This window comes from Chenopodium album, chromosome 9 (genome assembly GCF_948465745.1).
Source record: "Chenopodium album chromosome 9, dcCheAlbu1.1, whole genome shotgun sequence".
NCBI classification, from domain to species: Eukaryota; Viridiplantae; Streptophyta; class Magnoliopsida; order Caryophyllales; family Amaranthaceae; genus Chenopodium; species Chenopodium album.
In genome coordinates, this window is record NC_137842.1 from 33,658,244 (window position 1) to 33,712,961 (window position 54,718).

At 37.1% G+C, this 54,718-nt stretch overlaps 1 protein-coding gene and 1 non-coding gene across 2 annotated transcripts; both read left to right on the plus strand.

Annotated features, from left to right (window-relative positions):
- The first annotated feature begins 16,440 nt into the window (after positions 1-16,440).
- LOC145561097 (small nucleolar RNA R71) lies at positions 16,441-16,548 on the plus strand. Its single transcript, XR_014093678.1, has one exon. It is a non-coding gene; the product is annotated as a small nucleolar RNA R71 (small nucleolar RNA).
- A 15,342-nt stretch (positions 16,549-31,890) lies between these two features.
- On the plus strand, positions 31,891-42,144 carry LOC145559719 (indole-3-acetic acid-amido synthetase GH3.10-like). Its single transcript, XM_081621060.1, has 4 exons — positions 31,891-32,359; positions 32,569-32,670; positions 39,997-40,826; positions 41,389-42,144. Exons 1-4 carry the CDS (start codon positions 32,058-32,060, stop codon positions 41,934-41,936), a joined length of 1,782 nt encoding a protein of 593 aa, XP_081477186.1. The 5' UTR covers positions 31,891-32,057; the 3' UTR covers positions 41,937-42,144.
- The last annotated feature ends 12,574 nt before the right edge of the window (positions 42,145-54,718 follow it).

Sequence of the window (54,718 nt, forward strand, 5' to 3'; positions counted from 1 at the left end):
GAATTACATGCTTAACTTGCATATTCATTCTATTCTTTATTTTCCTTCTTTTCCTTTATCTATGTTTTTCTCTTTCTCCTTTCTTATCTTTTATTTTTCTTTCTTTTTTGTTTTTCGTTTTTGGTTTGTTTTGAGGCTTTATTTGTCACTTTTAGTTTTTCTTTTGAATTAGACTACATATAACCGATTTTTTCTTTTAAATGAATATCTTCCTAAATGGTATGGGTATGCCCGGTTTGAGAATATGCTTGGTTGACTCTAGGATAGGTGTATGCTAAAGTAACATGTTCTAGAACTAAGAGGATCATGAAACCGGATTCTACTTGTTTGTGGCATGTTGGTAGTTGCTTCTTATGGTCGATTTGACACCTAAAGTGAGTTTTTGCTGCATCCATGTGAGGTTCATCATTTTTCAAGCCTTCTATATATTTTGCATGAGTGGCTTGGATCCTCGACTATTGCGGACCTTAACTTGAATCTTGACTCATAATTCTCAAACACGAGACTGAACCATCTAGGGATGACAAAGGCATCTTTTCGGGGTAGTAAGTTCTCTTTTGTAGGTTGATTTTTTTCTTTTAGTTCTTTAGGTTTACATCTGCCTTCTTGCTAACCATTTGAGACTTTTCCCTTCTTTTCAAGCCACATCTTTAGAATTTTGAGCCTTTTGTTTCTTTTTGTTCCATTTTTTGTTTTTGTGAAGCAAATGGTTAAGATTTTGGAGTTTGTGGTATATAAGTATGAATATTGGTTCCTTTTGTAAGCAAGCTTGTGTTTTAAGAGTGACATTTATGTCACTCTTAGGGAGTAGTTTTATAGTTATTTTCGCGTTTATTTTCCCTTTTATTCTCTTGTTTTCTTTTTAATAAAGTTTCTAGTTTATTTCTTAGTTTTAGTATGTTTTAATTTAATTTCTTTATTTAATTGGTTTCTAGTTTATTTTCGTATTTTATTTGCTTTCGATTTATTTCATTTCGTTCCTTTACTTTGTTACTTTTATAGTTTTAATTAGTTTTATGTTTATTTTGTTATTTTATTTTACTCTCTTTGCTTGTAAAGTTTTTGTTTAATTTTTGTTAGATTTAGTTTTATATCTCTTTTTTCTATTTTACTTTATTTATTTCTAATTTATTTATTTCATTTTATTTGTCTTGATTTCTCCTCGGTTTTGTGTGTAGGGGTTCGGGTTTTATGTCAAGTGAATTTGGGTCCCAATTTATGTCAAACGCCAAATGCCCATTTCACAAGCATGCTGCCAGCTTACCTCCCACCATCTCCTATCCTACACCACACACTACCTCTCTATTTCCCCTTATCCTACACCACACACTACCTCTCTATTTCCCCTTATCCTACACCACATTAAAACAGCCTCCCTTGCTCCAACTCTTCTTCACCTTCGCTGCACCAACCTCCACCATCAACCACCAAGCTCCCCTGCTCCAATTCACCGATCTGCTGCGCCCCCTCACAACACCACTCACCTCCAATACACCAAGCAGCAACAGCACCTGCTCTCACCATCTCACACGACCACAACTAGACCCCCACATATCACAACTACCGGTGCTTCCTTCCCCTAACTGCTCTCCTCTCCGCGCAACCGCAACACCACCGCACCAATTTACAGCCACCACTAGCCTCCAATCACAGCCGCATCCAACCAACACCCACTTCACCACCAGCCCAACATCAATTACAGCAGCAGCCGCGCAATCTCCGGCCACCGCATGTTGCACCCCTACCGCAGCAACCATCTTCATCACTGCACCTCTTCCTTGCAATTCCCGGCCATCGCAAACCCAAATCAACCCTTCAATCAAGCGCCCAAAATCAGAGCAAATAGCAAATCAATCGGGTTCGGGCAAACTGCATAGGAGTTCGATCGAAGTCCCAAAACAGTCAGAAACTTTTGAAGTTTTTTAAATTGAAGAAGTGTGGTCGAACACACCCATGGTTCGACTGAACCAACCCCATAGTTCGGGCACACCAACCCATGGTTTGACCGAACCACTCCACGAGCTCTGCGCGTGATTCTTAATGAAGATCAAACGGTTTTGATTTGACGCTTGATGATAAACAATTAGGATGAGCGGTGACGATTTGATGATGATGGTTGATGAACAGTGTTGATGGTGATGCGCTTCAATGGAGTTTAGAGCAGCCAAATGCGAAGGAAGGAAAGGGGTCTGATGTTTTGTGGGGAATTTTTTATTTTTTATTTATTTTTTATTTATTCTATTATTTTTATTTTTATTTCCTTTTTCCTTTCTCTTTTCTTAATTCTTTTTATTTCCTTTTCTTTCTTTATTTATTTGCTTATTTTTTATTTTTCTTATTTTTCCTAGCTTAGTATAAATACCCAATTATTCTATTCTCTAATTAGTTTTTAGGAGAGCTTCTCTCTCTAGGTTTAGCTTAGGATTAGAGTAGTTTAGAGAGAGAAAGTGAGGGTTTCACCATTGTTGAGCTTGGATTTTGAAGAAGATATTTGATCATCTTATTTGTAGACTTTCATCTTCAATCAATGAGAATTATAACTTTCTCTCCTCTATTTTTATTTCTTTCTTTTGATTATTGTTTTAGTTGTTGATATTTCCTGTTAATCATGTTGATTCTTTGTTATTTGTTAATTAATCTTGTTATTATCATAATTAGTGAGTAATTTCCCCATTAAGGGGATGGTTATGGTGTAGTTGGATCTTGAGCATGTTCTAGGGTTTACAATTGATTTATTTGTGATTAAAGTCTTCATATGCTTGATATTCTTTAATCTTCTTGAAAGTGCACATTTTTGGTTGATTAAAGGTGAATCTTTGTTAACAAGGAACGGAAGTTGACTTAGCTAGGGTTCATTATTATCGATTGTTATTTAATAGTACCTCCTAGTATATGGTTTTAATGTGGAAGCATAGAGGCTATGTTAGGAGAAGCCAATTGACCCCGGAAGGCGGCTAGATTGGATCCTTTACTTTGATATTCGAGTATGTTTAGTTCATAATTAGTTCAATTTCTATGCCATTCTTTATGTTCAAGTTAATGCTATACCTAAACCATTTCTCTTAGTGTTTTATTTCTTGTTTTAGCATCTTTACACTTTAGTTTATTTATCTCCTATTCCGGACTAGCTTAATTGTCGATAGCATTTGGTGGTGTTTACTCGTTCCCTGTGGTTCGACCCTTATGCTTGCCTTATACTCGTATTAGGTTTGTTTAGGTTGTATAAATTGTATTTGATCTAGGGATAGGAAATTGACGACGCGTTTATTCCCTTGTCAGTGTTTTGTTAATATTTCGTGAATAATGGAAAATGATTGATGGAAAAAGTCGTCCTTGATCTAGGGCGAGACTAGGTTGTTTAAAACTAATCTATTCTTGGTCAAAACAAAATTTATAATCTCTTAACACACCCCTATACAAATCATAGAGTAAGTCGAGGGTTGAACCACTAGGAATGGGAAATGAATGCTAAAGTCAAAGCTAAGCTATTTCGAAGCAATAAAGTGAGGTGTGTGTATTCAAAACAATCAAACAAACAAGGTAATATCAAATTTATCAAGCACTAGGGTTAGGATCCGCATGTACTCGGAATGGATATAGCTAATTGGGATTGGAAATGACTAAGTCAAGTGTTGCGAGGGAAAATCAACTAAGCAATCAAGAGAGTAAGGTAGACTAATTTCCTAGAGGTCAAGCTACCGCCAACTACGAGAGACTTTAACTAGGAACCTTGCAAACCTACTCAATCGACAAAAGCAAGCCACAAATCAATTTTCCATATCAATGTAAGCTTACAATGCATTCTAGTGCAACAATCAAAGTTAGCTATTCTTCAATTAATCACACACATGCACTTAATCAATCATCAATTTAATCACAACATCAACTCCATCAATTTCCCCTAATTAGCATCAATCCATCACTCATACATGCTTCATCATTCCCCTAGCAAGAGAACTACTCACAATCCATTGAAATTAAGACCAAAACTAAGCTAATCAACAATTTCATCATCATCATATCAATAGACTAATTCAATCACAAATTCAATTCAAACTTGAACAATCAACAAAACAATTAAAATGATAAGCTAAAAATTGCATTAAAGTAAAAGAAATCCTTACAAACTTGCTTCAATTCAATGGAGGAAATGCTAGAATTAACAATCTTCAATCATCAATCATCAAAAATCAATCAAGAACTTCTCTCTCTACAGTTTAGAGTTTCTCTCTCTAAAATTCTAATTCTGATTTCTGAATTACTTCTCTAATTCCTTCTCTCTCAAAAAATAGAAAGAAAATCTATATATAGTAAAACTACCGGAGAGAAGTTAGTTAGATCGTCCCCAAATAAACTCATAAAGGCGCGGCCAACCATTAGGGAGAGCGAGGCAAAGCAAATATAGGTACAGAACAAGGTTCTAAATAGGCGCGCCCACCCCCGAGGGAGGCGCGCTCGCTCCACCAAGCCGCGACATAGTCGCGCGCGCCCGCGCCTAGGAGCCGGGCAGCCTTCTTCCCTATCATTCCGATGCTCCTCGTGCGTTCCACTTAATGCTCTTGATAATCACGGGACCTTGCAGTTTCAATTCTAAACTCCATGTTTGCAGGTTCTAGACTAGAAATCATGCCCCCACGGCTTGAATGCACAGCTCAAGGACTTTAGGAACTTGCACTTCTCCATGCTTGAGCTGCAAATGGAGAACACTAGACATCCTAATCAATGCCGAACATGGGAAGTGATCGAGGGTTAGATTGGTCGTTAAGCTACTACTTTAATCAAATTAATCATTTATAATACCTAAACTTACACAAAACTAGTTACTAGCAAGTAAAGGGTCAAACCACTAGGGAAGCACACTAATTCAACATCAATAATCACTAATGCCAGAGTAAAAAAGGGATTGGTTTTCTTTGTTGGTTATGTTGAGTAAGAACACTAAAACTACAAATAAGCCAGAAAATGATGATTTTAATCAAGGGAAAATGATGCTAGGGAAACGGGGGTGTCAAATATGATTAGAAAGAGGAGAATAATAATGATTATTATAAAACGCATGCCAAAGAAAACAATATTCTACCTAAACCATTCATTCTCATGCAATAGTCTAGGCAAATCAATGAAAGAGGTCTACACTAATAAGGATCATTCTCATGCATCCTATTAGTTACAATCAAATCAAGAGAATAAAGAAACACAATCCATAAAACTCCACTTTAATAACTCATTCTCATGCAATCATTAAAATAGAGATGATCTTAATCTAGTTCAAATCATTTTTATGCATTTAAACTAGAAAACATCAAATAGATTGCAACAATAATCTAAAGCTATCAAAAATCTTGTCTTTCATCAAATTATGGCATGAGTTCAATCCAACCATCATCATTCATCCAATATCAACCCATATTTTCCACCCCTTTCCCCTAGCTAAAGGATTAGCTTAGAGAAGGGAGATTAAACCTTATATCAAAACTAGAAACAAACTCAAGAAACTCAAAACAAAACATGATTAAAAACAATGAAATCAATAACAACTAGATGAACTAATAAGATTAACAAAAATAAGCAACAATTAATGCGAATAAGTAAAGCTAAAGGAAAGGATTAGAGATTACTTAAGAAAGGATTAATGAAAGATGAAAACTTGGATTCTTACTTGATTGAAGATTAAACTTGTGCAAAGTTGAATAAAATAAGGAAGCTTGATTAACAATCTACTTTCTCTCTCTAGATTAGGCTAATATTCTATGAAATTAGAACTATGAGTTTTTCATTACAAAGTGTCCGGACTATATATATGTGGCACCCCCCAAAAGAAAGAAACTTGAGCAATAAGGCGCAAAGAAATCAGAAACCCAGCGGTGCGCGCCCGCGCAGAAGTAATGTGCGCCCTCTCAGCATATTGTGCTGCCGCAAGTTTGAGGGTACGGGGAAATGAGGCACGCCCACGCGGTAAACCTGCGCGCCCGTGCAGGAAATTACGCACCCACAGAGGCAGCAGAGTAGGTCACAAAAACTCTCTTGTTTGGCTCTGTTTCATCAGCTTGGCTGTGCGAAATCTGACAGGACTACGCGCCCGCACAGCCAAGGGTGCGCGCCTGCGCAGTAGCCGCACAGTATTCCGTGCAGAACAGCTTACTTGGCTCCTTAAAGTCCTCTTTATTTCGGCACATGATACCTACAAAACACAAGCATGGAAATCAAAATAAAGAGAAGGCAAAAAGACTAAGAAAAAGGAAGATAAAAGAGAAAGGAAAGGAGGAAACAAAACTAAGTAAAAATGCTTAGAAAAGGGCCAAACAAGTGCAAATGAGGGGAGAATCCTTAGAGAAAAAAGGATAAAAGAGTGGCATAAATGCCATTCATTAAAATCCCCCACAATTGCCTCTTTCTTGTCCTTAAGCAAGGAAAATTGGAACAAAGAGACAAACACAACAAACATAACATGACAAGGTTTTAGAAAAACCAATCAAGCCTCAAGGTAATGAAATGCTCCATTTGGACTCACACGCAAATAAATGCACCAAAGAATTCTTATCTTTCTCAATTCAAATAAGGAAAACACGTTCTAAGATGCTCAAGGTTGAAAAAGACAAACCTAAGCTAAGCATAGAGAACTAATGACTTCATTCTCCGCCCTAGCCCCAACCAAGACGATCCGCGTTCTTTCCACTGCCTTCAGTTCATTCCTTAGCTAGCTCCTCATGATTCCTCGAGGGAACCGGAAAAAGAGATTTTGTGTGGAATTATAAGGTCATCCTGACATCTCAACTATGCATACTCTCTCCATAGTGTTGGAATCTATCTCCCTCCACCGGTCTTTGACCTCGCTCCTCCAAAGTCCAAGGGTCTTAACAAGGGTTGTAATGTCATGGCTAAGGGTTAAGGTTGGAAATCAATTTGAAAATTTTGGTGGCAAATCCTAAGTGAAGCAAAAGAGTGGCCATCCCTCATGAACAACTTAAGAATTGAACCTAAACACAAATTACAACCTTCAATACAAACCTCACAACATTACTTCATCCCTTTTCATCATTTATTCACTTTTCATCATTTTTTTTTCTTTTTTTTTTTTTTGAAACATGGTGTTTTTGAATTGCATCTTTCTTCTCAAGCCTTTTCATATTATTTTCATGATCAACTTTTAAAATTATACTTACACCAATTTACGCACTTTTCTTGCTCATATCTAACAATCTCAAAACTCAAACCTCACGAGCCAATGTTTCACTAGCTACAGGGTCGGTAAGACATAGGCCGATAGGTTTGTAATATGGTTAAGTCAAGAAAGGTAAATAAGGCTCAAATAGGTTAGCAAGTAAGTTGATGCAAAAATGAAAACAAAATTTGTAACAAAACACAAGGAAAACAAAGAAAAATGAAAAACGCCCTTTTCCTCCTCTAGAGTTGCTTGGTCACGATCTCGGGAGCTAGAGGCCAACACAAGAATTAAGATACACATAGTCAAGGATCCAAAATGCCGCTCAACAAGAATGATGAAGGCTTGAACAATATTAGACCTCACATGGGGTGGGAAGTGAGCAAATACCAACTAAAGGTAATCCTATCCACTATAGAGAGCAACACCATATTTCCACTTTCCCGTGAGCTAGGGGTTCAAACGTCCTTAAAAGTTCTTAGTCGTGCTACCTTAGCTTAAAATGTGTCTAGCTCAACCCCAAGCATTCTCAAACCGTGAAAAACCCTCATCAAGTAGGAATATAATCATTCAAAGACACATCGTCAAGAGAAGCAAACAAATCCAAAAGAGTGAGCAAATTACAAATAAAAAATCAGTTCAAATTGTCATAGTTATGCTTGTAACGCAAAACGAGGAAAACAAAACAAAAGAAAGAGGAAGAGATAAAAAAGGTTCACACACGAGGCATATAATCCAATTAAATCCTAATCGTCATACAAGTGATTGTTCGATAACAACATCAACGATCACAGGTTCAATAGAACCAAAATCAAACATCCTCGAACCATTCAACTTCTTCCTGAGCTAAACCTAAACTAAACACCCAAAGGTCTCACCAAACACCGCTTGAAATGAAGACAAGATAAATTATACAATCTCACTGAGGGAGCTCGAGTTGCCCCTTAACTTCCTTCATCTCCATTTCCAAGCTTGAAAAGCGAGCCAAAATAAAAGAAACTACTAAGATAAAACAAAAATAAATAAATAAAAAGTTAAAAATCAAAGAAGCAAACTAAAACTTTAAACAAAAGGAAAAAATAGAAATAAAATAAAGGGAAATTTGGATTATCAGGAGTTTGGATTTTCCTTCTTAGGAGAGCCATCACCTACACAAAAACTTGAAAATTCATTAGCAAAAGCTCATCAAAATCACTCTAAAACTTCATCATCACAATCAAGAAGATCAATAAACATCAAAACATGATAAAACCAACCGAACCATGTAAGCTCTACCACCTACAATGGAGTCCCCCCCACATTAGCATGATGCTAAACCTTCACCCGCACTACCAAAAAAAAAATCCCTTTACTACTTACACCCCCCCCCCAAACTAAAACAATGCACCGTCCGCGGTGCGCCAAATTAAAACATTGGGAGGGGGCAAAGGGTAGAAATAAAAAACAAGGGGGGCTAGTGGCCACTAGGGCCGGCTTCGTCATAATCCCCATCATCCTCAGGGTCATAAGAGAACCCGTCCGGAGGAATGTCGTGTGGGTCCCAACCGACAGTGAAACCCGTGGGCCAACTATAGTGACCTCGATAGAGGTTTTGTTGCCATTGAGGCAACGGGTCGAATGGGGCAGGAAGATGAAGAGGGGAAGGGTGGGAAGGGTCAACTTAAGGATAGTTGGGGTTACCCCTAAAATCACTCCCTCCCGGGGCACAATAATTGTTCCCGGTTTCCGTCGGGTAGTCTAGTCGGGAAACGCCTTGGGAGGAGGGCCCTTGCCAATAGGGCAAAGTAGGTTCCGATCCCTGCCATTGAGGGACCGGGCCTTGTTGAGGCAGCCAATAGGGGTAATTGACCGGGGGGGTGATCTCCCCTCTATCCACGGCCGCACCATAGAGAGCTTGGGTTTGCATAAACATACCCTGCTGGTTCTCCATCAAGCTTTGCATGCCAAGTTGCATGCTCATCATTTGCTGCTCAAGGCTACTTATGCCTTGATGATGTTGTTGTTGTTGATGATGCTGTTGTTGCTGCTGTTGTTGTTGTTGTTGTTGTTGTTGTTGTTAATGATGTTGTTGCTGCTGCTCGACTACCACATTCCTTGCGCCACCCAAAGTGGTGGGTAACACACCATTGTCTCGCGAAATTTTCCATACATTCCTAGCATTTCTCTCCAAAGATGTACGGCAGGGGTAAGGCAAGATGCAACGGTGCTCGCGCTCAACATACCAAGCATGAAAATTGTTGGCATATGCAGTTCCTTGGATGAACCCCGATCTTCTCATTTGTTGGATGTCAATGAATAAATCTTTGTCAGCCCCAACTTGATTGCATGCGGGAAAGAAGCGTTCAAAGTTAAGCTTCTTAGCAATCCTAGTAATCATCCCACCAAGGGCAATTTCACCCGTCTTGTTACCCGACTTGATTGCCTCGCAGCAGAGGACGAACCAATACCCCATGTTGAGCCACCCTCTCAACTCCTCCCTAGTAGCAACTCACAAAGTAAAGAGCTCTTCATGTGAGAGCTTACTCAATTTTTTCTTACTAAACACCGCATACCCCAAGATGCGGTGAAGGATACGGAGAACAGGGTGGATAATTTGGTTGGCCACCGAATACCTAGTGTTGAACTCTTAAAAATCGGTAATCGTTTGCCACCAACGAAATGCATCGTACTCGAGGAATAGGCTCAATGAAGGGGCAAGGAGATCCGCCTTGGGGTTCAAATCCAACAATGCATTCAGATCACTAAGAGTCATGGTATGCTTGTTGTTGAATAGTTGGAAGGAAATTTGGAAGTCGTTGTTCCCATATGGCTCTTTTTCAAATGAGGCTAAGAATTCGAAGGTGGGCTCTTTATATGTTCGATGTTGGTGCTTGATGAACTCAATCATCCCTAAGTTGTCAAGGAGTGACCTTATGTCATCATCGATCCCCAAAGCTCTCATGGAGCGTTGATCATAGTGCCTTGAGGGATTTAACTTTCGTCCGGTCATTGAAGAAGGTAGCATGGAGCTTGTTCAAGAATTTCAATCGAGGGGGAACATTCGGTCCTTGAGTTTGAGCTTGTGCACTAGGCTCCCAAACTCTTAACCGGGGCTCCTTTCTACTCTTCGTTTTGTTCATTGTGGCCTCAAGCAATACAAACAACCAAACCAAAAGAGAACTCACTTCAAACTCAACCGATAATTGAAACACAACAACAACCCGAGCTTTAACAATCTGCAAAAAGGTTAGTACCAATGACTAACCACACAAATATAGCTCCAAGAACAACTAGAATCAACAACAATGCACACAATCACAATACATTATGATAATAAGCAATTTTCATGAAAATAGTTGCATTATCATCAATACTAACAATAACACAAAATTACTCAATTAAATTCCATGAAAATCGTTTCAAAATCAATAATGTTAACAACAATGTTCCAAAATCACTAAATATCAAACTAAAAACCAACAATCCTTAGCAAAGAAAACCAAAATCACATGGAAATCACTTAAGCTAAACCATGCTTAATAGCTAAAAAATTGCATAAACAAGTGAAAATAAGCAATAAAGTAGCAAAACTTTGAGTTATACCACTAAGTAGAAGCTTGAACGCCACCAAGAACCCCCAAGAATACCACCTTCAACCAAGCTCGCACAACCATGAAAATGGAGGAAATTTGGGTAATTTGTAGAGAGAAAGTGGGTAAATTTGTGAGTAAAGTGAAAAAGTTTGATGGATTTGAAGGAAAATCAATGGAATTTATGAGTTATGGGTGAAATTGAAGGGTTAGGGTTTGAGTTTGTGAGGAGATAGAAAAGAGCATGAAACATGGTTCACGAAAATGTGAGGGTGAATTAGGGAAGAGGAACTTAAACCCCGATTTACCCAGTTCTGTGCGCCCGCACACGCGAACTGCGTGCCTGCACAGATACCTGCGCGCCCGCACAAGGGTCGCGCACTAGGTTGCGCAGACTCACTGCCTCAAATCCTAAATTTTGAACAAAAGTGTGCGGGTTCTTACGGGGCTGCGCGCCTGCACACCTTTCACTGCGCGCCCGCACATTGGTCGCGCACTGGGTCGCGCAAACTTTTTGTCTCAAAGCTTAAATTTTGAACAATAGTGTGCGAGTTCTGACAGGGCTGCACGCCCGCACACCTTCCACTGCGCGCCCACACAATTGTCACGCACAGGGTCGCGCAGAGCAAATCTTGAATTTCTTTCTTCTCTCATCTTCGACATAGAAAAGCCTTTACTCCCTCATCATCCAAACACTTATCAACCAAAAGGGTGAAAATAAAATTCAAATTCAAAAAAGAAAAGTGAAATTGGAATATATATACAAAAAATAAACGGTAGAAAAGAGTTGGAAACTCGGGTTGCCTCCAGATAAGTGCTTCTTTATGAGGTCACTAGCTTGACCATGAGGAAAATTCTTCAAGGGGGAGGCATTGGATCCAAAGGATCAAATATTATACATTCGATGACACCAACTTCTTCCTTGCAAAAGTAATGCTTTAAGCGATGACAATTGACCATATACTTGTTACCATCCGCATCTAACTCAAAAGAACCATAAGGAGTAGTCTTAGATATCACAAAAGGACCCGAACACTTGGACTTGAGTTTACCCGGAAACAGACGAAGCCTTGAGTTGAAAAGAAAAATCTTGTCTCCAACCTTAAAGATCTTGTTTCGAATATGTTGGTCATGCCACTTTTTGGTCATCTCCTTATATATTCTTGAGCTCTCATAAGCATCGTCTCTAAGCTCTTCAAGTTCATTGAGCTTAAGCAATCTCTTCTCATCGGCCAACGATAAATCCATATTGAGTTCTTTGATGGCCCTCAAAGCCTTGTATTCTAACTCAACCGGCAAGTGGCAAGCCTTTCCATAGACCAACCTATAGGGGTCGTGCCGATTGGAGTCTTGTACACCGTCCTAAGAGCCGATAGTGTGTCATCAAGCTTGAGAGACCAATCTTTCCTTGATTTGTTCACAATCCTTTCAAGAAGATTCTTGATTTCACGATTCGAGACCTCCACTTGTCCTTGAGTTTGAGAGTGGTAAGGTAATCCAACCTTGTGATGAACGCCATACCTCTTGAGAAGAGCTTGAAATTGCTTTTTGGCGAAATGGGAGACTCCATCACTAATTAGCACCCTCGGTACCCCAAACCTAGGAAAATTGATCTTCTTAAGAAGCTTAAGCACAACCATGTGATCATTGGTAGGTGAGGGTATGGCTTTAATCCATTTCGTCACATAATCAATCGCTACCAATATATATAGATTTCCACAAGAAGAAAGGAAAGGCCCCATAAAGTCTTCCCCCCATACATCAAAGGGCTCAACTTCCAAGACATTTTATAGAGACATTTCATCTCTTTTGGTTATGCCACTACTCCTTTGACACCTATCACATTGTGAAACGAACTTGTGGACATCCTTATGCATTGTTGGCCACCACAATAGAGATTAAGAGATTTTTGCCACCGTCTTATCAACACCCCCATTTCGTCTACATGGTAGTGAATGACAAAGCTCAAGAACTCCTTCGATTTCATGATTCGGAACAAATTTTTGAAAAAGGCCATCTCCACATTGTTTGAACAAGTATGGGTCGTTCCAAAAGTACCTCCTCACTTCCTTGAAAAATCTCTTCTTTTGTTGAGAAGAAAAATCCGGGGGAATGACTTCACAAGCAAGATAATTGGCAATGTCTGCATACCAAGGGCTACATGTTGAAGCCATAGCCATGAGAGATTTAAATCCTATCTCAGCATTGATTGGTACATCACTTTTGTTCTCAAAAGGTAGCCTAGACAAATGATCCGCAACGTAGTTCTCCGCTCCCTTTTTGTCCCTCATTTCCATGTGAAAATCTTGAAGAGAGAGAACCCAACGCATTAGGCTAGAGTCCTACTTGCATATTAGATGAGATATCGCACCGCAATATGATCCGTGCACATAATCACCTCAGAGCAAATAAGATAGGACCTAAACTTATCAAAGGCGAAAACAAAAGCTAGCATTTCCTTCTCCGTTGTTGTATAGTTCTTTTGAGCTTCATCAAGAGTCCTACTTGCATATTAGATGACACATGATTTTCCTTCTTTCTTTTGTCCAAGCACGGCACCCACTGCAAAATCACTCGCATCGCACATTAGCTCAAAAGGCAAGCTCTAATCCGGAGCTTGCACAACAGGATAAGAAATGAGAGCTTCCTTGAGCTTACGAAATGCCTTAAGGCAAGCCTCATTGAATTTAAAAGCAACATCCTTTTTGAGTAATTTGGTCAAAGGTTTGGCGATTGACGAAAACTCTTTGATAAATCTCCGGTAGAAACCGGCATGCCCAAGAAAAGCTCATACTCCCGTGATAGAAGTAGGAGGGGGCAATTTCTCAATCACCGAAACTTTGGCCGGATCAACCTCAATGCCATTTTTTGAAATTTTATGGTCGAGGACAATGCCCTCCTCGACCATGAAGTGGCATTTTTTCCAATTCAAAACCAAACTCGTCTCTTGACACCTTTTCAAAACTTTTTCATGGTTAAAAAGACAAGTGTCAAAAGACGAGCCACCAACACTAAAATCATCCATGAAAACTTCAATTTCTTTTTCAAGCATCTCGGAGAAAATGGAGGTAATGCATCTTTGAAAGGTAGAAGAAGCATTGCGTAAACCAAATGGCATTCTTTGGTATGCAAATGTCCCATATGGACATGTGAAAGTAGTTTTTCTCTTGATCGCTTGGATGGATAGGGATTTGGAAGAATCCGGAATACCCATCAAAGAAACAAAAGCAAGCATGGTGAGAGAGCCTCTCAAGCATTTGGTCCATGAATGGGAGAGGGAAATGATCTTTCTTGGTGTTTTTGTTCAACCTCCTATAATCAATACACATTCTCCACTCGGTCATCGTCCGGGTGGATATTTCCTCTCCTCTTTCACCTTTGATTATCGTCATCCCACCCTTTTTTGGAACTACATGAACCACGCTAACCCACTTGATATCGGAGATAGCATAGATGATGCCCGCCTCACGTAGTAAAATTTCTTTCTTCACAACCTCTTGAAGGTTAGGGTTCAACCTTCTTTGGGGTTCAATGGAGGTGGAATGATCATCTTCAAGATGAATACGATGCATTCATAAAGAAGGGATAATACCTTTGATATCATAAATGCTATGCCCTATCACATACTTATATTTTCTCAAAACATCAAGTAGTTTTTTCCAAATTAAGACCATCTAGGGTAGCGTTGACAATAATAGGGTATTTTCCCTCTTTATCAAGATAAGCATATTTCAAAAAAGGGGGAAGGGGCTTGAGTTCTACCTTGGGAGGAGGCTTAGAACTCTCCTCTAATTTCTCCTCCTTGGACTCAAGCTCGATCTCAACTTGTTGTTCAACCTCCTCCTTAGAGGATTCCTCCATTGCCATGACAAACTCTTTTGCCTCTTGAGAGTGGAACTCTTCTTTGCATGTTAGACCTTCTATCATTGGGTCTTGAGGCCTCATCACGAACCTCCCCAAGCAGTCTAGCTCCTCATTCACAACATCAACTCTATAGCATTTTTCAACCATGGGGGTCTTGAGCAACTTAGAAAACTCAAAGACAATGTTCTCTTCGTCCACCTCACATGTGATGGTGTTGTTCTTGCAATTGATGACCGCCCCCAAAGTTTTAAGAGCCTCACGTCCCTAAATCAAAGGAGTGTTAACATCTTCCTCCATATCCATCACTACAAAGTCACAAGGCACGTAGATGTGTCCCACTTGAATTGGAACATCCTCAAGCTCTCCAAAAGGTAATTTCACCGACCGATCGTCCAATTGAATTGTCTTCATTTTAGGGATCATCTCTATATTGAGTTTTTTAGCAATGGGTAGAGGAATTAAACTAAAACTTGCTCAAAGATCGGCTAAGGCGCCCCTAGCTTTCATGTTCCCAATTTTCACCGGAAAAGTGAAACTTCCCGGGTCTTTTTCTTTCTTGGGCATCTTATGTTGGACAAGAGCACTCACTTGATGGGGAAGGGTGATAATCTCATCATTGAGCTTCCTCTTGTTGGTGAGAATATCATTGAGGAACTTGGAGTAAGATGGCATTTGTGTCACAACTTCAAAGAAAGGGAGGTTAATGTGCAAATTCTTCATGACACTTAGGAATTTTGCAAACTTGTCATTCAACTTCCTCTCTGCAAGCTGACTGGGAAAAGGAACCGGTCCATCAAGATTTCTATCCTCACTAGGAATTGAAGTTGTCTTCTCATTGTCAAACTTTTTCTTCTCCAAACCTCCTTCTATCTCATCAACTTTTTCTTTCTCACCTCCCTTGTTTTCATTCACACTCTCCTCTCCTCCCTTCTTTTCCTCACTATTCCCCTCATTTGGCCCTTCATATGAAGTTCCCGACCTCAATGTGATCTCCTTGCATGTATTGGGTTTTAAGTTGTGAGATGGGTTAGGTTGTGGTTGTTCGGGTAGAGTTGATGGTGAATTGAAAGGAGTTCTCTCGTCCAATTAAGCTAGTTGTGAATCAACCATATTGTTGTGAGCTCTTATCTCTTGCATTTGTTACCCAAAAGATTGCATTTGCGCATACATCGCTTGAAGGAGTTGATTTTGTGTTAGCTTCGCTTGAGGTGCTTGTTCTTGATGATTTCTTCGAGGTGCTTGGGTTTGATTGTTGTACTGGTTGATCCTTTGATAGCTTCCTCTTGGGGTTTGGGATTGAGATGGAGGTGGATTTTGATATTGAGGGTTGAAGTTGTAGGTAGGTTGAGCTTGTTGGTTCCATTGTTGAGGTTGAGGTGCAAACCCGAGTGGTGGTTGTCTCCAAGCTACTCCACCGACGTTTCCTCTAAATCCCTCTTGCCTTGTGTTGTATGCCGCTACATGCTTGGGGCTCAAACTTACACAATAAGATGTATCATGGTTCGTTCCTTCGCAATTTTGACAAGAGAAAGAGTTAACTTGAGAGGAGCTTGCTCCACCTCTTGAACTTGCATTCACACTCGTGTTCAACTTGGAATGCCCTTTTGTTAGTTGATCAATTTGATGTTGTAATTGATCAACTTTCTCCTATTCGTAAATACCCCCTTTCTTTGGAGCATTTCTTCTTCAGCCTCCCCAAGAGTAATTCTTTGCTACCTCTTCTAGTGTGTCTTCAACTTGATTTTGAGGGATTTTGATTAATTGACCAACCGCCCCCGCATCCAAATTGGCTCTTGACATGGGCTCCAATCCGTCGTAGAAAAACCGCATGAACAACCCTTGATTGTACTCATGGTGGGGACACGCTTGCACCAACTCTTTGAATCTCTCCCAAACTTCACCAAGACTTTCATCGGCTTCTTGCTCAAATGATGCGATTTTCCTTCTCATTTCGGCGGTCTTCTTCTCGGTGATAAATCGCTTCAAGAACGCCTTTACCACCTCCCTCCATGTTGTGAGAGTGTTAGGCTTTACTTGTTTTACCCATTTCTTTTCTCGTCCGGTGAGAGATTGCCGGAAAAGGTGCATACGAATGTACTCTTGGCTCACTTCATTGGTTTGCATCATTGCGCACAATTCAAGGAATTGGTCCAAATGTTCAATAGGGTCCTCACTTGCACTTCCGGAAAATTGCTCCGATTGGACCATTCTAGTATATAGAGGATGGATTGAGAAGTTGGTTTCCGTGACGGGTAGCAAAATCCCTCCTGTGAGCTCATAATCCTCCGGATTTCCGAACTCACGAAAGAAAACATCATCTTCTTTTCCCGCCATTAATCCGCTTTGCAAACTTGAAGAGTAAGATTCACTCTCACTATCAACCATACCACCAAAACCTCTTCCCTCGTCTTGATAAAGCATATTGACTTCTCTCAAGGTTCGGTTGATCTCGTGGTCAATTTGATGTGAGGGTGCTCCTTGAGACCTCCTAAGCATTCACCAAAGCTAAGCAAACAATTAGCAAAGACAAGGATGATAAAACAAACAAAACAAAAAGAAAAGCAAGTAAAATGACTCTAACAAAAGCAATAGTAGACGCTAAACAAGCCGCTTCCCCGGCAACGCCGCCAAAATTTGATCGAGGGTTAGATAGGTCGTTAAGCTACTACCCTAATTAAATTAATTATTTATAAAACCTTGTAGACACCCAAATGTGTCTCCCCAAAATACCCTAACTCAGTGATGAATACCTTTCATATCATTTGATTATTGAACAAAGCGAAAGTGTAAAAAGTCTAGTGATGAGGATGTTATTATTAAAATATCTCTTCTTTCTGTTTTTGAAAATATTTCTTTTCTTACCTTATTTATGAAAAACGTGCATTCCAGTTTAGTTTGGTCCATAATAAGGGTCCAATAATAGTGTATTTGGATAGGGCTAGAAAAGAGCTTTCCAACGATATTTATAAGCCTTATTTTGACTTCTGAATGAAAAGATATAATAAAAACAAAATCCACAAAAACTGTTGTCCATCGAGTTCTATTTCGATTCGAATTCTGGTTCTATTCTTATTCTTCGACCCACTTTTTTCTTTATGAAAAGAGGCTATATCTCCCATTTTTCAATCACCAACTCTCATCAAGAAATTCTTGATTCTCTCTCTCTCTCTAAGCCTAGCCTTTTACAAACACAATTCCTCATACATTAGCACTAGAAACACCTAGCCAAGTTCGAAGTTGCCTTCGCCCTAGACGTGAAAGGTTTTAATTTCTGAGGGTTTGGTCCCTAATCTTTTTCAATTATTTAATTTAATTGTTGTTTATTATTTTCCTTGAAGTTACTAACGCGTGTATTCTGTTATTAGAAAGAGATACGAAGCATCCAAGTAAGTACTTTAATGGTTTAATAGATGTTATGATATAGAAATCATGCTTAGGTTATTATATTGATTCCTAGTATCATGTTTAGGATGTTTCTAGTATCATGTTAGGATGCTTTCTTTAGTATGTTATTTAGGGTGATTTGCTTATATCAATTATGATTTCTATGATGCTTCCTATTTTCTTTCATAATATTTATGATTGTTAGTATCATGTTAGGTTTAAAACTTGAATTTTTATTGTTCAGTGACATGCTAGGGTTTGTTATTAATCTTGTTAGTATCATGCCTAGGATCTTGCTATTCTTATGCTTTAACATGATTATTTTAATGATTATTATTATTATTATTATTATTATTATTATTATTATTATTATTATTATTATTATTATTGATTATTATTTTGTTGCTTTATTTAATGTTATTGCTTGATCATGCCTTTCATGTATGTTTAAAGGGAATTGGTATTTGTAATCACGCTTAATAAGATAATTAATAAACTTGTTTAAGGTTAATTTGATTATAACTCAAGTGATCGCCAATAATAGATTTATTTGTGCATTAATATTCAACCAACGTAGATAAACAGGTTTAGGGTAATCCTATTGATTGCATGTTAGTCAGAAAGCGCACATGAATACGATCAGAATAAAGTAGAGGCTTATTATTAGGGCATGTTCAATCTATTTTAGGTTGGATTTGTACCTTCATCTCCGAACTACCAGTCATGGTTCTAGACCTATTGGAGTTGACGATCTCCTGGCTCGTCAAGGGGTGTAACCTTCACCTCGTGAACGGTTTACAAGTTCCTAAAACTTGTTGGCGACTCTTTTGCTCTATCCTCTTTCCCTTTGGACACCACCGTACTTTAGTGTATGATAACAGTGGGGTTCAAGCTAGGGGTAATGCTTGAAATATTCCCTACAGTTTTTGGCGCTCCACTGGGGAGGATTTCTATTTTGATTCCTGAAATTTATTTCGACAATGATTTAGAATGAGTGGATGAGACTCGAAAAGTTCTAAGTATTTCATGTTCGTAATTTTGATTAACATTATTTTCATATGCATAAAAAAAGATCTTATTGGAAAGACCATCCGTAATGAGTTAAAACATAGGATTTTTACACGTAGGAAATTTGAGGAATATATTTCATAACTGGGATCGAAATAATGCTGCGCAAAACTAGAAAATTTTATCGAGCACAGAAAGCTGCTGAGGCATGTAGGAACTAGCGTCAGCAAACAAAGATTAGCGCCAACATTTTGACGTTAGCACCAGGCGACATCGTCTGTCGCCAGGCGCTAAAGCCAAAAAGTGGCGCTGGACTCTGTTTGTTGGCGCCAAGTTCTTCCAATATCGAGCCAGAAATATGCGTTCTAATTTTGACCAGTTTTTAGCACTGTTTGCTCGATCCTACTTTCTGATTGAGTTTTTCTCACTTTTCTGAAACCCATATGTGTTCTACATATGGACATAACCCTCTGGGAATTCATGCTCCATCTACCTGATTGAACGCTCTGAGCAACAAAGGGTACATCCGAGAATGTTGAATTCACAAAACCATGGAAGCGAATTTTTCTAAATTCGCGGTGTCTCATCCACTCTCGCCAACCCTTCACGGTTAGGCTTCCGCGCGGTGCATTCGAAAAATTAACCATGGACCCTCTATTGAATAACCCATATCCCGAACTTTAGAGAACTAGAGCCATGGTTAAGTTGCAAACTCATTGTATCATATTGTGACTACTTGTCTAGTTGTGCATTCTTTGCTTTTGCATACTCTGTATTTTTCCTAACCGTTTGTTTGACATGTGATTAAGCCTAAATAAACTAATTAATGACTAAAGGAATTTGTTTAATTAATTAATTAATTAATTTGAGCGAATAAATATGTCTAAAATCGAGTTATAGTCCCTTTAAGTTAACCCGGATTTTTATTCTCGTATACTGCACAAACGTCAACATGTTTTGGTCATAGCCGGAGTTCTAGGAAGAACTACGAGTCGTACAAACTATGGATCTGTAGCCCCGACTTTTATATTTAATTTGGAGATAGTTTCATCCCAATAAGAGTCACAGATAAAAAGTTATTACTAAAATACCACAGCCTGTCCAGTTTAATGCATATACGTGAAGTCTTAACTTAGTCTTTGCTTGAGTCTAGTCACATGGTCATGACACGAGTCTTAACATGTCACCTACACTCACTAGTTTAACACACACTTTGTATATGTCACCATGACCATGTCTAAGGTTCATGCATGAGTCGGTTTTTTCCGTCATTTGAGTTGGTAGTACATTCTATTCCTATTTTTTTTTCATATCTCTCCATCTACATCATCTTTCTCCATATAACAATATTCATTCTTCCCACCTTCTTCCATCCATGCTTGTTGAATCGAGTTTGAGCCATGTGATTGACAATAATAATAAAAAAAGAGTAATGATGAGACAAAACACAAGGCAAGCTTCTCACCAAGATTTCATGCTTTCTTCTTCTTTTTTTCAAACCTTTCCCCAATAAGTCTAGCATAGGCACCCTTTGTCTTCCTTAGATTTATTTCATAGGTTTTTTCCCCTTTAAAAAATGAGCATTTATTTCCTTCTATATGATCATAGCATTACATTGCATTTTAATATAAAAAAAAAAAATCCATGTCAAACTAAGCACCAGGTATACCAATGATTTGAGGCACCCCTTTGTAGCCACATCATATCACCTTTGACCCTTCAAATATGCAATAATCCTTTCTTGATACACAACTTTGAGCCTCATCTAACAATAGACCTTTCATTTTTCAACCCATATCTACCTAATCTTGGGATGGGAGGGTGTGCAACTTATGAAATTTTTAATTTCATAAAAAACTTGAGTGACTTCAAAAGATTAAAATAGCAAAAAATAAGTAAAAAATAAATAAAAGTGTACAACAGGGCAAGTGTTTCAATGTCATTGACATGAACATGTCTTTGATATGAACACGTCTCAGAGTGCGTCTCTTATCGAGTGCTCAGTACCGTGCCTGAGAAACATGAATGCCAAGTGAGTGATAGACCGCATGATCGGGATTGCCCACACTTATAAAAAAAAATATATGCTAAAGCAAAAAAACAGAGAAAAAGAGAGCTAAAAAAAAAAAAAGTAGAAACTCAAGCATAAAAATACAAATATTCCAAAAGCAAAGTTGCACACCTTGGGGGCTTATCTAGTGTCTTGAGCCTTTTATCCACTTTTTCTATAACCTTTAGCCTAACCACGTTACAACCCTTCAAAAGACCTTTTTGAGGTATACACACTTGTGCGAGGTTCGGCTACAGCTACGTTCAGCCTGATTCCTAATGGATACGTAGGCAACCTCACATCGAGGTGCGGCCGTAATAAAATGTATTCACATTCACATTCACGAATCATGATCATATCAAGGGATCTCCAATGCTCATCCCTATCTACTTAGAGCTAAACTTGGGGGCTTGATCCTTACATCATTAGCTTACCTAGTCTAAGAGTCACCACCATTTGACTCTTTTAAATAATAATATCTTTTTCCACACACTTAGCCCTTGCGGCCTAACTTTAGTGTCACTATCACAAATATCATGGATACATGACCAAATAGTCTTCCCCTTAGGAACCCTTTGTCATGAAATCTTAACACGGCATTGAAGCATGCCTTGTCATATCAAAATATCTCATCACTTGTAATCGTTATTGCATCACAAAGTATGAAGAGCCTTCGTGCCTAAGTTACCCAAATACTTTCATCATTGAGTCAACCATTGAGATAGCTTAGGCTGGATTAATCCTTGCACCTTGAGAGATAGTATCAAACAACATTTGACTAAGCTCATTCAACATGCATTCGAAAACTTCGATTCTTTTTTCCCGTCTTTCTTTTTCGGGAGAAAGTCGGTACCATCCACAAAAATGACAGAAAATTTTTGCTTTTTGCATTTTCGAGTCGCACGATCACATTACAATGCACTCACGAGTCATGTACACATTGAGTCATGTCGTCTTATCACATTGAGTCAACACTATGCACACACGAGTCACATGAGGTGAGTCGTCTTACCTTGAGTCATGACAAGTCAATGAGTCAAGCAACACTAAGTCTTAGGTCAACCCTAAAGAAAGATAAGCAAATTCCTATAGTCAAAGATATAAATGCAGGTGCACCCCAGCAAGCGAGGACATTCCTGGATTTTTTTCGAAAAAACCGCAAATATGCAACATGAGATTCCTCTAAGATAAGAGGAGTTACATAGATCAGTAAATTAGAGATGAAGAGCTTTAATTTACAAAAGATTTAAGCGGATTTGGTTTAAAGGAAACGACTAAGCTCAAAGTACGGAGCCAAACCAAGCAACAGCTGCAACAAGAGCATAGTAAGGAAGACCCGACTCCAGCACCAGGCGACAAGGCTGTTGTCTGGCAACAACATCTAGCGTCTGGCAACAGATTTCAGCGCCTGGCTCTAGATCCCAGCATCTGGCGACAGAGCCAATTCTTGACGCCAGAGATATTTCAGCAGCGACAGAGCTCGAAGCCTCTCAGAACAGCTATTTCGACCTCATACAACAATTTCGGGTTCCTTGGTACACCAGTTAGCCCCTATAAGCAAATTGACATGATTAGTAGTCGACTCGATTACAATCGTAGTAAGTGATTGACCTGACAAAAAATCGTCTCACTTAGCTTAAGCGCCTAAAACACTGGCTCATTACAAGCACCAAGGCATCGGTTTAAAAGAAAGCACTTAAACGACAATATTTCCAAATACGGATTGTCGCGCATTCTTCTTAAACGACAATATTTCCAAATATGGATTGTTGCGCATTCTTCTTAAATGACAATATTTCCAAATATGGATTGTCGCGCACTCTTCTTATACGACAATTTTTCCAAAAATTGGATTTTCATCCCCAACTGACAATATTTCCAAATATGGATTGTCGCGCATCTTCTTCAACGACAATTTTTCCAAGATTGGATTGTCATCTCTGGCAAAGTTTCCAAGCGTGGATTGTTGTTCTCCTTCTATATTTGGCATTTTTTTCCAAGTTCGGATTGTCATCGCTGACAAGTTTTCTAAGATTGGATTGTCATACACCCAGTTCCCTATGGCAAAATTTAGCAAAGGATTGTTGTAGGACTCTATTCATCATAAATTTCGGCAAAGGTTCCTCAACGTGGATTGTCAATCATTTCAGTAAGTGGAAAATTTTCCCGAAGTGGATTGTCAGTGGACTCTTTTTTGCAAATGTTCCAAGACGCGGATTGTCAATAGTGGCAATATTTTCCCAAAAGGATTGTCACATAGCATTGGCAAATTTCCAAGGTGGATTGCTTTCAAGAGTTATATTCCACGATTTGGATTGTCGATCGTAGCAAAATTCTTATGACAGATTGTTACGAAGAATTGGCAACTTTTCCCAAAAATTGGATTTTGGAAAATTTTCCGAGATACGGATTGTCGCTTCATCGTGGCAACATTTCCAAGGATGGATTGTTACGAAGCATTGACAACTTTCCCAAAATCGGATTGTCATAAATCATACAAGAGTTGTGTTGGCAACTGTTCCCAAAGAAAAGAGGATTGTCATCACAACAAAAGCACCGACATACTGGTTCACAAGCAGCAAAGCGCCGATGTACTGGCATAGCAGCATTAAGGATCAACAAGCAGTGATCTTTTCGAAGACTATCACAACGGAAATTGGAGGCAGATACAAGCGTAGCAATCTAGCAATCTTCAGGCGGTATTCTTTAGCTTGCAAAAGATCGTCAAAACAAACATCAGGATGACGTTCCCTAGCTTGCGGAAGGTTATCACAACAACAACAATGCAACAGCAGCAAATCGGTGACCCCCAGAGACGTGTGCTCGACGGTGCAAGATATGCGTTTCTTAACTCTTTTATCTATTTTAACTAACGCTAGTTTGCAGGTATCGGCGTTACAAGAATGATTTAGAATCGCAGAACGTTCTGAATCATTCTCCGTCCCTATCGATAATTTGACTTTTGTTTTGGAAACTTGCGTTTCTCCAAACTCGGTCAAAGTGGGGCTTTCTGTAGACACCCAAATGTGTCTCCCCAAAATCAAACCCAGTGATGAATACCTTTCATGTCATTTGATTATTGAACAAAGCGAAAGTGTGAAAAGTCTAGTGATGAGGATGTTTTTATTAAAATATCTCTTCTTTCTGTTTTTTGAAAACATTTCTTTTCTTACCTTATTTATGAAAAACGTGCATTCCAGTTTAGTCTGGTCCATAATAAGGGTCCAATAATAGTGTATTTGGATGGGGCTTGAAAAGAGCTTTTCAACGATATATTATAAGCCTTATTTTGACTTATAAATCAAAAGATATGATAAAAACAAAATCCGCAAAAACTGTTGTCCATCGAGTTCTATTTCGGTTCGAATTCGGGTTCTCTTCTTATTCTTCGACCCTCTTTTTTCTTTATAAAAAGAGGCTATAAGTCCCCTTTTTCAATCACCAACTCTCATCAAGAAATTCTTGATTCTTTCTCTCTTTATAAGCCTAGCCTTTTACAAACACAATTCCTCATACATTAGCACTAGAAACACCTAGCCAAGTTCGAAGTTGCCTTCGCCCTAGACTTGAAAGGTTTTAATTTCTGAGGGTTTGGTCCCTAATCTTTTTCAATTATTTAATTTAATTGTAGTTTTATTATTTTCCTTGAAGTTACTAACGCGTGTATTATGTTATTAGAAAGAGATACGAAGCATCCAAGTAAGTACTTTAATGGTTTAATTGATATTATGATCTTAGGTTATTATTTTGATTCCTAGTATCATGTTTAGGATGTTTCTAGTATCACGTTAGGATGCTTTCTTTAGTATGATATTTAGGGTGATTTTCTTATATCAATTATAATTTCTATGATGCTTCCTATTTTCTTTCCTAATATTTATGATTGTTAGTATCATGTTAGGGTTAAAACTTTGATTTTTATTGTTTAGTGACATGCTAGGGTTTGTTATTAATCTTGTTAGTATCATGCCTAGGATCTTGCTATTCTTATGCTTTAACATGATTATTTTAATGATTATTATGATTATTATTATTATTTTATTATTATTATTGATTATCATTTTGTTGCTTGATTTATTGTTATTGCTTGATCACGCCTTTCATGCATGTTTAAAGGGAATTGGTATTTGTAATCACGCTTAATAAGATAATTAATAACCTTGTTTAGGGTTAATTTGATTATAACTCAAGTGATCACCAATAATAGATTTATTTGTTTATTAATATTCAACCAACATAGATAAACAGGTTTAGGGTAATCATATTGATTGCATGTTAGACAGAAAGCGCACATGAATACGATCAGAATAAAGTAGAGGCCTATTATTAGGGCAGGTTCAATCACTTTTAGGTTGGATTTGTACCTTCATCCCCAAACTACCAGTCATGGTTCCAGACCTATTGGAGTTGACGATCTCCTGGATCGTCAAGGGGTGTAACCTTCACCTCGTGAACGGTTTACAAGTTCCTAAAACTTGTTGGTGACTCTTTTGCTCTATCCTCTTTCCCTTTGGACGCCACCGTACTTTAGTGTATGATCACGGTGGGGTTCAAGCTAGGGGTAATGCTTGAAATATTCCCTACATACCTAAACTTAAACTAAACTAGTTAGTGGCATGTAAAGGGTCGAACCACTAGGGAAGCACACTAATTCAACGTCAATAATCACTAATGCAAGAGTAAAAAAGGGATTGTTTTTTTTTTGTTGGTTATGTTGAGTAAGAACACTAAAACTACAAATAAGCAAGAAAATGATGATTTAAATGAAGGGAAAATGACGCTAGGGAAACGGGGGTGTCAAATATGATTAGAAAGAGGTAAATATTAATGATTATCATGAAACACATGCCAAAGAACAAAAGATTCTACCTAAACCATTCATTCTCATGCAATAGTCTAGGCAAATCAATGAAAGAGGTCTACACTAATAAGGATCATTCTCATGCATCATATTAGTTACAATCAAATCAATAGAATAAAGAAACACAATCCATAAAACTCCACTTTAATAACTCATTCTCATGCAATCATTTAAATAGAAATGATCTTAATCTAGTTCAAATCACTTTCATGCATTTAAACTAGAAAACATCAAATAGAGTGCAACAATAATCTCAAGCTATCAAAAATCTTGTCTTTCATCAATTTATGGCATCAGTTCAATCCAACCATCATCATTCATCCAATATCAACTCATATTTTCCACCCCTTTCCCCTAGCTAAAGGATTAGCCTAGAGAATGGATATTAAACCTAATATCAAAACTAGAAACAAACTCAAGAAACTTAAAACAAAACATGATTAAAAACAATAAAATTAATAACAACCAGATGAACTAATAAGATTAACAAAACTAAGCAACAATAAATGCAAATAAATAACGCTAAAGGAAAGGATTAGAGATTACTAAAGAAATGATTAATGAAAGACGAAAACTTTAATTCTTGCTTGATTGAAGATTACACTTGAGCAAAGTTGAATACAATAAGGAAGCTTGATTAACAATCTACTTTCTCTCTCTAGATTAGGCTAATATTCTATGGAATTAGGACTAAGTGTTTTTCATTACAAAGTGTCCGGAGTATATATATGTGGCTCCTCCAAAAGAAAGAAACTTGAGAAACAAGGCGCAAAGAAATCAGAAACCCAGCGGTGCGCGCCCGCACACAAAATATGGGCGCCCACGCAGAAGTAATGTGTGCCCTCTCAGCATATTGCATGGCCGCAACTTTGAGGGTACGGGGTAATGAGGCGCGCTCGCAAAATGAAACTGCGCGCCCGCGCAGCAGATCGCGCGCCTGCATGGAGGCCGCACAGTAGGTCGCACAAACTCTCTGGTTTGGCTCTGTTTCATCAACTTGGCTGCGCGGGTTCTGACAGGGCTGTGCGCCCTCACAACCAAGGGTGCGTGCCCGCGAAGTAGCCGCACAGTATCCCGCGCAGAACAGCTTGCTTGGCTCCTTGAAGTCCTCTTTCTTTCCGCATACAATACCTACAAAACACAAGCATGGAAATCAAAATAAAGAGAAGGAAAAAAGACTAAGAAAAAGGAAGATAAAAGAGAAAAGAAAGGAGGAGACAAAACTAAGTAAAAATGCTTAGAAAAGGGCCAAACAAGTGCAAATGAGGGGAGAATCCTTAGAGAAAAAAGGATAAAAGAGTGGCATAAATGCCACTCATCAGGAAGAGGCCTCGGGAAACTTGGATAACGACCTTAACCTGAAAAAATAAAGGAAAACAAGCAAAAAAAAAGGAGAAAATAACAAAATAAACTAAGAAATGCATAAAGAGATAAATCCAACTAAGAAAATGCAAACTAAAAGAAATAAAGAGTAAAATTACGGAAAAGCTAAGTAAAAGAGCTATAGAATAGCATGAATTGAAATTCACCTAAAAGGAACCAAATGAGTGCTATAAATGACACTCATTAGTCTTAAGTGTAAAAAAGGCAAGGACTTTATAAATGCAAAATTGTAAAATCCGTCCTCAGTTAAAGAGGCATGGACATTTGCTTTGAAAGAATCAAAAATGAAAAATGAAAAAGAATTGAATATAAGAAAAAACTCAAAAATATTTTAATGTGATTCTTTTCCCTTTTTCAAGCATTGAGGACAATGCCTCCTTTAAGCTTGGGGGAGAAGCGTTTACGCTTTTTGTAAATATGATTGTGGTTATGGCTTTGAATAAGCTTGGGGAGTTAGTTTGTTTTTGTTTGGTGATTGCTTGGTTATGAGAAGAAGGTTTGATCACCCTTTCCTTCACTAATTAGGAATACCGCCAAATTTTAAAATTTTAGCCTACCCTTAACCCTTTTTGCCCTTACATTACAACCATTGGGAAAGACCTTTCAACCTAGAGGTTGAGTCAAATTTTGAGGGAGGGAATTATGAGTTAAAGCCTACAGAGAGGGGATGCATAGTCAAGACTTCGTGTAGCCCAAAAATGTATTCTTTTCCACCTCTTTCGAGGAGCTATTGAGATGCTTATTAGAGGGAGATTTGAGACTATAGGGAGAACGCGGTAAGATCGAACAGGATGAAGGTGAATTGTGATAACTAGTTCTCTATGCTTAACATACTCTATGTTTCAATCAACCTCGGATATCTTGAAACGTGCATACCCCTATTGCTTAAGAACGATGTTTATTCATTTGAAATATGGTCATTTTGTAAAGTCCAATTCGTAAAGGTTTCAATTTTGTTTTTCTTTCTTTTACTTTCCTTTTTGTGGTTTGCCTCATGTATGTTGGTGGAGAGTTGCATGTTAAGCTCTTAAGAAACCTTTACGAGACCTCACTCGTCCTCAAAGGCGACTTTGGGGTTTAAAGGGCTTGTTGTAGCTAAAAACAACCGTGATTCCTACGTTAGTGAGTCTTAGTGTATATTTCCGTCTTATGTCTTTCTTTTTCTTTTGGAATAAGTCTTTCATCCTTATTCTTTCTTGCTTTGTTTTGCTCGAGGACGAGCAAAAGTTAAGCTTGGGGGAATTTGATGAGTGTCATTTATGGCACTCATTTGGTTCCTTTTAGGGTTAATTTCATGTTATTCTATAGCTCTTTTACATAGCTTTTCCTTAATTTTACTCTTTATTTCTTTTAGTTTGCATTTTCTTAGTTGGATTTCTTTCTTTATGCATTTCTTGGTTTATTTTGTTATTTTCTCTTTTATTTGCTTGTTTTCCTATATTTTTCAGGTTAAGGTCGTTATCCAAGTTTCCCGAGGCCTCTTCCCAGGTTTGGCATTGATTAGGATGTCTAATGTTCTCCATTTGAAGCTCAAGCATGGAGAAGTGCAAGTTCCTAAAGTCCTTGAGCTGTGCATTCTAGTCGTGGGGGCATGATTTCTAGTGTTGAACCCACAAACATGGAGTTTAGAAACTGCAAGGTCTCATGTTTATCAAGAGCATTAAGAGGAACGTATGAGGAGCATCGGCATGATAGGGAAGAAGGTTGTCCTGTTCCTAGGCGCGGCCGCGCGGCGTAGTGGCGCGGGCGTGCCTCTCTCGGGCGCGGGCGCGCCTGTCTGGGTCTCTGTTTCGTACCCAAATTTGCACGGCTGCGCTCTCCCTTATAGTTGGCCGCGCCTATACGGGTTTATTTGGGGACAATCTAACTAACTTCTCTTAGTTAGTTTGACTATATATAGATTTGCTTTCTATTTTTAGAGGAGAGGAATTTTATTCAGAAATTAGAATAGAATTAGAACTAGAATTTTAGAGAGAGAAACTCTAGATTGTAGAGAGAGAAGTTCTTGATTGATGATTGAAGATTGGTAATTCTAGAATTTTCTCCATTGAATTGAAGCAAGTTTGTATGAATTTCTTTTACTTTAATGCATTCTTTAGCTTATCATTTCAATCGTTTGTTGATTGTTCAAGTTTGAATTGAATTTGAGATTGAATTAGTTTTATTGATAGGATGATGATGAAATTATTGATTAGCTTAGTTTTGATCTTGATTTCAATGGATTGTGAGTAGTTCTCTTGCTAGGGGAATGGTGAAGCATATATGAGTAATAGATTGATGCTAATTGGGGGAAATTGGTTGATTGATTAAGTGCATGTGTATGATTAATTGAAGAGTAGCTAACTTTGATTGTTACACTAGAATGCATTGTAAGCTTGCATTGATACGGAAAATTGATTTGTTGCTTACTTTTGTCTATTGAGTAGGTTTGCAAGGTTCCTAGTTAGAGTCTCTCGTAGTTGACGCTAGCTTGACCTTTAGGAGATTAGCCTACCTTACTCTCTTGATTGCTTAATTGATTTTCCCTCGCAACACTCGACTTAGTCATCTCCAATCCCAATTAGCTATATCCATTCCGAGTATATGCAGATCCTAACCCTAGTGCTTGATAAATTTGATTTCATTTTGATTGTTTGATTGTTTGGAATATACACACCTCACTTTATTGCTTCGAAATAGCTTAGCCTTGACATTAGCACTCACCTCCCATTCCTAGTGGTTCGCCCCTCAGCTCGACTTACTCTATGCTTGGTATAGAGGTGTGTTGAGAGATTACAAATTTTATATTGACCAAGGGTAGATTAGTTTTCAACGACCTAGTCTCCACCCTAGATCACATGAGAATAGGAATTTCCAGTCAAGGGAATATTTTTGGCATCATGATTATGCTTTAATACTTGTTTTATGCTTTGTAACCACGATAGTAGGTTGTATTCATGATTCAAATAATCCTTCTAGCTTGAGAGAGTAGTTGGGTGCTTTAGATGACTTCCCCTACATTATCCCCTTAATTTATCATTGTTTGCACATGCTATTTGTGATTTGTGACGAAGTTGAGTGATATATCCTAAGCCCTAGAATTCTCTAATTACTGTTAATCACCCCTTTGTATTAGTTGATTTCAATTAGTATATGTTACATAAAACCAAACCAATTTCAACTTCATTTAGCTTATTTAATCGGTAGTATCTCGATGGTTGAGTCAACGCCTCTCTTGGGTTCGACCCTTTCTTACCCTTGCTATTAGCTAGTGAGATCAAGATAGGACTTTATCTTTGGTAGGCTCGACGACAGCCTATCAACTACCTAACAAAAACATGAGATTATATATTAAACTTTTACTTTGCCTTTTAATAAAGAGTATGACAATATACTTTCTATATGTTAGATAGATGTGTACATTTTATCTATTAGTTAGAAATAACTGTTTTTTTTTTAAAAAAAAAAAAAATGATTTATCGTACATTGAACAGGGCCTAAGCTAGTTGATGATTAATTTTCAAACCTATAGAACAACTGTAGTATTAATATAGAACATGATAATATTATATAATGAACATTATTTATATTACCCACTAAAATCCAAAGATAAAATTTAAAAAACATTTTACAATAATCAATGAATATTATGTCATAACACAAGTACATTACTCTTAATTACCGTAAAAAAAACATGGACATTTTAAATAGTTTAACAAAAGACCTATATGTTTTTTTACATTTTAACAGTATGTCTTTTTCACTTTAGTTATACGTTCATTTAATTTCTATAATATATTCTTTTTGTTTTTCTTTGTCTTTGTCTTTTTTATATATATATATATTTGTGAACATATGCAGTGATTAGTATTTATAATCAACTTTTGGTTTTAAATTTAAAATTTATATTTTGAAATTATGCAACCATTTTAAAACAAGACCTAAGCTTAATTTATTGCATAAATTCTTAATTCCTCAAAATATTAGACTTGTGTTGGAGGTAGTGCTTCAATTAATTAAAGGGTTGTTGTTAGTGGAATACAATCTTAGAATATTTCCTATTTTTTTTTTTTAATTTTTTTTTACAAACCTATTTCTGTTTAATAGTTATGCATTTATTAGGTTAGTGTGGTAATGGTCTAGTGGGGAGTGTCGTAATATTAGCAGTATAATCATAATATACTACATTTGTTGATTTTAAGTTGCAACTAAAGAATTTTTATGTCTCACAAAAAAAAAAAAACATAATTTGGTCCGACTGTTATTAGATAAACATAATTTGTTTACCAATGTGATAAAATAGTATTTCTCAACAATTTGGCCTGACTGTTATATTGATCATCGATATCCAAGATTCCCAATAATTATTGGATTATTACAATTCACCATAAATGTCAAAAAAGGATCCAACATTACATAGCCAAGTATATATGCCAACCTGTGAAAAAGGCTGATTTAAATCTTGGTCCCTTGAACAACAACTTGTTTACGATGACCGTCACATAACATCTGTCTTTATCAAGTCTTTCACTTACTTTTTTTTGTGGTTTACATGCCTTCGTACTCTTACCTAGCATTTCAACCTACATACTATCACCTTCATTACAGGGTCCTTCAACGTTGTCAGAATTATTGAGATAAGATAGATGGTCATTAATATTCACTAAAATTCATATGTAACAGAATATTCCTATATTATACTTGCTTGCTAACATTTTCAAGTGTATTGTTATTATTAGAAGTATTATTTATACAAATAATGTCATCTGATCACAATTTGTAGGAAAAAAACCAGCAATGGGTGTCGAAGATTACGAAATAATCGACTGGTTTAACGAGATATCCGATAATGCAACATCAGTGCAACAAGAAACACTTAAACACATTCTCGTGGTTAATTGTGGTGTTGAGTATCTAAGCAAGTGGTTAGGTGGCGTAACGAATATTCGAGAGATGGATGCATCTACTTTGGAAAAGGTGTTTACTAAATTAGTCCCGCTTTCGAGTCATGTAGATATTGAGCCTTATATTTACAGGATTGCTGATGGAGATACCTCTCCACTTCTCACTCAACACTCTATAACTCACCTCTCTTTAAGGTAAAAATCTCTCTTTTTTCTATAATCGCTTTTTTCTATGTTATGTACTTGTTTGCACTTTTGACATAGTTATTAGATTCATCTCAGAATATACTTTCACAACAATATCAACCTTTTGTATTGTTGAATGTTTCAAACAATTCGTATTATTTTTGTTTTGTACGTGATTTCATATAATATTGTATGATAAATATTGTGAATGATTGTAGCTCTGGTACCACTGAAGGAAGGCAAAAGTACGTACCTTTTACTCAACACAGTGCTCACACTACTCTTCAGACATTTAGATTGGCAGCGGCTTATAGATCAAGGTTTGAGTTCTTTTTCTTACAATCATCAACTATTCCAATCAAGAAAACTTAAATAAGAAAAAAGTCGCCTTATAATTTGTGCAAAAATAGTATCTTGTCCAAAACTTCTTTTTTAGTGTATTGATATGATATATCTTTCATTTGGATTTGATTAATCTATCAATTCTTATGACTGTGCTTTATTACTATAACTAATTTCATGACCAAAGAAATATTACATAGACTATGCTACTAGTATTATCAACCATTAAAAATTCTACTGTAGTCGTCGACTACGGACGACTACGCTAAGAGATTAAATCTGAACCGTTTATTTGTAAATTGACTAATCTTAGTCGTCTAATTTGACACTTATGCAAAACAGTCATCAAGAAATTGTTTGTTTAATTGATTTAACGCATGGAAATAATTTTTATTTTTTTACTAAAAAAAATATTAGCAAATAATAAATTTTTCATCTTCAACCTTAAATAAATCTTCCTATGAATCTCAAATACATCTTATGTACTGTCATGTTCAACAACCTAAGATCTTCATCTCAATTCAAACCAAAAACCTTCACCCGTCATAAATCTCGTCCATAATTTACTTAATTGTATATGAAATCAATAAAATTAATGTTAGATTATCAAAAGTATACTTCAATTTTAAGTCTAATTAACTCTAAGATTTAAATAATACAAGTATAAAAATTCATATAAAAAACACTATCATATCTTATACGGAGTAATTTTGTGTTTAATTTTGAAATTTCATACTATAACTTTGGGAGTAATTTTTCATTGTTGAATGTTGAAGTTGCAATGATATTGTTGAAGTTGGACATAATATTTTTAAATCATTATCATAACAATATCTATGTTTTACGGCTAAGATAGTGATTTTATAAGTTATATTATGATCAGTCAAGTTTTGTTATTTGTGTGCCATTACTGAACGTTTGAAGCTCGGAAAAAATTCATTCAATTTTTTTTTATAAATTTTTTAAACCTATATATTAGAAAGTGGGGTGAATTTAAAAAAAAAAAATTAAAAAATAAAATAAAAAGTGGCGTGAGTTTAGGTTTAGGAAGACAAAATGTGATTTTAGGCTAGAATATTCATTAACTAATTAAAATTTAGTGCAATCATCCTTATCCTTATATACAATAGTGGATGCATAATTTTAGGCTAGAATATTTATTTTAACTTAAATTCCAAAGATATAACTACTATAAATTTGGAACTATTTACCAAAAAAAAAAAAAAAATGGAACTTGGTCAACTGTATAATAAATGAGAGGATAATAATAGTGATTAAATTTATCTTCTGTCAAATTGATTTTCAGTTTATATCTTTTCCTTAATTAAATTATTATAATTATGCATTTATGTTAATGATATGATTGTTTTACAATAAAAATATAGTCATGGTTAATAGTAAATATGCAATCATTTTATCATAATCACAGGTATATACTTTCATGACTTACAAAGTTTCAATTATTAAATTAACAACAATAAGTTGATTTTGAGTTGTCTTACAAAGTTCCAATATTAAATTTAACTTATTCATTACGAGTAATTTAAAAATGGGTAATGATATATCCTATATGTAGCCCTAAGGGTTATATATAATTATATAAACATTAAAAACACTCTCGAAAATTATATAAAATTAGAAATTTATGACAAAAACACGCGTAAATTAATTTAATTAGTGTCTATATTTTGATGATTTCCTAAATTTATACGATCAAGTGAGAATTCAATCCTTATATGTAACCCTAAGGGATATGTATAACATTTTCATTTAAAAATAAGCCAACTTTCATGATTAGTTGTATAAATGTATAGGTTAATAACCAGTTAATGTACTACATGTCAAAGCATTATTGCCTTATTGGTGAGATTTGTTTAAAATATTAATTTTAAAACTTTTGGTCCTTAAATTTCACTAGTATAAACGTAGTATACTTAAGAGCTCTTTGGATGGTTAAATTTCATCTTTCGTTCTGTATCACTAACAATCTAACATTATATGTATACTTGTACATTGTGTAATGTTAGGCAATCTGACTAATATTCAGTAAAGATAAATTATTATGGGTCTACTATTTTATTTTGTTCATGTCAAAGTTAATTATATTAAATATTGTGATTTTTTTAAAATTTTCGGACATAATTTTTAGTAAATATATTTTAAAAAGATTCTTTATTAGCAAGTACTTACAAGTATGTGTATTAGTTTTTCAAAAAGTATGTGTATTAGGTAGCAAAAATAAGTCATTTACAAACCAAATTAAGTACAACGTGTGAATTAATTAAGGAAAAATTCACATGATTAATCCCAACTATTGTTAGTCTTCCCAAATTAATCCCAACTATGGATTATTATAGAATAATCCCAACTATGAAGAGTGTCTTCCAAAAATGATCCGGTATGACTTGTAACCGGTTAAGTAGGTAAAGTTTTTTTTATATTTTTATTTTAAACATCACTCTCTCTCCTCCCCGTGCCCAGCTCCATAACCACCGGTCCACCACTCCTATTTTGCTCCCCTCCACCACCAAGCCACCTACGTATGTGCACCATTTTTTTGCTTGCCCTTAATGGCTCAATGTCTTCTTTGCTACTCTCTCCTCTTAATGCCATTGTTGACCACTGTCGACCTCGGCTGCGATCACGACCTTCCCATTCTTTCCTTTCGGTGGGTGGTTTGAACAAATAACCATCATTTATCGATTTCTTTGTTAGCCACAAAACACCGCACACCATATCTACACCACTGATCAGCGTATTGCCGTATTACTACTTTTACTCAACACGCACCGATCAAGTTCAGCTCCTCCGATCCCTCATATTTCCATTGCATTTTCTTCCGTTACTTCATCTTGCCCCTAATTTCTCTCCTCTTCATTAAAAAGTAATGATTGTTGTGTTTTTTCATTTAAAATCAATGGACAAACAACAATAATTTATATAATGAAAAATCATAAACGACAATGATAGTTTATATAAGTAGTATAGATAGGTTGTACAGTAGTTGTATGTTGTTAAATTGGAATTTTTCTCATTGCTGTCATGTTCAATCAACAATGTAAGCTCTTCTCTTTCTGTCTTCTTCCCTGAACTCAATAATTTAAAAAGGACAGGGTCGATTTTTTTTTTGTAAGATATATTATTGCAGATTGTTTAAAAAAAAAAAGTATAAGCCAATCACAATATGCCACCTCATACAAACAACCGGTTTAATAAGTTAAAACAGGTCACAAATCAATTCTATAAGACACCTCCCATAGTTGGGGTTATTCTAGAATAACCCATAGTTGGGATTAATATGAGAAGACATCCAATAGTTGGGATTAATGGTATGAATTTTTCCATTAATTAAAACTATGGGTCCATTTTGTTCGCCTTATTTTCACTTTTTTCAAGTTCAAATAAGTTCAGTTCAAAATAAGTTCTAATAAGGGTTGCTCAAATTCAAATTACAATTAAAATAAGTTTTAATACTAATAGTCCAAATAAGTACTCGTATTAATGTAGTCTCACTCACGAATATTTGAATGTTGTTATTAAATTAGTCTTATTACAATCTATTAGGCAGTCTCAATTGGTATTATATAGTCTCAATAAGAAAAGTTGAAGGTTGTTACAATCAATTAGGCAGTCTCAATTACATATGATAGAATCTCAATAAAAAAAAAACAAAAAAAAAAAAAAATTGAAGGTTGTTACAATCAATTAGGCAGTCCCAATTATATATTATAGAGTCTCAATAAAAAGAAGTTGAAGTTTATTACAATCAAATTAATTAGGCAGCCCAAATTAAGTATTATAGAGTCCCAATAAGGAAAAGTTGAAGGTTATTACAATTAAATTAGATAGTCACAATTAAGTATTATAAAGTCTCAATAAAAAGGTGAAGGTTATATATTACAATTAAATTAGGTAGTCTCAATTAAGTATTATAGGGTTTCTATAAAGAAAATTTGTAGATAATTACAATCAAATTAGGTAGTCCCAATTGAGTATTATAGAGTCTCAATAAAGAATAGTTGAAGGTTATTATCAAATTAGGCATACCCAATTAAGTATTGTATTATACAGTCCCAAAAATCACAATAAAGAATATTTGAAGGTTATTACAATCAAATTAATTAGGCAGTCTCAATCTATAACTAGTACTAAATTAATTACCGCCGACATCACCACTGTACATGTGTCAGCTTCTTATAAAAAAAATTTCCCTCTTAAATTATTTGTGACATCATTCTCTCTCTCTCTCTTTTTTTTTTTCCTTATCAAAATAAAGCTAATATTTGAAAGTTGTTGATTAATTATACATTTTTCTAAAAGCTTTTATGGCTAAAATGACTAATTACACAATTTATTAGTGATGGTAGAGTTTGGATTATTTTTTCCTTTTTATTAATTTTTCAAATTTTCTATAATGAATCAAATACGAATGCTAACATTTTAAAAAATTTATTATAACTATGAAGTTAATTAGAATATTTTTTGGCTTAATTAATCTAACTAAAGGGATCGATAACAATTTATTATGTTTTGCTTAAAATATTTATATTACACACATATAAGTAAGTTTTTAATTATATTTAAACCGTGCATCGCACGGAATTAACCTAGACTACCTAGTTAAGTATTATATATAGTCCCAAATCCCAGTAAAGAATATTTGAAGGCTATTACAATCAAATTAGGCAGTCCCAATTAAGTATTATATACTTCTAAATTCCATTGAAGAATATTTGAAGGTTATTACAATCAAATTAGGCAGTTTCAATTAAGTAATATATAGTCCTAAATCCCAATAAAGAAAATTTGAAGGTTATTACAATTAAAAAAAAAAACATAAATACTATATTTTATTCATTATTTTTTTTATTATTTTTTATAAAAAAAACCCTCCTCGATCTCTAACACTTTGTTTGGATTGAGAGAATTGGGGGAAAAGAAAGAGAAAAGAAAAGAAGAGATCTATCATCTCTTGTTTGGATACTATAGAAGGGAAGGAAAAAGAAATGGAAGGATTCATTTTTCCCTCCCTCCATTAATAAACCAAATCCTTTCAATGTTGGAATTATATGATTGAGGGAAAACGTAACCTTACCGTCCATATCCTCTTCCTTATAAAACTTATTATATGAACTTAGGGCCTGTTCACTTCAGCATAATTTCAGTTCAGTTCAGTGCAGTTCAGCTCCAATCAGTTTAGTTTAGTTCAGCTCCAATCAGTTCAGTTCAGTTCAGCCCAGCTCCTAATTTCCTTCTCTTGTAAAATATTCATTTCAGCTTTATTCAGTTTAGTTTAGTTTAATTCAATTAAGCTCCAATCAGTTCAGTTCAGTTCAATTCAGCTCCAATCAGTTCATTTCAGCTCAGTTCAGTAAATGTGAACAGACCCTTATTAAACCTTATAAAAACTTATTTTAGTTTCAATTATTCTAATCCTTATCATAACTTATTTTTCCTAAACTGAATTTATATGTACTAAACTGAATATATTTGAACTTATTTCAAGTGAAATAGATGAAAATAAGGTGAACAAAACTTACTTGAACTTATTACAAAATGCTACTAGTTAGAAAGTTATTAAATTTATGATGATAGATATGTTTTTATGATATAATTTATAAGTATATACAAGAAAATAATAATAGAAATAAGCTATTTCATTTCAATATTTTTTACAATTCGTGTTGTATATACGATCGCACGGGTCTAATCTAGTAGAATAACAATCAAATATAGGTAACTATCCTAGTAATTGTTTAATAAAATTAAAAAAAAAAAAAAAACTATGCTAGTAATAAAAATAAACATAATTTTATCAAGATAGTATGATTTTTTTTTTTTTTTGAAAGAACTCAAAGAAGTATGTCACTTTAGTTAGAAAATGATATTCCTAAAAAAAAAAAAAAAAAAAAAAGGAAATGATATTCCTAAAAAAAGTTAGGGAATGAAACCAATGCAAAGGAGGAATAAAATTTTGTTTTAGCAATTTCATGGAAAACGTTCCTACACCTCCTTTTTTTTAAGAAAAAAAATAATTGAAAATGATTTTAATCTAGGATATATCAAAAAAAAAAAAAAAAAAAAAAAAGCCATCTTCAAAATAACGTTAATGAAGGAAACAATAATGCAAACTTATTAAAATATATTTAGGGAATTGTATCATATATTCAGGAGAATAAATTTTGATAGGATATATTTTCTAGTTTCCTTATTTATAGCTTTCCATGATTATCAAGTTAAAAAAAATATGATTATAAATTTTTTTTTATCTATTTTAAATATTACTCTGGAATTTTGTATGGGAAGTGAGTAAGATTGTCGAATTTGATATGATTTCCTAAATATATCTTAAGATTACTAGTTTTAATTATTTTGTTTTATTTTAATTCATATTCACATAAAATCATACTCGAGCTTCAAACATTCAACAATGGTGGATGATTACTCACTATTTCATATGACTAGCTATGTAATCTACATTAAACTAAAAATCATTCCAATTCTAACAATTAATCCTGAAAGATATAATCCGTAATTTTTCCATTATTTTTTTTTACACAAATAGTTAAATTGATACAAACTCTAAAATAAAAAAATTAAAGCATAAATGTTATGATTAAACATTAATATTATTGATTAATTTGGTACTTTTTGTATGTGATTTGGATGAATAATGAAGATTGGAGGTTGAAGATGAACTGCCCCATTAAAGTAGATAAAAAATTAGGTGCCCCATTGAAAATAAATATGCATGAGGATGAAGGTATACAAATGAATTTCGTCAATCGTGTATTTTGGATGATTTTCAACAATTTAATAACTTTGAATGATTATTTATATATTATAATATTATAACTTAAAAAAAAAAAATTTACCCTCTAAAAGTAATGAACCAAACAACCTTTTGCTGACTGGGCGTTGAGTTGTCACTGAGTTGTCATGACTTAATTGATTTGTAACTTAAAAAAATTCCGAAGGCTGAGATTAAACTATAAAAAACATCAACGGTTGATATTTAGTCTCTTATTATAGTCGAGCATTGCCGTACGACTACGTTTTTGTTTTTTGTTTTTTTTTTTTTTTTTTTTTTGTTTTGACAGGCACTAAGCAAAGCCTAGGGTCATTTGGTATCCCTGTTCCTAGCCTTAATTGCTAGGTCATGGGCTTTCCAAATGACCTGTCTAGAAACCTTAATAATATTACAAAACAGGGAGTTAGAAGCCCATTTTTTTTCCACTTCAATATGTTGATCTTAAAAGTGATTTATAATTTCATACAATATTTGTTTGCTTACACAATTTCAGGGTTTATCCAACAAAAGCAGGAGGAAGGATCCTAGAGTTTATTTACGGCAGCAAGCAATTCCAGACGAAGGGAGGCCTTACTGCAGGAACTGCTACAACTCACTACTTTAACAGCAAAGAATTCAAGCTGAAGCAGGAAAAGACCAATTGCTTCACTTGCACTCCTCTGGAAGTGATTACTTGTGGAGACTATGCACAAACGACGTACTGCCATCTCCTCCTCGGCCTCTTCTTTAGCACTAAAATTGAGTTCATCACGTCAACATTTGTCTTCAGCATAGTTCAAGCACTCGAAACATTAGAAGAATTATGGAATGAGCTATGCAAAGACATCAGAGAAGGTAAACTTAGCTCAAGAATTACGATTCCTTCTGTCCGTGAATCTGTCATACAGATTTTGTATCCAAACCCGTGTTTGGCCTTGACAATTAGAGCATCTTGCGAGGAACTAGAGAAGCAGAGTTGGTCTGGCTTAATACCGAAGTTATGGCCAAATGCAAAGTATGTTTATTCTATAATGACAGGATCAATGCAGCCTTACCTTAAAAAATTAAGGCATTATGCAGTAAATCTGCCATTAATAAGTGCAGATTATGGGTCAACTGAAAGTTGGATTGGGGTGAATATTGATCCCTCTTCCCCTCCTGAGAATGTTACTTATGCAGTCGTGCCTACGTTCTCCTACTTTGAGTTCATACCTCTTCAAAGAAATCAAAGGTATGAAGACGGGAAGTCATCTGCTCTTGATGACTTCATTGAAGATGAACCAGTACCACTTTCTAAGGTCAAGGTTGGCCAAGACTATGAGATAGTCCTAACTACGTTTACAGGTACGTTATCTATATGTTACAAAGCTAATTATTTTCATTCGGTTCATTAATACAGTATTCATATGACATTCCTATTGTTGAAACTAGTAATGCAACTGGAGAAGTTTCCTATCCGTTTGTGTGTTGATGACTTGGTGTACAACAATCTGATGCATGACCGCGTATATAATGGAATGCTACACATCATGTGAATGTGTGATGTACATGGCCGTGTACCTTGTTTTACACAGTCGTGTGGTTAGCTATAATGCGGCTAACAGCTGATGCGTGCATGTTGTTCCATTTATCTACGTAATGCTTTTAGGAACCACAATTTTGGATTTATCACGTTTATTAATTATTTGGGTGTCATTGTAGAAGGAATAGATATGACATATTGGATTGGATATGTCGATAGATTAGTGGTAATTAATCATGATTTTTTGTTGACTCAGAGATGAGTCATTTATGTCTGATATCATAGTATTTGATTGTTCCATCATCATTATGTATCACTTAATTCAACATTAGCACAATTATGATGTATGAAATTAATATTTTCGATTTCAAATTTCTTTTGTAGGATTATACAGGTATAGGTTAGGAGATGTGGTGCAGGTATCTGGGTTCCACAAGGGTACCCCAAAACTGAGCTTCATATGCAGGAGGAAGCTGATTCTGACAGTCAACATAGACAAGAACACAGAGAAAGACCTGCAGATTGTTGTCGAGACAGGGTCTCAGATTCTGAGTCAGCAGGCGGAGCTAGTCGATTTCACGAGCCATGCCAATGTGGCCAGCACGCCGGGGCATTACGTAATATTTTGGGAGATCAAGGGAGAAGCAGAGGAGCGAGTGCTACATGAGTGTTGCAAAAAGATGGATGAGTCCTTTGTCGATCACGGTTACGTAGTGTCTAGGAAGACCAACTCTATAGGACCATTAGAGCTTTGCATTGTTGAAAGAGGAACTTTCAGGAAAATTTTGGAGTATTACATAGAAAATGGGGCTGCTTTGAGTCAATTTAAGACACCTAGGTGTACTAGTAACCAGAAATTGCTCAAGATTTTGAATAATTGTACCGTTAAACGGTTTTTTAGTACAGCATATGACTCAATTAGCCAAAATTGAAGTAGATTGTTTTTTTTTTTTTTTTTTTGAAGTAGATTGTTTATAATAAACATAACTTGGGTGTATTACTACACATGACAAGGTCTAGAGAGGTTTGTTTACAATTTGGTTTAATTTTCATCTGTAATTAATTAAGAAACTAGTTGAAAAATTGTTGAGTTAATTTTGTTTTACATATCTTTAATGTAATTTATCTTTGAATGCCAAATGAATTTCATTTACAACATACAAAAAATATTGATTCATGATACGTACTGAGAAAAATTAAAACAAAGACTAAAAATTGAAACAGAATACTCCTCGATATGTTAGGGTAAGGGTACTAAGATGTCCTAGAAACTAAGTACAATTACTGTCCAAATGTTCTTCGGCTCCACCTAGCCTAGGTATGTACGAAAGCTCCGCTTTGCACAGGTAAATCCGAGAGCTATGCCTGTAAAATAAAGAAGGTAAATTGCCCCGGGGGTATGACTCGGAAAACTCCTCCAGCATCCGATGCTTAAGTTAGCAAACGTGCTTTTAAAGACAGTAATTAGAGAGAGAAAGTTTAGAGAGAAGGAGAGATAATTCAGAAAAAAAAATCCCCTTCATTAATGATTGGAAAGCTATTTATACTTGCACTTTTCAGGTGGCAAAGCTGTACTTAGGTGGATAGATTAGGGGTAAATCTGTACTTTGCATCATTAATGATGGGCTGGATCATGAAGGAACATTTTTGTAATTTCAGGTCACTAAGCCTAGGATAATGGACTTTGCCCAAACATTTATCCCCACGCATGATGTGTGAACGAGATCACGTGCAATTCGGATGTCACGCGATATGAATCAGGTTGAGGCTAATTATTTGTCATGCAAGTCAGAATAGCTTTTTAGGCATACCCGAGGGCTAAAACGAGCCCCATGTGTACCTGGGGGCTAAAACGAGCCCCAAGAACTTGCTAGGGTGAAAACCATCCCCAAGCAATGCTAAACAGGTGTTTGAGCTGCTTTGAGAAAGATGGAGGATAATGAAGGCTTAAAGGTAGCCGAGAGCCTATCTTTTTAAAATTTTCTTCTGAGGGTAAAGCCCTTGTATGTTGCTAAAGGCATGACTTGTCTTGATCTTCGGCTAAGCTTGCATTAAGAATTAATTTATTGCAGTTAAGTGGTAATTAGCTTGTAATTAAGCTTAATCTTTAATAAGAGGCATTCTGGGCTCAAGTATCACCTAAGCCCATGTAAACCATAGTTTTTGGGAGATCATTCTCCTTGGTTTTGAATATATGAATCTCGCCTTATTATCATTTGCTTCATACTTCCCTTAGAGAAACTCAGAAAATTCTCTCCGACTTTCGCTCTAATTTCTTGAGGGTTTGAATGATTCAATTCTCATCGCTTGAATTCATTCGAGTTCATCAAGATCTTTAAGACGTATGTGAAAATTTCCAACTTTTGATTCGCTTTTGTATATCCGAAAGCATGTATGTGTGTTTTTGTACTTAAATATTTTAATTGAGGTGTTTGAATTTTGAATTTTAATTTTCCTAGCAAAGGGTTATTTTAAAAAAAAAATCGGCTATGCTAAACGGGGGAGTAGGAAGTATTAATTTCCTTAAGCTGCCGAGGGCGCGACCTGAAAGCCGATAGGGTGCAGCCAAGTACAGTTGCTTGGCCGGCTAAGAGAGTGAGGTGAGAGTGCAAGTTTTTCCCTTTTCAATTGCTAGGTGGTGGAATGCCTAGCCCTCGGTCAGCTTTAGGAGCGCCGAGAGATGGGCACATCAGCCAATAATTGAGGGGTGTGTTGAGAGAGAGAGATCGTAAGCTAGGTCCGAGAGAGAGGAATGTAAAGCGAAGTAGAGGTGAGATCCGCGTGCTTGGGATAGATCAGGTTGACTGGACAATGGTTTTTAGGGGGAGGAGGCGCTAAGCTCTCGGCTTGGATGAGGAGACGCTGACTGCTGAGCGCTCAGCATGACTTATGAGGTGCGAGAGAGTAGCAGGCCAAGGGTGCAACATGACGAGCTGAGAGCATTACTTATGAGGCCCATGTCCTTGCTTAATAGGATAAGAAAGTAGATATGGGCCAATAACCTAGCTAACAAGCCAAGGGCGTTGCTACCGAGGTCTTAAGGTACGTGCCGAGGGCTTCTCTTAAGGAATGGGAACTTGCCTTGCAACATTCATGGCCTTAGCGTGCCGGGCTGAGCTCTCGACTTTCAATCAGCAAAGTAAGTTTTTTTTTTTTTTTCATAAATGGTTGATACATCAAGGGCTTGCTAGCAAGCTGGGGGGGGGGGGTGAGACGTGCAAGACTGAGCGGTTGAGTGCTTATCTAGGCGAGCATTCTCGCAATCCGAGCGCCTAGCTAGGCAACAACAAAGCAGGTCGACTGTTCGACTTCGTTGAGGGACTAATAAGCTTGGTCAAGGGCTCGGCTTGACATTTGAATGAGTAGCCCGTCAAAGACATGGCATATGCCGAAGGAGTAAGAGTGCGGTGTGAGGCATAGCCAAGGGCTATGTAGGCCGAGAGGTTGGAAAGGTTGAGCGCTCGGCTCTTTCCTAAAACTTGAGTGCTTTGGCTCAGTTTGCCGAGGAGATGGTCAAGAAAGTCGAGAGAGTAGCTTGGTAGAGGGCTTTTGAGCGGGTGTCAGCGCGAGGAAAGCCGAGCTCCTGGTATGCTTAGCCTGCTCGAGCGATCAAATGATTGGGTCGGTAAGGCTCCTGGCCTACTTACGGCGAGTGATGTGAGGTGCTAAGAGGGATTAGCCGAGAATTCAGGTTGCTAGTTTTGCTGATGTTGGGGTTTGGTGAGTCCGACTTAGCGCGAAAAAAAAACCAAAAAATAAGACCGCACTCGCAACATATAAAACCATAAACATAATTAAATTAATCACAAGATTAAGATAAAACGATTACCTTTGGAGTGTGCTTCGCTCGACCGGAAGGGGCTCTTACTTCGAAAGCAAGCCTCAAAATTACGACGGCCTCCAACGATAGTCCACCCACTACTCGACCACCGAAAACGGTCCAATGTCTTGGGGTTACCAAGGCCCGACCAAAATCCGATTAATTAATGAGTTCAAAGGTTTTCACAATGGTGATGCCTTCTTCAACTCTTACTCAAGTGCTTTTCCAAATACCTAAACTTGGGTATTTATAGGGAAATGCATGAGTGTGAAAAGCTCTCCCATCAATGTGAGAGAATTTGATTTTCCCATTTATTTTAAATCTAAAATAAAATTAATAATCAAACTAGTAATAAATCAACAAGTGGCAAGCATACAAAGAGGAGTAGGTAAGGACCACTTAGAGGAGGGGGGGACCAAACTTGCCCCCACTCATGCCCCCATAACCGACAACCTCCCTTTCTTCTCCTCCATTTGAGTTGCGCCACATGGCAGCTCACTTGGGCACCCATGGTTGCCTTGTGGGCTGCCATGGGGTGGTTGTGAGGCTTCGGCCCGCCTCACTTGGCCCAAAAGCGTGGGCTGCTAGCTGCCACGGCCTAGCAAGCCAAGCGCCAAGTGTGCGGGCTGCTAGCTGCCACATGCTAGCATTGCCACGCACACTTGGTGCGGGTTGCTAGCTTTTTTCCACGCCCCTACTAGCACTCGGTTTTACCGATGCTAGGGGTATTTCGGTCATTGTTGATTTATTATTATTTTTCACGTCTCGTCTTTTACTATTTTCGACGCTCGGTTTCGACTCTCCAAGCTCGAATTTCCGACGTCTAAGTATTAATTACTCGGTCGAATTATTAATTAATTCCTAATTAATTCGTCGCTTCGGTTCGTTAGTTGCTTGGGTGTGACCCGAAGGGTTTAGTCAAGATTAAGCTGTAATATTAATTATGCATTAATATTACTGATCGGAAGCGACCTCCACCCAGGCATTCTGATCACTTGACCTTACTGAATATATTAGCTTTCTAATAATTCTGAACCCACTAACGGAATAGTACACTTGTTCGAGAGGCCTTGTATACAACAAAGACATCTTCCCTATTAGGAAGACATTCCAAGTCTTGTAATGTAGCTCCTCTTACTGAGAGGACCTAGCTGCCCGAGTGTTACCGTTATAATCCCCTATTAAGGCAGACGTTTGACAACATCAAAGCGGACTAGTACTCAAACAAGAGAACTCACAATACTCATGGTCGGGGAAATAGGTTCTGATAGCCAAACAGAGAAGTATACTTATGACGATTTTTAATATCTTAAAGTATTTTCTCATAGGTTGATCCAGTATGGTTCTAAACCAATACCTGTGCAAATGATTTATGACAATCATGTCCTCGTAGCACAAGAAACGATGCTTTAAATCAGACTACACACTAATCTCAATTAGTCATTAATCGTCCACCGTTTAAATGACCTTGATTGGGGATAATTTTCAATTACAATACTCAATATTCAATAGGTGTTTCCTTACCAAGACTGGTCTTGATACCCTATTTTGAATATTCTCATAATCGAATGGACTCATTATTTAATCATAAACCACAATTAAATAGCAAACGACATGATAAAATATTGCATGAAATTTATATTACTCCAAAACTTGAATGGTTTTTCTTAGTGTCTTACATTAAATGTTCAAAATTAACTAAAACACTAAACAAGGAAATCAAAGCCATTCTCCTACATGCTTGATTCCCATTGCCTCAACGTGCTTGTTGTGCTTCACTTGAGGCAAAGGTTTAGTAAGTGGATCGGCTACATTGTCATCCGTTCCAACTTTGCAAATTCTGATTTCACCTTCTGATTTCCATTCTCGAATCATGTTAAACCGTTGTTTGACATGTTTGACCTTCTGATGTTCCCTTGGCTCTGTGGCCTGAGCAATAGCTCCGTTGTTGTCAAAATAGAGGGCTATTGGACCCTTTATGGAGGGTACAACATCAAGTTCACCAACAAACTTACGAATCTAAACAGTCTCCTTAGCTGCTTCAGCAGCTGCTAAGTATTCGGCTTCAGTTGTAGAATCTGCAGTTGTACTCTACTTGGCACTCTTCCAACTAAACGCTCCTTCATTTAGACAGAACACATATCCAGATTGCGATTTGAAATCGTCTCTGTCTGTCGTGAAGCTTACGTCTGTATAACCTTCCACAACTAATTCCTTTGAACCACTTTACACCTGGAATTTATCCTTGTTCCTTTTCAGGTACTTTAGGATATTCTTGGCCGCAGTCCAATGGGCCTCTCCTGGATCTGATTGGTAACGGCTTGTAGCCCTCAAGGCATACGATACATATGGCCTAGTACATATCATGGCATACATGATCGACCAAATAAGCGAAGCATATGGAATCTGATTCAATTTTACCCGCTCATCAGGTGTGTGAGGACACTGCTTCTTGCTTAGGGTTATGCCATGTGACATAGGTAGGTGACCTCTCTTGGCCTCCTCCATGCCAAATCGAGCAAGTACCTTATCAATATAAGTACTTTGACTCAATCCAATCATCCTTTTTGATTTATCCTTATAGATCTTGATGCCTAGTATGTACCGAGCCACTCCTAAGTCTTTCATTAAAAAGCACTTTCCAAGCCAGGCCTTTACAGACTTTAACAACGAAATGATTTTTCCAATGAGCAATATGTCATTGACATATAAGACTAGGAAGGCGATGTCACTCCCACTGACATTCTTGTAAACACAAGATTCATCTGGATTCTTGATAAAACCAAACTTACTGATTAGCTTCATCGAATTGCAGATTCAAACTTCTGCTTGCTTGCTTTAGTCCATAAATGGACTTCTTAAGCTTACAAACTTTCCCAATATTGTTTTGGTCGACAAAACCTTCAGGTTGTGTCATATACACAGTTTCTTCCAAAATACCATTAAGGAAGGTGGATTTGAGGTCCATTTGCCATATTTCATAATTGTAATATGCAGCAATCGCTAGGAGGATCCGAACGGATTTCAGCATTGCGACTGGTGAAAAGGTTTCATCGTAATCAATACCATGAACTTTTCTGTAACCTTTTGCCACCAATCTAGCTTTATAAATGAATACATTTCCATCTTTGACGGTTTTCAACTTGAAAATCCACTTACATCCGATAGGTGTATAACCTTCGGGTAAGTCAATCAAGTCCCAGACTTGATTTTCAAACATGGAATCCATTTTAGATCTCATGACTTCTTGCCATCTAGCAGAGTCGGTGCTTTCCATGGCTTGCTTGTAGGTTGCCGGTTCATCTCCATCCATAATCAGGATGTCCTGATTCCCGGTTATTACTAAACCAAGATATCTATCAGGTTGAGATCTCTGCCTCTGAGACCTACGTAGGGTAATGGATTGAGCATTTGCATTGTCGGTTTGACTTTGCACATTTTGATCATTTTGACATGCGTCAACAGATGCTGTTTGGGCACTTTGACTATCATTCTTATTTTGTTGCTCATCCTCACGAACTTCGTTGAGTTCGATTTTCCTCCCACTTGTCATTTTGGAAAGGTGTTCCTTGTTGTAGACACCTAAAAATGTCTCCCCAAAACCAAACCCGATGATGAACAACCTTTCACCGTCACTATTGGTCGGGTTTAGTATTTAATCCCGAGAGTGCTTAAAAAAATCGTATTTAATTAAATTTAATTTTTGAATATTCCATGGATCAGTCTTGATGTTTAGTCAAAGCATAGTTTTTTTAATTTCAGCCCAAACCTTTTATTTTTATTGTTTTATTATTTATTTTGGACCAAACCTTTTATTTATTTATTTACTTATTTTCTTTTTTTAGCCCAAATAATAATAAATTAGAAATGGCCCGAAATTATCAATCGGTACTTAAAATGCTGAACAAAATTAGGGTTAAAAATGAACTTAGACGGAAAAACGGACTAAAAACTCCCGCGTCACGGCAATAGTCCACCGTGTCACAGGAAACTGTCCCGTCTGACGGTGGGGTTCCCCGTGACACGGGGCACTTGCTGTGACATGGGGGTACTCGTGTCCTTTCCGCGTAAACCCTTAACGTGTTTTCTCCCCCGTTCACTGAATATTTCCCGCGTCACACAATAGTACACCGTGTCACGGGAATGTTTCCCATCTGACGGTGGGACTTCCCGTGTCACGGTACACATTGCTGTGTCGCGGTATACTTTTTTAGGGTTTTTATCTTTTTAGGGTTCCGTGTGTTCCCTCAGTACATTTTTTCTATAAATACCCCCTCATTTCTGATGTACGGGGCATCTTAATTCTCTATTTTTCTCTCTTCTATGCTCTAGCCTAAACACTAGCCTACCCTTCTTCTTTCAAAATTCCTTCTTCAAGCACTCTAAGGAGCCCATACTTTACTCGTGGTTCCGTCCTTAAGCTAAGGCGTGAAAGGTAGAACTTTTTAAGGGTTTGGCCTCAAATCAACTCTATTTAATTTAATTTAATTATTATTTTATTATTATTTCCTTGAAGTTACTAATTCGTTTATTATTTTATAGTTGCAAGCAAACAAAATCAAAGTATGAATTATGTTCCTTTTATTTCTATTATTTTTTTAACAATTTTATATTGTTGGAATTATTGTTAAATTGCTTCCAATATTAATGTTGATTCTATTATATTTTTTATGATCACCATATTGCATTTTAAAGGGAATATGTAATTGAAAATGACTCCTAATAAGATAATTTGGACAACCGGGTTAGGTTCCTTTTTAATCTTGTTGTTTAATCAAGTGATCACAATATTTCTGAATTATGTGTTGCATTAATATTTAACAAATTTAGCCTAATAATAGTTTGGAGCAAATTGAATATTTTGTTTGTATGCCTTTGAGATCGCAGGAATCATTTTTCACTATAAGAATCGAGTAGAGGCCAATACGGGCGAATGTGACTCCATGACTCACTTCGTACCATCATTCCCGATCCTCCTTTCGTGGTTTCAAACCATATGGAGTTAGTAATTTCATGGATTATGAATGGGGTGTAACCTTCACGCGTCAGTCGTTGTTGCCTATCGTTGTCTCTTATCGTGGTTGCCTTTTTATGATCCATGCACGGTTTACAAGTTCCTTAAAAACTTGTTGGCGGCTCCTTACTTTATTTTTCCCTTATCGTATATGTCAATTCCCACTTCCTATGAGTGCCAAGCATATTCACACATGCTTTAACGTAGGCGCACTTCGAGCGACACCTACAATTTGGCGACTCCACTGGGGAGGATTCTTGGTTATTTATTGATTTGAGTGATGAATATTAATTAAGATGAGTGGATGAGACTTGAAAGATTCTTGAAAAGTATTCCTGTGATTAATTCGGCATTTTTGCATAAGCATAGATGTTTTAACGTCGCATTTAGGTCTGTCCCGTAGGAAAAATTGAATAACTTGATTGCATACAAAAGAAAAACAGGGCAACAGTCAGATCTTCTGACTGCCGTGCCACGACAGAATTTTCCGTGTCACGGTGCAGTTCACCGTCTGACGAAGAGCTGCACCGTGGCATGGCGGTATCTGCCGTGTCACGGCAGTCCTAAAATCGGTCTGCTGGCTTGTTTCCCTTCTCACAATCAACTTCCTTCGATTTTTCTGAAAAAACGTGTGTGTTCTACATGCGTCTTAGCCCCGGGGGATTTAAGCTCTATCAACCAAAAAACGCTCATGGCAATAAGGGTTGATCATAGTTATTAAATCCACCCTAACCATGGATTCGAGTTTGATATCATCACGAACTCGCGAAGCCGCCCGTTGGCATACACCCTCAAGGGAGGGTGCCTTGCTAACACGTCCAAACTCTTAACCATGGTACCCTTTTGACACCCAAAGCTTGACCAATAGTTGAACATAGATCTTGACGTTAGGTTGCGAACTTTTTTTACATCATCGTGACTATATGCTACATGGTTTGTTTTGTGCTAACCCTCATGTGTTTGCTCTTTTTGTTTAACTCATGACCGAGGGTTTTTATTTCCACATAGTAATTAGTACGGACTAAAACTGATTAAAATCTGGAAAATTAACAAATTTAGGCCTGGAATTGCGCACCGTTTCACGACAGGTTTGCCGTGCCACGGTGTACAATGCCGTGGCACGGTACATTGCCCCGTCTAACGGTGCTCTATACCGTGTCACGACAGTCAGCACTGTGACACGGTGCCCAGGAAGTTTGTCCAGTCAGCCTTTTTTGTCTTCGTGCATGCTTATGTGATTCGTATATCTGGTTTGGTGTCCCGTCTAGCTGTACGGTCATAACACGTGCCCATAACCTTCACTTAATCACTCACATGTCGTGTTCTCACACTTTTTCCGTTAGTCGTGCACCATTTCATGACCGTATTTTTAAGGTAGTCTTGTGTCGTTCTTTTTTTTGTGTCGTTTTTGTCGGAGTAAGTCGGATGGTATCTTCCCATATTTTTTTTTAAAAAAAAAAGAGAATTTCAAATTTCAAAATAAATAAGTATTTTTTTTTTATTTCCAGATGGGTTAAGGTTAATTTTGGTCATTAAAGGTGTGTTTGTTTCAGTGTCACAGCACTTGGTCAAGAAGCAGGGGTAGATTGTTACGGTTCGAGTCAATACCTCAACAACCTCTTATACCAAAGAGGCGTACAAGGAAACCACCACAATTATCTCCACAAGATCCATCTCCAGTCTACTTTCAACCAATGGCTACTAAAGAAGATATCGAGAACATCAACAAGACAATTGAGATGTTGTCTAACATGATGTAAACACTCACCACTAGAGTCAACACGGTAGAACAAGACAATCAGAACAATGTCACTGCCACTGCAACGGACAAGATTAAGGAACAGATGAGTAAGATTTCTAAAGAATTCACTTATGTGGAGCAACCTGTCACCTCTTCGTCCATAAGGGACAAGCTTCCTGAGAAGTTTTCCACTGCTGACATTCCCAAGTTCAAGCCTACTGATAATCCGCTTTTCCATTTGAAGGCTTTTTCTGCGACCATGGCTCTTAAGGGAGTAGATGTGACACTCTTCCCTACTATGTTCCCTCTTTTCTTAGAGCATGCCTGTCAACAATGGTTTTACTCTCTAGAATCCAAACATGTTGCGACCTGGGAGGATGTTGCTGAAAGCTTCATGAATCGTTACAAGTGTAACATTCTGGCCAAGACTTCTGAACGTGAACTCTCCATTCTCAAACAGAAAGAGAATGAAGGCTTCACCACTTACTTAAGCAGGTGGAGGGAAACAACTGTGCTCTTGGTGGATCCCCCCAAGGAAAAAGAGATGGTTCGCTTGTTCATTGCCAATTAGACTTATAAGTACAAGCAACATTTGAAGTTTCTGCCTCTGAGTACCTTTGAAGATGTATACGATATTGGAATCAATATCGAAGATGAACTTATGAAGACTGCTGGTAGCAACAATAATAACAACAGCACATGGAAAAACAAGAAGAATGACACTCCTTCTTCCTCGTCTTCCAAGCCCAATAATGCTACCAACAATATCAATATCAATGATGTGCTAGCCCTTAATGCTCCTCCTCAAAGATTCCAAAGGCAATGGAGGGTTTACACGCCTTTAGGAATGTTTTATGATGCCGCTTTTGATCGCTTGCATAGTCAAGGATTGATTATGCTAATTAGACCGTTTCCAGAGCTTCGATCAGAGAACCGAACCGCTAGCTATGACCTTAATGCTCATTGCAAGTTTCATCAAGGAAAGGGTCATAATACTGAAAAGTGTTGGAGATTGAAGGATGCGATCCAAGACCTGATTGATGCTAATCAACTTCCTGTCCCTCCAGGGGGCAAGAAGCCTAACATTCAAACAGGTCCTCTTTCTGATGCTTTAGCTATCATGGGAGATGAAGTCTCCTTTGATCCGTCAATACTCATTCAACCTGTGAATGAACCTTCGCCGGAAGTTGTATTTGTCTCGAGCTATGAAGAAGTGAATGGAATTTGGGATAGTGACGATGAAGACGTCTATCTCAAAGATATAGCCTGTTCTTCTCTTGGCACAAGTGAAGATATTTGGGGAGACCTTGAGGTCAAGGTTCTCACCAGAAGTGGACGGTTGCAACAGCCTAGTCCACCTCCACCGCAATCACAACCAATATTTGATCCCATCGACCTTGTAAACAACGATGTGGTCAAACAATTACAAAAGACCAAGGTGGAAATGAATGTATGGAAGCTTTTGGCCACCTCTCACAAGCATCGAAAGACTGTGATGAATGCTCTAGTGAAAATAGGATTTGATGATGATATAACTCCTCAAGGACTGGTCAACTTTCTCACTACTGAGTTGCCAAGTACTAACAATTTGATTTCCTTTTCTGATAAGGATTTCCCCCGGAAGGGGACCAACATAACAAGGCCTTACACCTAACTGTGGTGTGTAGGCAGATGAATGTTCCTATGAGCCTTGTTGATAATGGCTCTGCAATCAATGTATGCCCACTCCGCACTACTCAAGGGATTCGCGCTTATGATAATACTCGCCGTCAAGCCATGGGTACTATCATGCTAAACATAACTACTGGAGCCATTGAACGTCGCACCAAGTTTCAGGTGGTGGACATTAAGGCTTCTTTCAATCTGTTGTTAGGACGTCCTTGGCTTCATGAGCTAAAGGCGATCCCATCATCGTTGCACCACAAAGTGAAAGCCATAGTTGGAAGGGTTCCAATTACCATTGATGCCTCCCCCATGCGCATTCAAGTTATCGATACTCCCATCGTCCATGTCGAATAAGACGAAGAAGATGAAGATCTCTAGGGGTTTTCGCTCGATGAAGTTCTCATGATCGAAGAAGAGGAGAAGTGTCATCTCGACTTTGATCCTTATTCAAATACCAATGTTAATGCCATTATGAAGAAGCAAGGGCATTTCCCTGGAATGACCCTCGGACTTAAAAAGAAAATGGCTAAACTTTGGGGCCATCCTAGTGCACTCGAGAAAGATACCTTTGGCATGGGATTCAAGCCAACAAAAGAATATATGAAACAAGCCCTCTTGAAAATGAAGGCTCGCAATAATGCTCGAATCATAAAGACGGAAATGGCAATGGATCCATATCCATTCACCCTCAATGGCCAATATATCAAAGAAGGGAAAACTTCCCATGTTACGAATTCCCTGAGCCTTTTGTCCGTGATGGGAGGCGCGAGCCAGGTTTTGAGAAGTTCTTTGATTGTGACTTCGTCAAATAAAGCGAAGAACTCTTCACAATTGAGAAATCAGCTAGTCTAAGCTCTGATGATCTGAACATTAACCTTCTTTTTGGACTAGAGAAGAATGAATCCAAGCCTGTCTACAATGATGATTCCAAGCTCATTCAAGTTGTTATATCAAGCAAGGATTTTGACCCCTCCGAGTTAATCGTCCAGGCTGATAATATTTCAAAGGGATGGCGCAAGACAGTAAAGATCACTACGCCAAGCGGAGAGAAGTTGGAAATAACCGCTGGCGAAGGGCCTATGTTTGATGAGTTTGAGTCGTCTGGGTCCGAGTCTGAGTCTAAGTCTGTAGACGAGTCCTTAGGGTCTGAGGACGACCCTCTTTCCGCTATAGAATCCAATTCCGAGTCTCTTGTTGAGCCTTCTCTTTCTGTCCCAAATAATTCCGGCGAGGTCGCAGCTGACCTTGCCCCCCCCCCCCTTGATGTAATGATCAATGAATTAAATAAAATGAATACCTTTACTTACGATGCGTGTCATTCTCCTAACCCTGATCAATATTGCTTTGCTAATGATAAAAATGACAAAGAAATAATAAAAGCAATGGAAGAACACGAAAATAAAACAGTAATTATTGAAGATACAGAAACAGTTAATATTTCCAATGATACGACTATCAAAGAAGTAAAAATTAG

What these genes read in the sequence shown, in the direction of transcription:
- LOC145559719 (XM_081621060.1), top strand. Translation starts at nt 32,058, where the DNA reads ATGGGTGTCGAAGATTACGAAATAATCGACTGGTTTAACGAGATATCC. An exon ending in GCAGCGGCTTATAGATCAAG is followed by an intron (nt 32,671 to 39,996) that starts GTTTGAGTTCTT and finishes ACACAATTTCAG; the next exon opens with GGTTTATCCAACAAAAGCAG. An exon ending in AGTCCTAACTACGTTTACAG is followed by an intron (nt 40,827 to 41,388) that starts GTACGTTATCTA and finishes TTTCTTTTGTAG; the next exon opens with GATTATACAGGTATAGGTTA.